The sequence below is a fragment of the Canis lupus genome, chromosome 2, assembly GCF_003254725.2.
Source record: "Canis lupus dingo isolate Sandy chromosome 2, ASM325472v2, whole genome shotgun sequence".
NCBI lineage: Eukaryota > Metazoa > Chordata > Mammalia > Carnivora > Canidae > Canis > Canis lupus.
The window spans coordinates 42,779,913-42,849,768 of record NC_064244.1 but is presented as its reverse complement, the minus strand read 5'-3'; the positions used below and the strand labels follow the sequence as shown (position 1 = coordinate 42,849,768).

General features: G+C 39.1%; 1 non-coding gene and 1 pseudogene across 1 annotated transcript; both read right to left on the bottom strand.

The window, feature by feature from the left end:
- Positions 1–37,459: 37,459 nt before the first annotated feature.
- LOC112660742 (small nucleolar RNA SNORA42/SNORA80 family) lies at positions 37,460–37,596 on the bottom strand. The gene has a single exon (XR_003137179.1). It is a non-coding gene; the product is annotated as a small nucleolar RNA SNORA42/SNORA80 family (small nucleolar RNA).
- Positions 37,597–44,479: 6,883 nt separating this feature from the next.
- LOC112660306 (elongation factor 1-alpha 1-like) lies at positions 44,480–46,039 on the bottom strand (annotated as a pseudogene).
- Between the last annotated feature and the right edge of the window lie 23,817 nt (positions 46,040–69,856).

Below are 69,856 nucleotides of genomic sequence, written 5' to 3'. Positions count from 1 at the left end.
CCTCTGCCTTCTGCTTTACCTACCTGTGCTCTCTTTCTACCAAATAAATAAATAAAATATTTTAAAAAATATTTGTGATCATTGTGAAAGACTGGAAATTATAACAAAAGTTTGTTCCAATAATGAGTTGGGGGTCCTTACAGGGCTTGAAACCAGAAGAAAGTTGTGATATACCATTGCACCAGGTCTTAAGCCTCCTATGGAGTATTTTTAGAAGTAAGAGCTAATGCTTAAAAGCTCTCTAAATGTTACGTGAGTTCTGCTGTGTTATGAAATCTAGATAGGATTGGCCTGAATGTTAACTACTTACTGTGGAAAGTCCAAAGCCCTCTCCAAGATTTTTGTGCATCTCTGGGAGAGAGAGGCAGGTATTGGGTGTTATGTTCTTGTGGCCACCATTACATATCTAAAGCTAAGCATTTAGCGTGGGAAATATCAGAGAGGGAGACAGAACATGAGAGACTCCTAACTCTGGGAAACAAACAAGAGGTGGTGGAATGGGAGGTAGGCGGGGGGTGGGGGTGACTGGGTGATGGGCACTGAGGGGGGCACTTGATGGGATGAGCACTGGGTGTTATGCTATATGTTGGCAAATCAAACATATATATAAAAGACATGGGAGAAAAATAAAGCTAAGCATTTAGAACAAATCCTGGCACACTTTACAAGTGGTACTCTTTTCTCCATCTTCATTCTTCTTTCTTCTTCTCTTTTGCTTCCTCCTCCTTCTCCTTGTTACTATTATGACTTCTGGCTTTGAGTTCCTGCTTCCACTGAACATGGTCAGTTAATGGATACCCAGGTTGTCCCATTTTTTAAAAGATATTATTTATTTGAGATAGAGAGCATGAACAGGGGGTAAAGGGGAAGGGAGAAGCAGACTCCACACTGAGCAGGGAGCCCAATGTGGGGCTTGATCCCAGGACCCCAGGATCATGACCCAAGCCAAAGGCAGATGCTTAACCAACTGAGCCACCCAGGTGCCCCAGGTTGTCCCATTTGGCACCATGTGAATCAATTTGTCATTTTCATTCCCTTTCCATTTCATTGATACATACTCATAACACGACCACTCCCTCCCTTCCCCACAACACACATAGATGAGTGTATCTGTTAACATGAAAAACTTGTTTTTGTCAGAATTTAATAAAAATTTGAGGAGACAACTGGGGTGTGAATATTTATAGCTAAGCAATGTAAACTCATTCCACTTTAAAATTGGGTACTTTTTGTTTTGATAGCTACACTAATGCTTCCACAAGGCTGTTTTATTTTTAATTAATTAATTAACAATTAATTAATCAAAAATTATTTTAAATTATTTAATTAAATAATTAGATTATTTAGTTATTTAAGTTAAAAATAACTATTAATTAATTAATTAACTATTTTTAAATAAGTTCTATGCCCAACAAGGTGAGGCTTAAACTCACAACCATGAGATTAGGAGGCCCATGCTCCACCAACTGAGCCAGTCAGGCATTCTAAAAACTGGGCACTTCTTAAAAGTCCTTTTCCCCGAAATTGTTCTCCTCAGTTCCCACCCATATAGGGGCTCAGCAATACACTAGCTAGATTGTTTCTCTTCTTGTTCTCTCCTGGGTCTCTTACGTCATTAGCACCCTCTCCTTCCTTGACTACAGCCTCCAATGCCAATTCCTGTTCTTCATGCAGAGCATAGCAGTTCTCAGTGGAGTCTACTTCCAAGCTAAGGTCCAGACCTACTTTTGCATATCCAAACCCACCCAAAGGTTCAGCAGAACAAAAAACCCTTTATTTACCATGCTCCAATTTCCTTCTAAGGACACACTGGTTGTAAATTTCATTATCTACCTCTCTTTGCACAAAGCAGATAGAGTGAGGGAGTTTTAGCAGAAAGCTACCTGGAATAAGACAAAAATGGTAAAGAAGTCATCTATCCTAGGGAAGAGATAAACATTTGGAGGGCAAGTATCTGCATAACATGGCAGTTTTAGTCTGGCAACCGAAACCTAGAGGAATTCAGTTTGTAGGAAACTGGGCATGCTAAGAATTGTATCCAAAATAAATCAAGTCAGTGGAAGCTTTGAAACAAGTCTCCTCCACCGCCCCCCCCCCCACCAAAATGGGGGTAGCAAGATAATCAAGTAATTCCAGGCAATTACTAGGGGACTTGATAAAGCTCACCCATATTCCTAAATGATATGGGGCCTCAAGAAGGGGTATGAAAGAAACCCTCAAATTTGAAAAATCCATGTGAAAAGGATTTAAGTAAACATCCTAGCTAAGCTGCAGATATGGACTTGAATACGCTCTGATATTCATGGTGTAATTAATAATTTTTCCATTCTTGGGGGAAACAAATGTGATTAAATAAAAGTTATTGCTGTCTATCATTATGAAGGGAGTCACACTAATCACTATGTGCCCTTTCCAATAAGATAAATTTTACCAATTGCAACAAGGGAAAAGAAAATGTAATGGTATTATAACTTCACTGAAAATCTGTTTAAAAATTAACTGAGTACAGGGGCACCTGGGTGGCTCAGTCGGTAAGTGTCTTCCTTTGGCTCAGGTCATGATTTCAGGGTTTTGGGATTGAGCCCCGCATTGGGCTCCCTACCTGGCAGGGAGCCTGCTAACCTGCTTTCCCTCTCCCTCTGCTGCTTCCCCTACTTGTGCTCTCTTTTTGTCCAAATAAATAAATAAAAAGCTTTAAAATAAAAAAAAATGACCAAGTACAAGACAAATATAAAATCAGTCATGTTTATCCAAAGTCATAGTAGTAAAAATAGTATAGAGCCATATAGGAAGTGAAACAGAAAATGGAACAAAATAGGGAGCTTAAAAATATGTGGAAACTTGATATTTGATAAAGACATCACTGCAAAACAATGTAGAAAGGATTATTTCTTAGATAGCATGAGAAAACTGGCTCACCATATAGGAAAAATCAAGTTGGATACTGCATTGTGCCATATGCAAAGGGGATTCAAAATGGATTTTATAGCCTACTAAGGTAATAGAAAATACAGACTATCTTTATGAACCAGACAGAAAGCTTGGTAAGCAAGACCCAAAAATACAAACATGAGATGAAAAATGCCATTGCGACTGCATGAAATTTAAGGATCCCTGTTCAATAAAGTACAAATTTAGGAGGCAGGTGACTAGGAGAAAATATTAGCAATGGCTCAAATTTACAGGGTATTTAAGCTAGAATATACAAAGGGCTTTTGCAAATCACTAGGAATAAAATTGGAAACTGAATAGAAAACTAAATAAAAGATATGAATAGGAAATTTGAAGTAAGGGAAGACCAGAGGACTAACAAATAATGAAGAGAGGGGATCCCTGGGTGGCTCTGCCTGCTTTCGGCCCAGGGCATGATCCTGGAGTCCCAGGATCGAGTCCCACATCGGGCTTCCTGCATGGAGCCTGCTTCTCCCTCTGCCTGTGTCTCTACCTCTCTCTCTCTCTCTGTGTGTCTCTCATGAATAAATAAATAAAATCTTAAAAAAAATAATGAAGAGATACTCAACCTCACCAGTAAGCAGATAGATTACAAAATTAAAGCAAAAATGGTACACAACTTTACACCCATCAGATTGGGAAAATTTAGAAAGGATGATCCACATCAGTTTGGCAAGAATATGGGGAAGTAGGATAAATGGATAAAGGTATTCTGGAAAGCACTCTGGGAGAATTCAGTGAAAATGAGTTAGTGTGTGCCTCAGGTGCGCTTGGGTCATGCAGATACCAGAGAAATTCTTGCGTGGATCTGAAGGAGAGTTCTACAATGATGTTCCCTGCAGTGTTTAGTAATCGTGAGCCAGAGGCACGCTAGGGATGGGTACATAAAATATGGTGGATCTAGAATGCTATGCAGGTAGAAGCAATTATATATACATATTATATGCACATGCATATACCTGTACATACATATATACATATACATATACACACACACATGCACACACACAGTAATATGAGTAGATTATAAAAAACAATGCTGAGGAGGAAAGTAAGGTATAGAGCACAATACATAACATATCATTTATGTAGATTAAAACACATAGACATGCAATACAAAACTACATATTTTATAAGAACATAAGCATGTTTTGTAACATAGCACACACATTAGAGTAGGGAAAAGGAAAATGGGATTATGGATGGAGGTTAAAAGAAACTAAAATAAACTAGTAATTGGAATTCCATAGCTGGTCTCAATATTAAGCAATGAATTGAGAGGTATGATAAATTAAATTTTCTACAACTGAGGTCTAATATAAAAGGTAATGAGTCAATAAATTATAAAAACATACATTTACTGGAGGCTTAAGTAAGATCTTTATAGTCTTCAAGACCTATATTTTTTTGTTTGTTTTTTAAAGATTTTATTTATTTATTCATGAGAGAGAGAGGGAGAGAGAGAGAGGCAAAGACACAGGCAGAGAGAGAAGCAAGCTCCATGCAGAGAGCCTGATGCAGGACTTGATCCCAGGACTCCAGGATCACACCCTGGGCCAAAGGCAGGCGCTAAACCTCTGAGCCACCCAGGGATCCCAAGGCCTATGTTTTAATCCAAACTGGAATATAATGATGTGATGGTATCCAGAGTGTTTCTTAGGGTCTTTTCTTTTCTTTTTTCTTTTCTACTTTATTTTTTTTCCCATGGAAACAGTGTTTATTTTTATTTTATTTTATTTTTTATTGAAGTTTGATTTGCCAACATATAGTATAACAACCAGTGCTCTTAGGGTCTTTTCCAAAGGAAAAAAATAGGTCTTCTTTGAGGTCCTAGACATAGAATTTAGTTCTGTAGACCGATTTTGGCAACTGAAGAGGTTCGTATGATTTTGTTATCACGATTAAAAGAACCAAATCTATCATCTCTCCAGAAACAATGTTCTTTTAGGGATGCCTGGGCGGCTCAGCAATTGAGCACATGCCTTCGGCTCAGGGCATGATACCATGGTCCTGGGATCAAGTCCCGCATCAGGCTCCTTGAGTGGAGCCTGCTTCTCCCTCTGCCTGTGTCTCTGCCTCTCTCTCTCTGTCTCTCATGAATAAAAAAATAAAAATCTTAAAAAAAAAATGTTCTTTTAATTTTGTTACTTTGTTTACTGTTTTTTTCTTTTTAAAATTTAAATTAATTAACATATGGTGTATTATTAGCTTCAGAGGTAGTATTCAGTGATTCATCAGTCTTATATAATATCCAGTGCTCATTGCATCTGGAGCCCTCCTTAATGTCCATTGTTTACTGGTTTTTTAAATTGTTTTTGCTTCCCTCTCCCCTGTTTTTCTTAAAATCTGTATCTTTTTGGCTAGGTGCTATATGAGTTGTATTTGTGCCTTCCACAAACAGATATCATAGAAACATTTCTTCAAAGGAGAAATGATAGCATCAAGAACTCTGTTTCCCACTGTGCAGTTAAGTTTGCTTCCAAAAGAAGTACCTGCTTATAATTTTAAAATATGGAAAAGTGATAAATTTAACCAAGCAGTTTTCGGGTATTATTGACATTGCAGACTTGAAAATTATTTCTTTTTCTTTTAGGAGACAAAGATTAAAATGAAAGTATTGTGGCTAAAAACTAGAAAAAATACAGTTGACCATGAACAACGCAGAGGTTAAAGGCACCAATACTCCTTTATCCACCCTGTGCAATTAAAAATCCACGTATAGGGATCCCTGGGTGGCGCAGCGGTTTAGCGCCTGCCTTTGGCCCAGGGCGCGATCCTGGAGACCCGGGATCGAGTCCCACGTCGGGCTCCCGGTGCGTGGAGCCTGTTTCTCCCTCTGCCTGTGTCTCTGCCTCTCTCGCTCTCTCTGTGTGACTATCATAAATAAATAAAAATTAAAAAAAAAAAAATAAAATAAAAAAAAAAATAAAAATCCACGTATAATTCTGACTTCCCCAAAACTTAATGATAACCTATTGTTGACCAGAAGCCTTACTGATGACATCGTTGGTTATATGTTATATGTATTATATATTGTATTTTACAATAAAGTACGCTAGAGAAAAGAAAATACTACTAAGAAAATCAGAAAGAAGAGAAAATATATTTACAGTACTGTACTGTATTTATGGAAAAAAATCCCTGTGTAAGTGAACTAGTGCAGTTCAAATCCATGTTGTTCAAAGTTCAACTATAAACAAAACTGGTGGAATAAGATCAGTAAAGCTAAAATCACATATGCATAGGGAGCATAGCAAGATACTTCCCAAATTAAAGTTAATGAGAAATGAAATTAGGTGGATTCAAAATACAACAGATGAGTTCAGCCACTTGTACAAATGATGCAACAAAAGAGTCTTTAAATACTAACTGAAGAATGTGGAAAATATCCAAAATTTAATCAAGGAGTTTTGTTTAAACTTCAGGGAGGCATGTTAAATGTTGCATCTAAGACTATCAGCTAAGGGTCAGAAATTCAAATGCCCAAAGGAACAGGCAGATGATATGTCTATCAAGCTGAACTTTAAAACAAAAAAACAACCCCCCCCCCCCAGTAACCTATGGGTGGGTTAAAACATTTATAAATCATAGATCCTGTAAGAGACTATTATCAGAATATATAAAAAATTTTTCTACAACTCAACAATAACAACAAAAAACGAATAAAAATGATTTAAAAATGAGTAAAGAACTTGAACAGACATTTCTCCAAAGTTCTACAAATGGCCAACAAGCACCTGAAAAGATGCTTAACATCACTAATCAGTAGGAAAATGCAAACCAAAACCACATTGACATATCGTTTTACACCCATTAAGATGGCTACTATCTAAAAAGCAGAAAACATCTGTTGGTGAGGATGTAGAGAAATTGGAATTTTTGTGCACTGTTGGTGGGAATGTAGTGTAGCCACTATGGAAAATAATGTGGTAGTTCATAAAAAAATTTTAAATAGAATTACCATATGACTCTATTTCTGAGTATATACCCAAAAGAATTGAAAGCAGGAACTTGAAAGATATTTGTACATACATGTTCATGGCAGCATTATTCACAATAGCCAAAAGGTTGTTAAAACCAACTGTCCATCATCAGGTGAATGGATAAACAAAATGTGGTATATTACAACAACATGGGGCCCCCTGAGATAATCTAGGATAATCTATTTTTAGGTCAGTTGGTTAGCAACTGAATTCTATCTGTTATTTTTAATTCCCCCTTTCCACAGAGGATAGCATATTTACAGGTTCCAGGGATTAGGATGTGGACATCATTGGAAGGACATTATTCTGCATTCCCATGGACCAAAGTTGGCACCTTGTTTCCCTATCTCAGCAGCAAAGAAGGCACACTAGCTAGCCACAGAGAGGAACCCCATAGTGTAGACAGGTGGACTTGTCTTTCATATACAGGTGAGTCTGTCTTTCTTATATCTGGATATCTTTCTTACATAGACAGGTATGTCTGTCATTTTGATGACAGTAGATATTAAAACCATCTAATTTCCCCTGTTCCGATCCCACATTACCCAGTTACTTTCAGATTTTACCCATGTATATATTTTTTTCAAGATACAGAGTGCTCTGACCAGGCAGTATTAATGGCTTCTTCATTCAGCAGTTGTGTTTTTCATTATAAATTAATACCTTTGAGACATTGGTTTCAGCTTTCTGTTGATTTCCTGAACAATGAGAAGCTGATTCTCTGGGTTAGTATATAAAAAAAAAAAGGTAGAGTTTTTTAACTTGAAGACTCAACTTTAGATTGTGGTAAACACAGCAGAGTTCTGCTATTTTCTCTCACCCTTCACACAGCTCATCTCTGTCTCACTAGGCCTTTCTTTCTTTCTTTCTTTCTTTCTTTCTTTCTTTCTTTCTTTCTTTCTTTCTTCTTTCTTTTCTTCTTTCTTCTTTCTTCCTTCCTTCCTTTCTTTCTTTCTTTCTTTCTTTCTTTCTTTCTTTCCTTCTTTCTTTCTTTTTCTTTCTCTCTTATATTTATTTATTTGAGAGAGAGAGAGAGAAAGAGAGCAAGTGTGGGGAGGGGCAGAAGGAGAGGGGAGAGAGAAACTTTAGCAGATTCCTTGCTGAGTTCAGAGCCCGACACTGGGCTTGATCTCAAGACTCTAAGATCCTGACCTGAGCCAAAACCTAGTATTGAACGCTTAACTGAAGGCACCACCCAGGGGTCCCTCACTGGGCATTTCTTATAACCATAGCAAGGATCATCAGTCATCATACATGGACATTTTTTAAAAGGATTTTATTTACTTATTTGAGAGAGAAGAGCATGAGCAGAGGGGAGGGACAGAGGGAGAAGGAGAAGCAGACTCCCTGCTGAGCCTGAGCAGGGAGCCCGAAGCTGGACTCAATCCCAGGACCCTGGGATCATGACCTGAGCCAAAGGCAGTCACTTAACCAACTGAGCCACCCAGGTGCCCATAAGTGGAAATTAAAATTAGTTATGACATTTATATAGAGATGACATCTTAGGCAAAGGAGACCATGCTCCTCATGATATCAAAGCAAGATTGAAGGCTTTTTGGCAGCCACAGCTCCCAAAAGGCCCAATTGTTACCTGCCTTCCCATGGTATCATGCACTGTGACTCCAAAGGAAACCCAAGGACCAAAGAATAAATTAGACCACAATGCCATCATCAAGTTCTCCTTGTAAAGAAGATAGAAAACAGCACATTAGTTTTTACTATAGTTGCCAAAGCCAACAATCCTCAGTTGAAGCACTCTTTGAAAAAGCTGTATGACATTGATGTGGCTGAGGTCAGCACCCTGATGAGGCCTGAAGCAGCCCAGGAGGCATACACTACACTGGCCTCTGACTATGGGGATTTGATGCTGCCAACAAAATCAGGGTCATCTAAGCAGTTTTAAATATTTTTATCATCCAAAACGAGTTGGGAGAGTGCACATCATAAGCAGAAACTGTTATCTCCAAGAGAAAAATATCCAAATTCTTTAATATATGCAGCCAATGTTATTTTGAGATATTAATTTCAAATTTCTAATCTTTTCTGCTCATTCTTCCCTCATTCAAGCAGGTAGCTGGCTTTTTGCCTCTGCAACAGTGCAAAAAACATAAGCTTGTCAGATTTCCTATCTTTATCTCCCCCAAGAGTTCTATCAATCCCATAGAAGAACTCTGGTATTTTGGAGCAGCAGAGAACCTCATGGTGCTCCTAGATAGTAGTCAAAAAATGGGATCCCCGGGTGGCTCAGCAGTTGAGCGTCTGCCTTTGGCTCAGGGCATGATTCCACGGTCCCGGGATTGAGTCCCACATCGGGATCCCCTGCAGGGAGCCTGCTTCTCCCTCTGCCTGTGTCTCTGCCTGTGTGTGTGTGTGTGTGTGTGTGTGTGTGTCTCATGAATAAATAAATAAAACCTTAAAAAAATTTTTTTTAATGCAGCAAGCCTTCCAAGAGGAATAACTGCATGGAGCATGTAGGGCAGGGATTCCAAATTCAAGTACGTTCAGAGCCAGGTAGGTTTCTTAGTTCTGGCCTAGAGTTGTCAGATGAGAATGTAGACCTAGAGTTACCATATCTCTCAACTTAAAAAACTAATAAATCTGGATGTTGTAGGATAAATCTCCTGATTGGTATGTGTTGTAATTAATTCACATGTCTGAGTGCCTGTATGTGGACCAAAATAAAAACATCTGCAAAGGCCCGTGTCTTGAGTATGACATATTGCACAGAGCCACTGGACTGAAATGAGTTACATGGATGGAAACAAGAGATAACTCCACCATGACCTCTGTGCAGAGATGGCCACGACTAGAAAATCCTATCCGACCCCTGCTTCTTTGTATTAGAGCCTCCTTTTCGGCATATCCTGAGGTGAAACTTGGGGAGTGACTGAGGTTCATTTCTTATCAGCCCAGCAGGCTGGGACTTGAAGAAATAATTAAACTCATTCATAAGAAGTAGTAGTTGGTTGCAGTATATCTTTTAGGTGTGAGTCTCTGGACTGAAATTCATGCCTGTTACACAGTCATAGGGAGCTAGAATTTCTGTAATCAGGCCTATGTTCTGTCTTATAACCTCTCCACTTCAGTCCACCACATTCTAACTGAACTCAAATCCTCCATGTTCTTTGATGACAGAGCCAGAAGTGCCAAACTATAATCCATCCCTTTCTGTGCCCTTGTATTCCCCTTATGCTTTGCTTACTTGGCTCCTTCGCCTGGAATTCTAGTCAGAATTTTAGTCAGAATCCATCTTTCCCCTTCTGTTCTCAGAAGCACATTGCTTTGCCTGTGCTGTGGCGCCTCATAGAGTGCTCTTGTACTACACTTAATTGTGAATATGTTTCCCTCTGCTTCATGGAGCCTCTTAGGATCTTTGCTTCTGCCATGGTCTCAGCCTAGAGCTGAAAAAGAGACAACTGACTGCATTTGAGTGGGGAGATGTGCTGTTACTTAGGAGATATAGTGATGTGACTTTTCTTAGAGTCTGAAAACCAGACAGTGAGTTACAACATTTAACTAGTTTCTGTGCTGGACAATGTCACACACCACCTAGAACCCCTTTCAGGAAGGAAGACCTGATCCCCTCAACTGCCAGGAGGAGTCAACCCTCAGGTGTCAGCTCTCTAGTGATTGCCTGGGTTCCAAGAAAATGCCTTACCTGAGATCATTGTTTTTTCAGGGCTGGCCTGCAGCCAATGACTGACAAATGAGGGTGGGACTATAAAAGCCCCGGTCCTTCTCTTCCACTCAGGACAATTCTGAAGGGTCCTCAGTCTGCAGGACAGCCTCATAGGGCTACCTGAGTCCTTTGTTAGGCCCGCCTCTCAGCTTGACATTAATCCTGCTTTCCACCCTCCTCTCCTCAGGTGTTGTTTTTAAGAGCATTCCTAATGAAGTTACAGGCTAACTTCTGTCAGAATCTATTTCTAAGAAACACAATCTGGAAAAGGGTTTCCTATTAAATAACTACTATCTTCTTATAAATTTCTGGCTGTTCACACAGACAACACAAAGTATCAAATTTATATTAACTGTGTTTATTTTATAAGGTAAATTCAATGAGAGTTACCTGGCTGGCATGCAACTCTTAATCTCAGGGTTGTGAGTTTGAACCCCTCGATGGGTGTAGAGATTATTTTTTTTTAATCTTTTTTTTTTAAGATTTTTTGAATTTATTTATTCATGAGAGAGAGAGAGAGAGAGAGAGAGAGAGGGAGAGAGAGAGGCAAAGACACAGGCAGAGGGAGAAGCAGGCTCCATGCAGGGAGCCTGACATGAGACTTGATCCCTGGTCTCCAGGATCAGGCCCTGGGCTGAAGGTGGTGCTAAACCGCTGAGCCACCCGGGCTGCCCTAGAGATTACTTTAAAAAGAAATCTTAGCTGAGTGAAGTAAGTCAGTCGTAGAAGGACAAACATTATATGGTCTCATTCATTTGGGGAATATAAATAATAGTGAAAGGGAATATAAGGGAAGGGAGAAGAAGTGTGTGGGAAATATCAGAAAGTGAGACAGAACGTAAAGACTGCTAACTCTGGGAAACGAACTAGGGGTGGTAGAAGGGGAGGAGGGTGGGGGGTGGGAGTGAATGGGTGACAGGCACTGGGGGTTATTCTGTATGTTGGTAAATTGAACACCAATAAAAAATAAATAAAAAAAAAAGAAATCTTAAAAAAATGTATATTGGGTACCTGGGTGGCTCAGTGGTTGAGCGTCTGCCTTCAGCTCAGGGCACGATCCCAGGGTCCTGGGATCAAGTCTCAAATCAGGCTCCCCAAGGGAAGCCTGCTTCTCCCTCTGCCTATGTTTCTGCCTCTCTCATGAATAAATAAATAAAATCTTTTAAAAAATGTATAAATTCAGTGCAAGAATTAAAAGGGGAAATGTGTAGGATGGGCAAATACTAATTATTAAATTTTAAAGGAACATACATGTCTTGAATTTAAAATTGAGTTTATTACTATTTTGGTTACATTAAGTTACTGGTACAGCAATTGTTTCAGTAAAATTAACATTGTGCCCAGCAAAGATTTGCAGACTACTCTAGCTTTTGTGCTGCTTGCTTTCTATCTCTCTCTTCAGTCTTCTTTAATCAATAGCTCTTTGCCACGAAGTTTTGGGTTTTGGTTTTTCACTAGGAGCATCCAGGCCACATGAGTTCTGTGGGGAAAAAATAAAAAATAAAACACAGAACTGAACTCCCTTTCAGCAGCTTCATCTCTAAAGGTGCTTGACAAAGATAAGTAAGTGAGACTCGTCTATGTCAAGCAGGAGGGCAACAAAGATTCTGGCAAGGAGCTTTCACTTTGCTTTGCTCGTAACTGTCACTTGGAACAGCAGAGACAATGTGAAGGTGCCCCTTAGGCTAACAGTGAGCAGGAAAATGCTGAAGGCCACAGAACTACAAGAGGTGGAAAGAACAGAAAAGGGCAGGGTGGTCAATTGGAAAATTATAAGCTCTTCATCAGTAACATATAAAGGTATAGGTTCTGGATCAGGCTGCCTGGATTCAAAATTCTGGCCTTCTCTCTAGCTGTGCGACCTTGAACAAGGTCACCAAACTCTTCTGAACTTCAGTTTCCCTGAAATTTAAAATAGCAATAAGGATAATTCCTATCCCATACATCTGTCATGACGAGTAAATGGTTGTTACGTGTAAAGCACCTAGAACAAAGCCTGGCACAATGAAATTGCTAATGAAAGTTAGGCAGAGAGCCCTTCTAGACTATGAGTTGGAGGAGAAGCATCCCAACCCCACAGGGAAATGAAGCACATTGGAAGTAGGGTCCCGAAGAACAGAAGACAGCCTATTGATTAGCATATTAATTAAGTCAACGGATGTTGATTATCACCCAAGAAATGGAGCGTTCCGTGGGGACACGAAGATTGTTCAGGCAGAGAATCTATGACCCAAAAGCCTACTGGCAGATAGAAGTCATAGGTCACCTGGTTCCTGGTGAGGAGAGACCCATTTTTGGGGATTCACAGTGGAGAAAATGTCAGGATGACACTTCATCAGCCGGTGTTCATTCTACACAGAAACCCTTCTTGCGTGAGGCTACTGGTACAGGGCAAAGAACGCGGATTTTAGACCCGAGTCTCTGGTCTGCTTTGGGCAAATTGAAGGATTGCTGAGCCTCATATAACCTCATCTGTAAAATGAGTATATTTACCTATATTAAGGTTGTAATCATTGAGATGACGTAGGTTAAGACACCTAGCACAGATGGTGAGAGGAAATTCACTGAACAAGTATTTATTGAACACCTACTCTTTCGGACTACCAAAGCAAAACATAACAAAAGAAAAAAAAAAAAAACCTGGTTCCCAGAGTACCTGAGAAGAATAAAACATTCAGAGAGAGAGAGAAAGAACTATGTCCAGAAGGCTTTCTCTTAATATTTTTGAGGGCTTACTGTTGCCAAGCAGTAAGCAAACTGAATGCTCTACACAGGTTCACTCATTTGATTCTCATATGATTAGTGGTTATAAATTGGCCACTGTTATCTCCTAATACTCCCATTTTCTAGGAGTGTGACTGCAGCAGATGTAAGACAGGTGGGCAGTGTTCAGATCACGTTGAACCTCATTACATAGGTCATGCACAAAGATTGAAGCCCATGCTGGGCACTTTGTGTTTGCCCCTCTAAATCCACTCTCCACCCTGCTTTGCCCCACTCAAGGCTCAGTATAAAGGGCTGTATGCCTGTCTTACCCTGGGCTTCAGCCCCTGGTCATCTCTGCAGAGGACAGAGGGACAAGTGTGGATCAGGGTATTGGCTCCACTGGCTCCCTCTCTGGGAGCTGTTTTTTAGCTGGTCATGTTCCTCTAAAGCAGGCCAACTCCACATGACTTTCCATCTTGGTTCCCATTTATGTTCCCTCTCTTCAAATCTTTATACTTGAGGGAGCTAGCATCCAGTCTGCCACCACAGTAGATCACTGCATTATCCTTGTAGGTTTCCCCATATCCACAACTTTGTAAATAAACCCACTTTTTAAATCTATCCCCATAGACACTTCTCCAGTCCAGGCTTCCCCTTTATTGGATGATAGGAGTAGCATTTTAACTCGTTTTACTGGATCTGCTCTTCTGAAGAGGTGAAGGGGAAGACAGGAGAGGATGGAGGGAAGGACATAAGAAGGAAATCGTTTTATTCTCCAATCAATTATTTTTGTTGTTGGTGATAATGTTGAACCTTGCTTTTGTCTCCTTTGGGGGTATCTTAGGTAGATTTTATAGCCTAATGGTGACTTTCAGTTATTAAAATTTAGTCAGCTTTAATCCCACGTTTTATAAATCTATTTTTTAAAGAATTTATCATAAAAGAATCTTTTTATTATGACAAACTTTTAAAAAGAATTTATTGGGGGATCCCTGGGTGGCTCAGCGGTTTGGTGCCCGCCTTCGGCCCAGGGCGTGATACTGGAGTCCCGGGATCGAGTCACAAGTTGGGTTCCCTGCGTGGAGCCTGCTTCTCCCTCTGCCTGTGTCTCTGTTTCTCTCTGTTTCTTTCATGAATAAATAATAAAATAAAATCTTAAAAAAATAAATAAAAAGAATTTATTTGACAGAGAAAGAGAGAGAGTGCACAAGCAGGGGGAGTGGGAGAGGGAGAAGCAGAAGCCCCAATGAATAGGGAGCCGGATGTGGGGCTCCATCCCAGGACCCTGGTATCATGATCTGAGTCAAAGGCAGATGCTTAACCAAATGAGCCACCCAGGTGCCCCATATTATGACAATTTTCAAATGTGTAAGAGTAAAAAGAATATAATAAATAATTCTCATTACCCTAGATTAAATGATTGCTAACATTTTGCCAGATATTCTAATTTCCTCTTTTCTTTTCTCTGGATTGTTTTAAAGCAAATTGCAGATATGATATAAATTCATTTGTAAATTCTCTGGTATATATCACTAATATATAAGGTCAATTTTTTTTTACATAAGGTCAATTTAAAAAAAAATCTAATGAGATTACCACATCTAATAAAATAATTACTTTTTTAAAAAAAAGATTTTATTTATTTATTTATTTATTTATTTGAGAGAGAGAGCGTTGAGCACAGAGCCCTCCATAGGCCTCAATCCCATAACCCTGAGATCATGACCTGAACTGAAATCAAGAGTCAGACCCTTAACTGACTAAACCACCCTGGCACCCAGTCACCTAAGCATCTGACTCTTGATTTTGGCTCGGGTCATGATCTCAGGGTTGTGAGATTGAGCCCCCACGTGGGGCTCCATGTTGAACGTGGAGCCTACTTGAGATTCTCTTTCTCTTTCTCCCTCTCCTCCTGCTCCCTCTGTCTCTAAAATAAAATAATATAAAATAAAATAAAAGTAACAATAAAACAAAATTAAAAAATAAAAATTATAATAGAAGTCTGTGTAAAGTCTAATGTGAAAAAACCAACCTCTGCTTGGAGGTATCAGAAAATATCTCACTAAATTTATTTATTTAAGATTTATTTGTTTGTTTGTGTTTATTTATTTATTTCTTTATTTATTTTAGAGAAAGATAGCATGAGAGTAGGGGGAGAAGAAAAGGGAGAGGGAGAGAATCAGACTCCCTACTAAGTGAGCAGCTTGATGTGGAGCTCATCTCACGACCCTGAGATCGTGACCTGAGCTGAAATCAAGAGTTGGTTGTTCAACTGACTGAGCCATCCTGGCACCCCTCACTAAAGATTTTAAAGAACAGACATTTGTTATAAACTTGAAGCAAGGTGAGGTTTCTTGCATGCCTAGTGGTCAAGGGTCATCTGAGTAGATGCAACACATGAGAAATAATATGGAGGGCATTATGGTTAAGGTGTTGGACAGGTGATTTAGATAGAGCTGAAAATTAAGCCTTGTTTGCAGGAATAGTGGGTATAGATGTTGGATGTGGGACAGAAGTAGATGGCCAGGTTGTTCAGGGTCTGAGTATGGCAGCAAAACTTTTAGGTTAAGAATTGGGTTTTGTTGCATCTGTATCTTTGGGGTAAATCCCTAGCAGTGCAATTGCTGCCTTGTTAATTTTCCCCATTCTCACTGGTGTGAGGTGGTATCTCATTGTGGTTTTGATCTGTATTTCCCTGATGGCAAGTGATGCAGAGCATTTTCTCATGTGCTTGTTGGCCATGTCTATGTCTTCCTCTGTGAGATTTCTGTTCATGTCTTTTGCCCATTTCATGATTGAATGGTTTGTTTCTTTGCTGTTGAGTTTAATAAGTTCTTTATAGATCTTGGAAACTAACCCTTTATCTGATAGGTCATTTGCAAATATCTTCTCCCATTCTGTAGGTTGTCTTTGAGTTTTGTTGACTGTATCCTTTGCTGTGCAAAAGCTTCTTATCTTGATGAAGTCCCAATAGTTCATTCTTGCTTTTGTTTCTTTTGCCTTCGTGGATGTATCTTGCAAGAAGTTAATGTGGCCAAGTTCAAAAAGGGTGTTGCCTGTGTTCTCCTCTAGGATTTTGATGGAATCTTGTCTCACGTTTAGATCTTTCATCCATTTTGAGTTTATCTTTGTGTATGGTGAAAGAGAGTGGTCTAGTTTCATTCTTCTGCATGTGGATGTCCAATTTTCCCAGCACCATTTATTGAAGAGACTGTCTTTCTTCCAGTGGATAGTCTTTCCTCCTTTGTTGAATATTAGTTGACCATAAAGTTGAGGGTCCACTTCTGGATTCTCTATTTTGTTCCATTGATCTATGTGTCTGTTTTTGTGCCAGGACCACACTGTCTTGATGACCACAGCTTTGTAGTACAACCTGAAATCTGGCATTGTGATGCCCCCAGCTATGGTTTTCTTTTTTAAAATTCCCCTGGCTATTCAGGGTCTTTTCTGATTCTGCACAAATCTTAAAATAATTTGTTCTAACTCTCTGAAGAAAGTCCATGGTATTTTGATAGGGATTGCATTACAGATGCAATGAAACGCCGGGACACCTGCACCCCGATGTTTCTAGTAGCAGCAATGTCCACAATAGCCAAACTGTGGAAGGAGCCTTGGTGTCCATCGAAAGATGAATGGATAAAGAAGATGTGGTCTATGTATACAATGGAATATTACTCGGCCATTAGAAATGACAAATACCCACCATTTGCTTCAACGTGGATGGAACTGGAGGGTATTATGCTGAGTGAACTAAGTCAATCGGAGAAGGACAAACATTATATGGTCTCATTCATTTGGGGACTATAAAAAATAGTGAAAGGGAATAAAGGGGAAAGGATAAAAAATGAGTGGGAAACATCAGAAAGGAAGACAGAACATGAAAGACTCCTAACTCTGGGAAACGAACTAAGGGTGGTGGAAGGGGAGGAGGGCGGGGGGTGGGGGATACTGGGTGACGGGCACTGAGGTGGGCACTTGACGGGATGAGCACTGGGTGTTATTCTATATATTGACAAATTGAACACCAATAAAAAGTAAATTTATAAAAAAATAAATAAATAAAATAAAAGTAAAAAAAAAAGAATTTGGGTTTTGGAGAAATACCATCCTGGTTTTGAAACTCAGACGCAGTGTAAGGGCAACACATTGTCATTCCCAACCCAGACAATGGGAACAGACTCTGTGCAGGTAGCTATTAGAAGAGCACCTCTGGTGCTCTTCTCAGGGGCCAACCTCATTGCCTGTTACTTCATCTCTAGTCACAAGTTCAATGACTCAGAGGTGAAGTTATCAGCAAGGTCAGGTCTAATCTGGTTTCTTTAAGACATATAGCCAGTTGACCCTATACTATAGATTTACCCGTTTTTAATTCAGAGATGTGAAGAATTCAGAAAGTGGGAGGCTGAATTGCAATAGACAACATTTGTTGCTTCTGTCTTTATTAGACTCCTTCCAAACTTTACTTTGGTAAGCACTTACTTGGCAAATCCCATTATTTATTCATAGAACCTTGGCTGATGGGACCCCTTAATCTCTTTATACCAGAAAGGGCCTTCTAGAAAGCCTTTGGCTTTATGACCTATGTTGACCTCACACTAGACCTGATATCTTCATCGCATTTGCTGTAAATGTGACCTCTGAACTCACTGTCTGACATGGGCCAGCCTGTGACTAGTTAATGTTTTGTTTCAATAGTGTTGCCAAGTGCTTACGCATACCTAAGATATCTTGTTTACTTTTTATTTTATCCCCTTCTTATTTTTTAAAAATGGTTTGCTGAAAATATGAGAGTTGCCAAGATCATGGCATGTCATCTCTACAGCATGTAAATCTTAAGAACAAAGACATTCAGTTATATAACTACTGAGTGGTGATCTAACTCAAGAAATTTAATATTGATAAAATACTATTATCTAATATATACTCCATATTCAGTTTTCACCTACTGTCTCAACACCATCCTTTGTAGCAACACCTCCCCCCTCGGCCCAATCTAGGATTCTATCATGTCCCGTTACTCTGAACCATTTCCTCAGTCTTTCATTGACCAGAAGGTATATATCAGTAATTTTTGTTAATAAGGAAATGTGAATACAGAGTCCAAATAATATGTCATGAGACATATTATTCTATGTGTTAGAATTCACCCTCTATATGTTAGAGGGTGAACAGTTAAACATTTCATTTTATAACGGGAGGCCTTTACAATAGTCTATGTAAGAGCTGATGAAGAAGTTAAACCACCAAAGAGACATCACTTTCCAAAGAGGCACACAGAGGACTTAATTAATTTTGTGTGGGAGGTAGGTGAGGAGGAAAGGTCTGTGATGACTCCAAGGTTTCTAACACGGTACCAGCACAGCAGGGTGCTGAGCATTGCTGGAGACAACACCATGAGGAACCGTGTTGAAGGGGAAGATGGTCAGTGACTCCTGGATATGCCGAGTATGTCACCTTAGGAGTGACCAGGGAGGGATCCCTAGGTGGCGCAGCGGTTTGGCGCCTGCCTTTGGCCTAGGGCGCGATCCTGGAGACCCGGGATCGAATCCCACATCGGGCTCCCAGTGCATGGAGCCTGCTTCTCCCTCTGCCTGTGTCTGTGCCTCTCTCTCTCTCTCTCTCTGTGACTATCATAAATAAATAAAAATTAAAAAAAAAAAAAAGGAGTGACCAGGGAGAGTTATTCAGTGGTAACGTGTAATCTGTCCCATTGTAATTAGGTCCTACCTGGTTAGAGCACTGAAAGTCTGCATCCTGGAAATCCTTTCGTTCCTAAGTAAAATGGAACAGTTGATTGCCCCATAATCAGTAGGCCATTAATGATGTGAGCCTGGGGCTCAGAGAGTGGGTGAAGTTCATGACAGAAGGGTACACACCCGTATAAGTTTCAGAGTTTGTTAAGCTCCAGATCTATAAAAAATGGTAGGAACTATGCTTCTTCTCTATTATTTTCCAAAAATAATGAATGTACTTGGACCTCAGTTGATCTGCAGATTTATTGTATCAATGCACTAGACACGGTTTTATCATCTAATTGTTAGTTGATCCTCACTTGGTCAAAAATGTTTTAATTCAGTAAGTCAGGTGTAAGTAATTAGTTTGGTTCGAGGTCTTCATTACATATTTGATAGAGCCTTAGAGGTCATCTGTATTGCCTTCTCATCCAAGGCTGTTCCTGTCTTTGCTTCTATACTTAGCCTTCTTGAAGATAGCACATGTTGAACTTGACACATTTATATAAAATTGTAAAGCTTTATGCTTCCACAGCAGTTTCTCATATTTATCTTCATTTTCAAGATTTTATTTATTTATTTGAGAGGAAGAGAGAGAGCACAAGCAAGAGGAGGGGCTGGGCTGGGGGAGAGGGAGAAGCAGACTCTCCTGGGATTATGAAGTGAGCTGAGGGCAGAAGCTTACCTGACTGAGCCACCCAGCCACCCCTCTCATACTTATTTGATTCCCACAGCTGCCAAGTGAATAGATCAAGTATTACTATCACTCTTATTTAAAAAATGAGGCACCTGAGACACAAAAGTGACTTGCCCAATGACATAAAATGAAATAGTGGAGTTGACAGTGGAAGGAGAATTTCTAACCCCAAGCTGATAGTCTTTGTACTACATCAGGTGGCCAGCCCCCACTCTGCAGTCACATAATGTCCTCAAAGTTATAAAGCACACCTGAACTGTGAACAGATGGCTTTGCCAGCCACATTGCTCTCACTCTTTACCATAACTTTATGGAAATCCAGCTTATATTTAAAAACCTAAAACTCACAGGATAGAACTTGACCTCATGAGATGCAGGAGATAATGAGAAGCACCTGAGAGGATGATTTTCTTTTGTTTCCCTCATCACTCCCCACCTATGTATCTCAGTAGGCTCCGTATACAGTTGTGGCAGATTGTATTTTCCCAAAATGGCCACAACAATATCTCTCCTCCTACCCACTCCTCTTACAATATGCCTTTGACACTTTTCCCTTGGAGAGGTGGTATTTAGGCTTCTACTCCTTGAATCTGGGTGACTGCGTGATACTATGTGATATCTGAGGCTAGGCTTTAAAAGGTGACACACTTCTGCCTGGTTCTCTTGGGGTGTTTATTCTTGGAACTCAGCCGTCACATGGTGAGGATTCCCCAGCAGCCACATGGAGAATTCATGTAAAGGTAATTCAGTTGATAATTCCAGCTAAGTTCCCAGTTACTAGTCAGCATTGCCAATCAGACATAAAATAAGTGAGCCTTTAGATATTCCACTCCTGAGTCAAGAGCGACTATTCTGACATCACCACCCCAGTCCCAGGCAAACCAAGATGGTCACCCTACCCTAGGTGATGAATCATATCCCCTCCCACCTCAAAACAACTTCTGAGGATTTAGGATCCTCCACTATTACATGGCCCAAAGCCCCAGGCAAAATACCTCCTTCAAAGTGAAACAATTCAAGCACAACCCAAATTCAGAGGTATGATTTCAGAGGACTGAAATTTCCTCCTCAGCCTAGTAGTCTGGCATTTAACTTCTATAGCAGGAAATTTACTCCATAGTCCAATTGAAGGGCTTGGGAATGCTAATAGCTAAACTGTTGTCAGTCTTTTTATCCACTGTGATGAGGAACTGGAACATATGACCTCTAATGGTACATCTTACATCTAATCCCTAGAATTTACATGTTAATGTAAATGAGTTGATCATTTTGTCTCCTGGAGATGGTTTCTTTTTTTAAATTTTTAAAAAAAAATTTTTTTTTATTTATTCATGATAGTTACAGAGAGAGAGAGAGGCAGAGACACAGGCAGAGGGAGAAGCAGGCTCCATGCACCGGGAGCCCAATGTGGGATTCGATCCCGGGTCTCCAGGATCGCGCCCTGGGCCAAAGGCAGGCGCCAAACCGCTGCGCCACCCAGGGATCCCCTGGAGATGGTTTCTATATAGGATCTGGGAGGGAGAATGGGAGAATTATTAAGATAATTTCCTAAGTTACTCTCTAGAGACTTTACTGTTTTGCCTTTTACATCTAGAACCAAAATCTATCTGGAATTAATTTCTGTGTACTGTGTGAGGTAGAGGCCAAGTTTTGTTTTTTCCTACAAGGATACCCCAAATTGGAAAAACTGTCTTTCCTCCACTTCTCTGTATCATTACCTTTAATGTAAAGCAAGTGAAGATGCATATGGGTCTTTTTTGGATTCTGCAATTTTCTATTCTTACACTGATACCTTATAGTCTTTGTTATTATAATAATCCTTGATATCAGTAAAACGAGTCTTTCTACTTTATATTCTTCAATTGTTTTTATTATTCTTAGCTGTTTGCATTTTCATGCAAATATTACCATCACCTTTTCAACTTACAAAATTTCTGTTGAGATTTTTAATGAGATTATAATTAATTGGAAGTTAATTTTGAAAGAATTGACATTCTTTCAACATTGAGTCTCCCAATCTAAGAACATGTTGTATCTATATACTTCAGGTTTTCAAGATTTATCCCACTAATATCTTGTTTTCTGTATTTACTACCATGTATTTGATATTTTTGAAAGTATTGAAGATTGTGTCTTTTTAAAAACTTATGTTCCATTTTTTGCTGGGATATAGAAATAGAATTGAGTAGGGTGACTGAGTGGCTCAGTTGGTTGAGCATGGGACTCTTGATTCCAGCTCAGGTCATGATCTCAGGTTCATGAGATTGAGCCCCACCCTGGGCTCTGAGCTCAGCATGGAGTCTGCTAGGAATTCTCTCCCTCCCCTGTATCCTTCCCACCTCCACCCCTCCCCCAGCTCAAACTCTAAATAAATAAATAAATAAATAAATAAATAAATATCTTAAAAGAAATAGAATTGGGTTTCTTTTCTTTTTTTTTTTAAGATTTATTTATTTATTCATAAGAGACACAGACTGAGAAAGAGAGGCAGAGACATAGGCAGAGGGAGAAGAAGGCTCCTTGCAGGGATCCTGGATCCAGAGATCACAACCTGAGCTGAAGACAGGCACCCAACTGCTGAGCCACCCAGGCATCCCTATTTTTTTTTTTAAGATTTTATTTATTTATTCATGAGAGACACACAGAGAGAGGCAGAGACATAGGCAGAGGGAGAAACAGATTCCTCACAGGGAGACCAATGCGGAACTCAATCCCCTGGGATCACACCCTGAGAAGAAGGCAGATGCTCAACCACTGAGCCACTAGGCATCCCAGAATTGAGTTTCATATATTGTCTTTGCACCCATCAATTTCAATGAACTCATTAAATATAGTTTTCTGTAGGCTATTTTGGATATTTATATTTAAAATCATATTAGTTGAAGTTAGTGACACTTTTATTGTTTCATTTCCAATCCTTATACCTTTTATTTATTTTTCTTGCTTTATTGCACTGGCTGGTACAATATTGAATGAAAACCAGACTTCCCTTTCTCATTCTTATCTTAGAGGGAAATATGTCAACATTTTACTATGAAGTATATTGTTGCTGTAGATTTTTTTTGTAGATACTATTTGTCATATTATGTAAGTTCTCTATTAGCTCTAGTTTTCTAAGAGTTTTTTCATGGATATGTAATGTATGGATTTGAAATCAGAGGCTCTAGCCACTATCTGTTATTGTAAATTATTTAAAAAATTGTAGTATTGGGGCACCTGGTGGCTCACTCAGTTAAGAGTCCAACTGACTCTTGGTTTTGGCTCTGGTCGTGATCTCAGCATCCTGGGATTAAGCCCCACATTGGGCTCTGCGCTCAGCATGGAGTCTGCTTGTCCCTCACCCTTTGCATTCTATCTATCTCTCTCATAAATAAGTAGAAACATAAAAAAATAGTATTTATTTTTTTATTGGAACTTTATGACAACTGCAATATGTAGAGGATAAAAGTTGAACTTCTTTGCTTCAAGCTTAGGTGGGAGTTTTGGAGCTCCAATCATACAGTTTTTTGTTTTGTTTTATTTTTTTTTTTCCCACTTAACAGCAGCCTCAACTGTAGTACTGCACCAAATCAACTTGCTTACTTCAAACCATTTCTTTATTTGCCAAAGCTTTTATGTATGCAATTCAATAAAAATGATAGATTGCTAACATCTATTGAACATTTACCCTATGCCAGATATATTTGTTTTATTCTTATTTTTTAAAAGATTTTATTTATTTATTCATGAGAGACATAGAGAGAGAGGCAGAGACATAGGCAGAGGGAGAAGCAGGCTCCCTGTGGGGAGCCTGATGTGGGACTCGATCCCAGGACCCTGGGATCATGACCTGAACCAAAGGCAGACACTCAACCACTGAGCCACCCTAGTGCCCCAGATATGTTTGTTTTAATTGGATCATCTTGTTTAATCATCACAGCCATCCCAGGGAGAAGAGGAGACTTGTAGCTTAGAAAGCTTAAATAACTTAGCTCAAGATCACAGAGCTAGGAGGTGATGAATTTTATTCCATTATCTGTTATTCTTAATTGGTAAACTAATCTGTTTTCCAGTGCAGACACCTTTTATCTTTAACCAGGGTAGCTAGCCATGTTTGGAAATACCTCATGCTTAAAGTTCTAGGAGCATCTGTTACATATTTGCTTTTGCCTACATAGCAGCACAGCTGGCTAAATAGGTGATGAAAGACACATAATGGGAGGTGACAATAAGAAGTGCTGTTTGCTGTTTGAAAATTTGTATCCAGAGTAACACATTCCTTCTCAAAATATATTATCCAGGCTAAACATATTAATTATTCAGATGTCATCTCAGATGTGGTACTTGTCAAAAACAGAGCTATTTTCCCCAAACACCTCACACTTAATGTGCCTAGTATCAGAAGCTGTTCATGTTCATTCGAGAGTACTGTAGTGCTTCATTTTGGGCCTTTTCTATTAAATATGCAGTGTTTTGGTGAGTTATTCATTGTGTTACATTATCTGAGGACTGAGATACTGATTTATTTTGTGTTCCAATATGTTGCAGTGTAAATGACATTGAACCTGGCCTTTCATTTCATTTATTTTTTAAAGTAATCTCTATACCCAACATGGGGCTCAGATTTACAACCCTGAGATTAAGAGTCTCATGCCCTACTGACAGCCAGCCAGGTACCCCATTAATATTTTTTCTTGTGGAATTTATGAAGGATTACTTCCGTTCTCTCTGTGAATGTCTCTCTCTCTCTCTCCCTTTCCCTCTCTAGAGCATCAGTTATTGTGTTTTCTTATCAGAGAATTATTCTTTGATTCAACATACTGTAGTTTGGAGCTATATGAAGCTGTATAGCTAAATGCCACACATCAATGGCATTTTTCTATTTATTTACATTCATGACCAACATTTGTCACAAGATAAGGCAGACAGTTCTTCCTTCTGCGATACAAGCATGTTGATGGAAGCCCCACAAAGGAAATTCCGTATGAATCCATCTAGCGTACAACCTCTCTTAACTTGTCTGTTATCCTGTCCCATTTCCTCCCCTCTTGGGGCAGACCTGGGCATTTCTAGTCCTACTGACCCTCTTTGGGTACTCCCTTTCTTTTACTCTGATAAAGATTCTCTTAGTTAACTCCACTCTTTCCATTCCCAGTGAAGATCAAAGCCAAGAGAAACCAAGTCCAGAAAAAAATGAATCATGTATCCCTTGGTAGGAATAGGCAGGATAGAAGCATATATAGAAACATTGCTTTGGGCACAAATATTTCTAATCCAAGCCTATATCAGCCTTTAAGATTAGATTCCTTACAGACCATTGGCTATTCAGATCTTTATCCTAGCTTTAGAAGTGACTGTATCTTTACTACTTAGGTTCCTAAATTGTTCTGAATCTAATTCTTTTAATGTCTTCTAGGAAAGGAAATTATTGCTTTCATCAACAACTCATGTCAAAGTTTAATGGTTCTTAATGGTTTTCTACTTCAGTCAGAATTACTTTCACGAAATACTTGGATCTGCATTCCAATATATGCATATGTGGGTGAGAGTCAATCTTTTTCATAGGTTGTCTGCCTTGGCTACGCCTGGGGATTTTTAAAAAAATATTGCACAAATGCCTAGATGATACCAAGTAAGAATTCTAGGAAAAACAAGGCAGATGATATTTATGAAAAGACCGAGGGAAGCACTGTTTGAGGAGAAGTCAAACATGAAGCTAGAGGAATGAGAGCTGGGTTATATATGAAGATAATGAACTACTCAACAAGAGGCAAAAAGTTGGAAAACACTAGGGCCAGAGAGAGGGAAAGAAAAATTTCTCCTCTATTCTCTTTGGATCTCTGACTGGGCCTGAGAATTAAACTGACTTAAAGCAGAATAATTGGAGAAAAGCATACAAATCCCATTAGAATTTCACATGTACATGGAAATCTTTTTTTTTTTAAGATTTTATTTATTTATTTATTTATTTATTTATTTATTCATTCATTCATTCATTCATTCATTCATTCATGAAAGACACACAGAGAGAGGCAGAGACATAGGCAGATGGAGAAACAGGCTCCTCACAGGGAGCCTGACATGGGACTTGATCCCCAGACCAGGATCATACCATGAGCCGAAGGCAGACACTCAACCGCTGAGCCACCCAGGTGTCCCTGTACATGGAAATCTTCACTAGAAATTGAAGACCCAGGAAGGTGACCAGATAAAAAAGTTTATATAACTTTTAGTTGAAGAAACAATATATTTGAGAAGAAGTGATAAAACAAAGGATTTAAGCTAGGGGCAGTAAATTATGGAGAAGTGGGGAGATATGGGAGGCCAGGCCTGGTGGAAGATAAGGGTTATTTTAGTAATTTTACTTGTATAGATCCATTTCAGCATCAATTCCCAATTTCTGGAGATAAGGATATTCTTTTCTTCCTGTACAGGGAGGGTGCTTTTCTTATGGGAGATTTTATGGACTGTGTTTAGGTGGGAAAAGGGAGGTCAGGGAGTCCTTCCTGCATCTGCAGTTCCTTCAGCTCAAAAGAGTCAATATGCCAAAGTGGAATATTTGGGAGTGGTGTGTCCTGAATTCAAAGGTGTTTGTGTAGAAGTCAGAGGATTTTCTGAATATCTATTGCCAAGTACCAAATCACCCCAAAACTTAGTGGCTTTATAAATAATAATCATTTGTTACTTTTCACTGTTTCTGTGGGTCAGAAATCTGAAACGAGTTGACTGAAATGTTCTGACTTGGGTCTGTCATGAGGTCATAGTCAAATGATGGCTGGGACTGGCATCTGGAATATTTCACTCACATGCCTGACACTGGGTTGGGAAGACTCTGAGTCTAGAATAGCTGAAGTTCTTTGGACATTTCTCTCTATCTCAGTGTGGGTCTCTGCTCTGTCTCTCTAGGTAGCTCAGGGCACCAGAATTCTTATATGGTGGTTCAGGGCTCTAAAGGATGCATCCTGAGAGAGAGAACCAGGGGTAAGCTGGATCACTTCACTTGCCTCAGAAGTTATATAGCATCACTGCCAACAAACATATTCTGTTATACACATTCTATTTGTTAGGTCATAAGGCCAGACCATATTTAAGTAAACAGGAATTAGATTCCATCTTTGATGAAAGGATTATCAAAGAATTGACAGACATGTTTTAAAACAATCCAAGAGGCCTGGGATGGAAATATAAATTTGGAAGTTATCAGCATATAAATCATTGAGAAAACGTGAATAACTGAAGGTAGAGTGATGAGATGGAAGGAAGAGAAAGAGAGAGAGCAAGAGCAGAATGAGGAGGAAGGGAAACCAGAACTGAGCCTTTAAAAATGTCCAACATGTAAAGATGATTTGTCAGAAGAGAATAAGAAGTCCCGATTAGAGAGACTGGGAAACTGGCAGGAGAGTGCAATATCCTACTAGCAGTGGAAGAGACTGGCTTCAAAGAGGATCTATAATGGTTGCAACTGAGAAGTCAAATAAGATGAAGATTGACATACATCCGATTTAGTAATATGAAACGCAGTGGGAACTAATTACACATTAAAATGCTGATGAGGAGGATCCAGTAGAGAATGAGAAATTGAAGATGAGGAGAGAGGATTCTGTGTGGAAGGTCAAAGATAAACAAATTGTCCACTTAGTACCTCAATTGTTTTGTCTAGATTTCTGAGCTAGTGCCGGAACACCTGAAGTCAGGCAGAGGTGTTGATATGGAGTGCCAGCTTCAAGAAAAGTGGAGAACAGAAGTCCTTCATGATCCTATGTCCTTTAAATTTTCTGTACGTGGGATCTACTGATTAACCAGATTTATACTGGATTTGTTTTCCAAGACAATTTTATGAATGGTGGGGTGTGTTCTTTTATTGGGTAACACAGAAAGTCCGGTTGTTGTTCTTTGTGGTGTTAGCAGCCATTGATGTTTGCTGACTAGATCTGCTAATTTATTAAGGATTGCAAAATGGTGATAAAGAATTAAAAAATCATTCTTTCTTTCTATCTATAATTCTATAAAGAAAACTTTCCATCAAAAAGTTGGTTATTCTGAGTACAGTGTGTATAGTAAACGCAGGAGTAACGATTAGTTCTATCAGTTGCTATCTATCATAATGCTATCAGTTTACGAACTTAATGCATTAGTTCATTAGCATCCTCCAAAAGTGATCACTATAGAACAGTGGTATGTATGCTATGCTTCACAGAATCTTTCAGGGGCTGCAAGACAAGGCAGGGTAGGAGTTGGCCAAATTCTGTGTCCCCAAAACCCAACTCATTCAGTGCGACTTTAATTTCCCTATTGAGTATCAGTGATCTTTTACTCAGAAAAAAAAAAAAAAAGCTTTCATGGCTTAAAAAAAGAATTGAAAATAATTGATCTGGAAGATAAATTATATACCCAGAACATTATAGGCTCAATACATGTTTGTTGAATGATGAACAAATGAATGGATTAAAAAACAATGAATAGATTTTCAGAAACAAGAGTTATAAGAGAATATCTAGTTCTTTCCACCTATTGCCTTTGTTCACAGAAAGATAGGCTGCAGGAAAAGGTTATATGAATAATGGGTGTTTGTTTTGCTTTTATTTCTACTTTCCAATAATCCAGAGAGGGGCAGACAGCAAGTATGTAAGAGAAGAGGGAGAGAGAGGATAGAGAGATGACAGGAGGGAGAATGGGGAGGGAAGAAGTGAAGAAAAAAGGTGATCTTTTTCTCCACTCATCAATCTCTTCCTCATTGCTGAGTTAGTTCCCAGGGTACAATCTGAAGATCAGACACCAGAAACCCCCTTCTCAGTCTCTTCACAACTCAATCCCTCAATCTTTGAGTTATTCTGTTTTTTTTTTTTTTAAGGATTTTATTTATTTATTTGTTCCTGAGAGACGCGAGGCAGAGACACAGGCAGAGGGAAAAGCAGGCTCCCTGTGGGGAGCCCAATACGGACTTGATCCCGGGACTTCAGGATCACACCCTGGGCTGAAGGCAGGTGCTCAACCGCTGAGCCATCCAGGCACTCCGAGTTATTCTGTTCTTGATGCCCCCTGGAAACTTGGGTTTGTGTTAGTGTGGAGAACCTTGCCACACCCCATTCATCTCCCCAGATGACCTCTGGCCAGTCCTTACAACTCCCTTAAACACAAGTTAGGAGTACTTCCCCATGACAGGGCCACACTGTTCTTCAGGAGCCAAGGGCCTTCAGGAACTGTCCCTACCATTCATGTTCTACTTATTGATGTCCTTCAAGCACAATTAGCTTGTAGGCTCTTTTCTTTTGGGCAATCCAGCTAGCCTGCCATATAGTTTTTTTTTTTTTTAAGTATTTGTTTTAATTCTAGTTAGTTGACATACAGTGTTATACTAGTTTCAGGAATTGCACAATATAGTGATTCAATAATTCCGTACATCACCCAGTGCTCATCACAACAAATGCCATCCTAATCCCCATCACCTATTTCACCCACCCATCCCCTCCCCACTGGTAACTATCATTTCATTATAATTAAGAGTCTGTTTCTTTATTTATCTCTCTCTCTTTTTTCTTTTTGCTCAATTGTTTTGTTTCTTAAATTCCACACATGAGTGAAATCATATGGTATTTATTTTTCTGTGACTGATTTATCTCACTTAGCATAATACTCTCTAGCTCCATCCGTGTCATTGCAAATGGCAAGATTTCGTTCTTTTTTTTTATAGCTGACTAATATTCCATTGTGGTCTATCTATCTATCTATCTATCTCACATCATTTTCATCCATTAATCTATCAATGGATACTTGGGCTGCTTCCATATTTTGGCTATTGTAAATAATGCTGCTATAAACATATGAGTACATGTATCCTTTTGAATTTGTGTTTTTGTATTCTTTGGGTAAATACCCAGTAGTGGGGTTGCTGGATCATAGGGTAATTCTATTTTTAACTTCTTGGAGACACTCCATACTGTTTTCTAGAGGGGCTGCATCAGTTTGCATTCCCACCAATGGTGCAGGAGGATTCCTTTTTTGCCACATCCTTGCCAACACCTGTTGTTTCCCATGTTGTTGGTTTAGCCTTTCTGACAAGTGTGAGGTCCTGCTACATACTTATATAATCCTTGATGTTATGTCAACCAAAGAGGAAAACATTGGAGAATCCTGGGAGCCTTTTATTCCAAAAATGATTAACTAAATTGAATGTAATCTTTGCCTAATAATATTTGCCTGGCCTCATTTTATTCAAGGTGATTGAACAAATTAAATTCTATTTATATGAGAGTGGTGAGTTACCTGAAGTATTATCAATACTATCTGCTTTAACTTTCTCTTTAAGGCTATTTTTCTGGTTCTTTCACTGGTAGGTATATACAGTTTCCAACTTCAATAGAAACTTTTCTTCTCTTTAGAAAAAAAACTACATAATTTTCTTTAAAGTTAATATTAATATGGATTTCAAACCCATTCATATGGTAATTCCACCATTCACATTTGTGGCTATAATTGGGAATCTTACATTATTTGATCTAAGAATAATCAAAATGAATTGGGCTATGGTCAGATCACAGTGGGTTTTCATCACATGCAACACCAAAATCAAATGGGGTAATTTAATACTGCCTAATGTAATATTCAATATTCATGGAGTACTTCTCTTGATTTCCTCAGATGAAGGTAATATTCTCTTTAAAGACAAACATGAATAAAGAAACCACCACAGATGCTATTGCATATCAATTTTAACACCTGGAAATTCTTACCATATGTGAACAGCTTTTCAAAGACATTCATTCACTCATTCACTCATTCATTCATTCTATAACCATTTGTAGAGTGCCTATTAGGCACTATGTTGGGTTCTGAGAATATAAAAGCAAATAAAAACAAAACAAGAAATGATCGGTTCCTTAATGATTATTTGACTGGAAAAGAAATGGGGATAGAGATGTGGAGAAGAGGTGGTGAAGCAAATAAAATTATGAAATAGTGGGGAACATGTTCTGATCGAGGTAGAGCTAGTGTGCAGTGGGCATCTGGGGTGAGGCAAGCATATGGAAATAAGGGATGAGATTCAAGAAAACTTCCTAGAGCAATTGAATCTGAAAAATAGTAAGAATCAGGCAAAGGGAGGCTGCAAGGATATTCCAAATGTGGGCAGGAAGTGCAAAGATCCTTTTGAAGAAGTGAGGACAAGCAACCTGTGGTCCCAGAATTGTAGGGGCTTAGTGTAAACTGGAGATTACAACGAGAGGTGGAGAGTGGTAAGAGATGAGGCTGGAGACGTGAGTAGATTTTTTTTTTTTTTTGAACTCATTTTTTTTTTTTTATTGGTGTTCAATTTACTAACATACAGAATAATACCCAGTGCCCGTCACCCATTCACTCCCACCCCCTGCCCTCCTCCCCTTCTACCACCCCTAGTTCGTTTCCCAGAGTTAGCAGTCTTTACGTTCTGTCTCCCTTTCTGATATTTCCCACACATTTCTTCTCCCTTCCCTTATTTTCCCTTTCACTATTATTTATATTCCCCAAATGAATGAGAACATATAATGTTTGTCCTTCTCCGACTGACTTACTTCACTCAGCATAATACCCTCCAGTTCCATCCACGTTGAAGCAAATGGTGGGTATTTATCATTTCTAATGGCTGAGTAATATTCCATTGTATACATAAACCACATCTTCTTTATCCAATCATCTTTCGTTGGACACTGAGGCTCCTTCCACAGTTTGGCTATCGTGGCCATTGCTGCTAGAAACATCGGGGTGCAGGTGTCCCGGCGTTTCATTGCATTTGTATCTTTGGGGTAAATCCCCAACAGTGCAATTGCTGGGTCGTAGGGCAGGTATATTTTTAACTGTTTGAGGAACCTCCACACAGTTTTCCAGAGTGGCTGCACCAGTTCACATTCCCACCAACAGTGTAGGAGGGTTCCCTTTTCTCCGCATCCTCTCCAACATTTGTTGTTTCCTGCCTTGTTAATTTTCCCCATTCTCACTGGTGTGAGGTGGTATCTCATTGTAGTTTTGATTTGTATTTCCCTGATGGCAAGTGATGCAGAGCATTTTCTGTGAGTAGATTTTGTATCATAAAATGCCTGTAGGCAATTGTAATGAATTAAACAATAGCCCCCTGGAATTCATGCCTACTTGGAACCTCAGAATGCAAAGTGTCTGCAGATGTTAAGGGTCTCAAGATGAAGTCATCCTGGTAGAGGGTGGGCTCTAGATCTCATGGCTGTTGTTGTAGTAAGAAGAGGACTCAGAGGGATCCCTGGGTGGCGCAGCGGTTTGGCGCCTGCCTTTGGCCCAGGGCGCAATGCTGGAAACCTGGGATCGAATCCCACGTCGGGCTCCCGGTGCATGGAGCCTGCTTCTCCCTCTGCCTGTGTCTCTGCCTCTCTGTCTCTCTCTGTGTGACTATAATGAATAAATAAATAAAATCTTAAAAAAAAAAAAGAAGAGGACTCAGAGAGACACACAAAAAAGAGTGCCATGTGAAGATGGAAGTGGAGTTTGGAGTGATGCAGTTCAAGTCAAAGAATGCCACAGATAGCTTGAGTCACCAGATTCTAGAAAAAAAGCAAGGAAGAATTTTTCCTAGAGATTTCAGAGGGAACATGGCCCTGCTAAACATCTTGATTTTGGATCTCTAGCCTCCAGAACTGTGAAAACATGAATCTCTGTTGTTTTATGCTACTAAAGTTGGGGTAATTTTTATGGCAGCCTGGGAACCTAATACAATCATATGAAGTAGTTGTTTTTTTTTTTTTTTTTTAAATATTTTATTTATTTATTTAGGATAGTCACAGAGAGAGAGAGAGAGAGAGAGAGAGAGAGAGGCAGAGACACAGGCAGAGGGAGAAGCAGGCTCCATGCACCGGGAGCCTGACGTGGGATTCGATCCCGGGTCTCCAGGATCGCGCCCTGGGCCAAAGGCAGGCGCCAAACCGCTGCGCCACCCAGGGATCCCATATGAAGTAGTTGTAAATGGGAATCTTATGTTGTTTGACCCAAGGATAATGACATAACTGATATCTATGAGTCAGGTATCAGTCTTGACATATCCTTTGAAAAGATTTAAGTAAAGAAGTAATATTATCAAATTGGTACTTTAAAAAGGTCTCTCTGGCTGCAGTGTAGAAGATGGACGAGATGAGAGAAAGACTGAATGTAGGGATGCATTGGGAGGATCTAGAAAATGTAGGCTTTACTGAGAAGTGAGAGAGGAAAATGAAGAGAAGTGGTTAGATTTGTGAATTATTAGATAGGTAGAACTGATAGAACTTGATCACTCTTTTCAATTTTGTTTATTTATTTATTTTAAACTTTACTTAAGTAATTTCTACACCCAGCGGGGGACTTGAATTCACTACACTGAGAGAGATCAAGAGCCACATGCTCTTCCGACTGAGCCAGCCAGACAACCTGATCACTTTTTTTTAGATATGAGGGTTTGTGAAGAGTAAAAAGTCAAGAATTGATACTCAATATACAGTCTAACTTTCCCACAACCTGGAGATCACGACCTGAGCCAAAACCAAGAGTCAGATGCTTCACCAACTGAGCCACCCAGGCACCCCCAAAATAATTTCACTTAGACATAATCAAGACTTTGTCTAACTTTCAGTCTATAAAAAAAAATTTAAAAAGAAAGAAAAGGGGAACAAGTTAAGTAAAACTACAAGGAAACAACCAAATACAAATCTAGAATATACTGTAGGACAAACAACCTGACTTTTCAACAAATAAATGGCATGGGGAAGGCAGGATGGGAGAAGATAAGAGAGGACTTTTATAAATTAAGTGAGAATTAAGAGACAGAACAACAGAAATGCAACGCACTAGATGTCGTTTGGATTCTGATTCAAACAAACCAAAAGTAAAAGAATATTTTTTAAGATTTTATTTATTTGAGTGTGTATGTGCACAAGAGAGGGGGAGAGAGAGAGACAGAGGGAGGGAGAGAAAGAGAGAGAATGAGCAGGGGAAGAGGCAGAGGGAGAGGGAGAAGCAGACTCTCCGCTGAGCAGGGAGCTTGCCATGGGGCTCAATCCCAGGACCTGGGATCATGGCCTGAGGTGAAGGCACACACTTAACCGACTGAGCCAACCAGGTGCCCCTAAAGGATATTTTTTAAACAATCAGGATTTTTTTTTTTAAGATTTTATTTATTTACTCATGAGAAACAGAGAGAGTTAGAGTGTACACAGGCAGAGGGAGAAGCAGGCTCCATGCAGGGAGCTGGATGTGGGACTCGATCCCTGGTCTCCAGGATCACACCCCGGGCTGAGGGTGGCGCCAAACTGCTGAGCCACCGGAGCTGCCCAGGAATTTTTTTTTTTTTTTTTTTTTTTTTTAGGTATGATAACATGGCTGCTTATTTATTTATTTATTTATTTATATATTTTTATTTTTTTGATAACGTGGCTGTTTAAAGAAAAATGAACCTTATCTGTAAGAGATACACAGTGAGCTACTTACAAATGAAATGTTATGAAATCTGAGATTTGCTTTAAAATATTCTAGCAAAATAAAAGTGGAAAGATAGATGAAACAAGAATGAAAAATTAATTGTCAAAGCTAGGTCGTAGGTACATAGGATTCATTCTACTATTTTCTCTATTTTTGTAATATTTGAAAATTTTCATAATAAAATTGTTTTCAAATAATGAAAAAAGCAGTAAGTCTGGACAATTTTTTTTTATTTTATTTATTTATTCATGAGACACACAGAGAGGCAGAGACATAGGCAGAGGGAGAAGCAGGCTCCCTGCCAGGAGCCAGATGCCAGACTCAATCCTAGGACCCTGGGATTATGGCCTGAGCCAATGGCAAATGCTCAACCATTGAGCCACCCAGGTGCCCCAATGCTACAGCTAAATTCCTTCTAACCTTCAAATGACAGATAATTCCTAGGCTTATCAAACTATTCTGGAATACATAAAACATGAAATTCTTCACAAGTTTTACAAATACAGCATAGTCCTACAAAAACAAACAAACAAACAAAAAAAACAGAACAATAAAGGAATTTCATTTTATAGGTTCAAAATTTTAAAATAAAATGCTAGTAATTTAAATTTAGCAAGGCAATTTTTAAAAATACAGACATAATGAAACAAATGAAAAGATTTCCTCAATAAATAATGCATTGTCAAGTGTCAAATTTCCTAAAATTATTTTGTAAATTTAATTCAATACAAATTTTTTTCTTTTAACTGGATCCTAGAATTTGCATGGAAGAATAATATAAGGAAAAAGCCAAGAAAAGCATTAAAAGAGAGAGAAAGAACAACAGTGTGGGAAAACTTGCCTATTCAATATTGGAATACAGCATAAAGCTAATATAAAATTAAATCCAAATTGTACCAGTGAAGGAACAAAATTTAAAAATAGATACAGTATAAATGAAAATTTAATGCATAGCAAAGGTGATAATTCAATTCACTGAGGAAAGGCTGAATTACTTAATAAATACTGTTGGTGCAATTGGGAAAAGACTAGAATGAATTCTGTATTTTATATTTAAAAATAAATTCTGGTTGGATTAAAGGCATAATTGTAAATGATAAAATCTTGTAAGAAAATGTAGGCATTTACATGAGCCATCATCGAAGGGTATGAAGGACTTTAAACAAGCCTAGAAACCCCAAAACAGTAGCAGAAAATGTAAACACATAAAAATAAAAAAATACTTTGTAGCAAGAAAATAGCATAAATAAGTGAAAAAATAATAAATTAGGAAACATTCATAAAACATCATAAATCCAAATAACCAACAAATCAAGTGTTTTGATTCATTGCTAGTCAGTGAAATGCAAATTAAACAACAATAAGATCTCACTTTTCACTCATGTGATGAGTGAAACATTAAACATTAAAAGAATCAATAGTGTCCTTTACTATTGGGAATTAGTGGAAATGTTTCATACACTGTTGGAGAAACATGAATTTCACGCTTTGGACAACAGTCTAGTAACATCTATCTTATCAGGTTGACTCAGAAAAAAATTTTAAGTAGTGGGCCTAGGTGAATAGGAAGCTACTGAACTTTGTGAGATAATATATAACATTAATCTAAACTTAATAAGAACAGTGTATTAGTTTCCTATTGTTGCTGTAATATATTACCACAAACTTAGCAGCTTAGAACAACCAGATCTATTATCTTGTAGTTCTGGAGGTCACAAATCTGAAATGGGTCTCATGGATTAAATCAAGGTGTTGCAGCCTGTGTTCTTTCTAGAGGCTCTAGAGGGGAATCCATGATACAGTGTCATAAACTGAGGAGTATGACAAGTTCAATTCAGTATATGTGGTGTCACACAAATATAAATATCTCATTCTTCAAAATACCAATCCCATTGTCAGTAATTTTTTAATAGAAAAAAATGTATCAGTATAGAGGATATATGAACAAGACTGTTTATTGAAGCATTTTTTTTGTAATAGCAAAAAATTAAGACTTGAATTGTACATCCATTCACAGAATGGTTGAATTACAGTCTATCCATATAATAGAATATTATGCAGCTATTGAGAAAATTAGTTAGAATTATATATATTGACTTGGAAATACTGTCCATGAAACATTAAGTGAAAAATACAAGTTGCAAAATACTGGGCATTTTCCCATTTATTGTAAAAAATATGTAAGTAAGGAGAATGAAAAAATTCTAACATATTAATACTTCTATGTCCATGTCTAGTAGGAAGAGAAATCATATCAGATTTATGAAATGGAGAAAGCTAAACATACAATAACAATGAACTAGGTATCAGTCGGTTAACTAGAATGGGCTAACTAGGTACCTAAAATTGAACTTGAAGATCTCTAAGTGAGAGTGTGTGATGAATCTGGTTCTGCAACTGTTGAAAAAACTGCAAGCCTGATTCAGCCACTGCCTGGGGCCACAGGTACAACTGCAGGGGTGAAAAAGCTTTTGAGGGTGGTGTGAGCAATCCTCAGCCAGTGGGCTAACAAATGGAAAACAACTAGGATCCTAACAGGAAGCCAGAGAGCAACGTTACAATCCCACCATCACAAAACAGGGAGTAGGCTGGAGCTAAGACACAAGGGCTTATTAACTAGCACAGGATATTTGCACGTGATTGTGTGGCCTTGAAGATAAGCTGTGAATGATTCAAATCAACTAGTTCACATGAACAGTGGTCACCTCAGAGTTAAGAAGAGACAGATCTTTCAAAAAAGAAAAAAAATTAGTAACAACTCCCATGTACTGTTTGATGAAATAGAATGTGTGTGTACGATTTATGTAACAATTTTTAAAGTCCCACAAACGGGGGTGGGGTGGTGCAGCTGGATAAACCTCCAAATCTTGATTTGGGTTCAGGTCCTGATCTGAGGTCAGGAGATCAAGCCTCGCCTCTAGCTATGGCTCTGCACCCACCAGAGCCTGCTTAGGACTCTCTCTCCTTCTGCTCCAACCCCATCCCCCCACCTCCCACCATCTCTCTCCGTCTTAAATAAAATAAATAAGTCTTTAAAAAAAAAAAAAAAGAAACACAACAAACCACAGAACCAATGAAGCATAAAAATAAAGAAAAGCTTAAATCTGAAGTAGAAATATCCACCCTGAGGTGTGTGCTAGGAAGAAAATAGCTCTGGCATTACACAGAGCTCTAGTGTCCTTGGACCTTAGAGGTAGCTGCTCAAAGGACCAGTTTGCACTGCTAAATATACAGCTAAATGTAGGTATTGGCTTACTATTTTTTAATTAAAAAAATTTTTTTTTACCCCTGTATAGCCGCCTTCAGTGCTCACAGCCCACCAGTGAGGAGGCTGGGCAGTGGTTCAGGGCTGCACGCTCCTCTGGCATTGATATAGTATGAGGGGCCAACAGAGAAAGGCCTGCCATTAATCCATCACTATTCTCTTGCACTGGCTTTTATTTATTTATTTATTTATTTATTTTTATTTTTGTTTTTTTTTTTTTTGCACTGGCTTTTAAAAGCATTTCTACAAATGTGACAACTTCATGATCTGCTGAATCTGGATGATGGGCACATGAAAGTTCATTTTATTGTTTACTTTACTTTTTTTTAAAAGATTTTATATATTTATTCATGAGAGACACACACACAGAGAGAGAGAGAGAGAGAGAGAGAGAGGCAGAGACACAGGCAGAGAGAGAGAAGTAGATTCCATGCAGGGAGCCCAATGTGGGACTTGATCCTGGGACTCTAGGATCACGCCCAGGCTGAAGGCAGGTGCTAAACCGCTGAGCTACCCAGGGATCCCCTGTTCACTTTACTTTTGTGTAGATCGATGTTTTTTCAGCATAAATACTGAAATAAAATATTCTGGTATAATCACAGCTTATTTTACAACCAGAGCCATGAAAAGAAGAAAATAGGTCTATTTTTCCTAACTCCAAGAGGATCTGACAATTCTTTTATGCTTGTTTGAATTAATTACAATAGATCAGTTACAATGTTGATGAAGAAATTAAAATTGAACTTCCTGTAACAATGAGGAAATAAAATTTCTCAAAACAAACAAGTAAAACAAGCATTATTGTCTCAAAATTAAGGGTAATATAACAATAAACCATTATAGTTAAAAATAAAAATGTAACTGTTGAACTTCTTAAATGCACACTAGCCAGGAATCAATTTCATCATGATAAGAAACATAATCTGTCAAGGAGGGATCTTCACCCCAACTTGGCTAATGTTTACATTTTTTAGTGTCCTCAACACATCTGATTGGTTAATGGAGTCCATCTTTGATCTTTATCTCTGTATCAAGCTGCAATGGCCTGCTCAGAGTTTTGAAACCTTAAAATGTCCCTGTCAACATCTCATCTGTCCATGATTCCTATTATTGAAACATATGGCACCTCTGGTACAATCTGGAATTCGATTTGATCAAGGCTGACTCAAAGAGATTTGAGCTTATGGAAATTTTTCTATTTTTTCTGCTCCAGGTGTGTAACTTTGAGAACCTAAGAGTGAGAAGGCTTGGAAGAGATTACTACTATGTGAGGGCAGTTGCCCTCTCTTAAATATTCCACACAGCTCCTGCAGGATCATCAGGAGATCTGGCAGCAGTGGGATTTAGTGTAAATAATATGTGTGCCAACAAGAAAGAAGTGGGTTCTGATCAAGCTCCAGAACCATCTCTTCCTGAGTGTGGAAGGCAGACCTGGCTGTGAAATTCCCTAGTTTTCAGACTCTGGAATGTGGAGTCTTCAAAAGGGAGCTACTGAAGTTCCTACTAAATGGGAAACGAAGTCAAGGTCTTCTGAGGTTAAAGAGTCGTTTGTAGGGCAAGAGAATCAAGGAAAGTGGTAAAAGTTTGAAATAGTTTCTGTGAGGAATAGGAGAAACATAGTACAAAGCATTTACTGAAGGACTTTGGCATTGTGAGGATGGATAAGCTGAGGTTAGATCATTTTATTGCATGATGTTCTTAGTAACTTGCATTCGAGGGCTGAGAAGAGGGATGGATGAATATGATGATGGGAGGCAAAGGGGCAAAGGTGCTGAAATCATTGATGACACAATGATTGAGCTGATACAACCTGGGGTCTAGGCTGAGTTAAAAAAGGAGAGAAAACAGAAGGCCAGGAAAGTTAGTGGGAAACACAGGAGGCGGTCCCTGGGGACTTGGCTGGTCAAAGGTCAAGTGAAGGAGTAAGATGTGGGAGAGGCAGAAGGTTGTGATCAGTGAGCAATTTACCAGAATTCAGTATATCAGAGGTGGAGCACATAGACGTGCAAAGATCCCCAGGTGTGCCTATGGGAGGAGGTAGTTGTTATGGGATAAAGGTCATTGTACACATCAAGCCACCATGAAGCTACAGTGTGGGATGACTAATCCATATGGCTGTTAACACTGATGACAGATAGCAAAGAAAAAGTCTCGCCTGAATTTAGGAGAGAATACTGAAATATTGATAGATAACTGGCTGCTTTTGTTTGGGAATATCCGTTCCAGCCTCTACTCTCTATCTGTTGCCTTCTGGCACCCTGTTTGCTTGTTCTCTGCATATTTTCCACCACACCTACATCTCCTCACCCCATTTCATCCACAAAAAAAATTCTCCCCTCAGAGGCCACTTGTCATAAATTAAGAGAGAGCAATTGAAAGGTCCTGGACATAAATCTCTCATTAATTCAAAAGAGAAAGAAGTGAAAACAACAATAATATATAAGGAAGATGAATGGTTTATCATAATGAGTCAAGAAATCAGGACATTTATTGCAGGTTTAGTTTATGCTTAGCTTAGGGTTCAAGTGTATAGGTTTTGCAGTTCAGCAGTCCAAAGACCAAGTCTGCCACTTAATAGCTGCCTGAACAGGGCAAATATTACTTTATCTCACAAAATACCTCCTACTGCATAGAGTTGCTATGAAGATTAAATGAGATGTATCTTGTAAAGTATAAAATACTTAGCATAATCTACGCTCAGTCCAGCTGGCTATTATTACCATTCTTCTCCTTCCTGTGCCCTGAAGCATTTTTCTCACAGGTTCCTCTTTCCTCATTCTAGAATGATGAGAAATCCATCCACATCTAGTGTTTGTCAGAGAATGTAATGTGATGGATCCATCTTATTCCAACTCAGGGCTGTGTCTTCTCTTCCTAGCTTGCGGTTTGGTTGACAGCTGAGATCCACCATGGAAATTGGCAAATACTTACAAAATGGAGGAGGGGGTTGGTGACCTTCGTGAGATAGGCAGTCTATTCACCAGCACACTGCTGCCCTTGGGTTTCAGCTTGCCTGTTCCCTTCTCAGATCTGTAGCTGACCTGCTGGGCAGCTCTTAGCCCATTCCCAGCCTCTTGCAAGCTTTCATCCAGTGAGATTCCCCTGGCCTGAGATGGTACCTTCTCCTGCTCCCACAGTCTCTAGCACCCTCTGACTGGTGGGCTCTGTGAAGGATTGCAATCGCCAGAACTTCCATTTTTCACAGCTCTTCCTATTTTGTTGTCTCTACAGTGTTTACACAGGAGACTATGACACCTCCAGTATTACCCAGCTCCTGCCTAGTTTGTATCATGGAATTTGAATGTTTTTATTTTATTTATTTATTTATTTATTTATTTATTTATTTATTTATTTATTGAATTTGAATGTTTTTAAAAAGTGAAAGAAGAGAGGACTAGGAGAGAAGATGCTGGCTTCCTCTAACCATGTGGAGGAAGTTTGGGTGTGTAAGGTTTCTCATTGCTACCATCTTTTATTTCTTCATTCAGGACAAGAGAAAGGGCTTTACTACTACCTGACCTCTGTCTGACCCATGAGTGCTGCTGTTTTCCCCAGTGGCATAGAAGGGAGCAATTGATTAAACTTTTCCAGTTTCAAACTGACTTACACTTAGTGGAGTTCTCTCCTTGCTTCTCCCCATAGGTTAATTATCAGTTTTTTTATTTTGATCTTGGTATTTTTCTTCTTTCTTCTTAGGTATTTTATTTGGAAGTTGAAAAATCTTATGCCAGGATCTGCTAGTTAAATGCCATTTTATATTGGAAATCCTTCTAACAGAAACTCAGTTTTACTCACAAACTTTATTTTTGTTCCTTTTTCGTGCCCACCCAAAACTGTCATTAAATAGATTATTTTGTATTGTATTTCATTATAGGAAGTACAGATGTTAAGGACAGGATCCAATTTAACCCAGAGTTTCTAGGAATTTACTGGAGTGTATAATAGTGCCCTGAATAAAAAGATTCCTCCAATATGTACACGTACAAACTAATTAATAGAATTGTGAAGTCTGCCTGGAAGGAGAGCTGAGACCTAGGGAATACTCAAATCTGTTATAATTATGTTTTCAAAATTTACCTGTTTAATCAGAATAGATAAAATCTATTTCCAAATTGAAATTTAACACCCCCCCCCCCAAAAAAAACAACTAGTGGATTTAGGTAAGGCAAGAAACAAATTCAGGTATTTATTGGATACCATTGACCAAAATAATTCCTGGCAGAGAAAAGTATTATCAAAACTATGCCACAAAGACCTGTATTTTAGGAACACCCTTAGGAATGAATATTATACAATTGATAGTGAACTTTTTTTCCGTTAAGAACTGATGATTAGATAGTGAACGTTCTTTAAAGGTTGGTCTTGTGTTATGAAGTTCTGGGAACTATGTATGGGTGCTGAGAAACAATAGGCGTGAGATGCTACCCTTCTCCTTGAATTTTTCAGCATTGGGCAGTCTAGGAAGCTAAGTTATGTCAGTTTGATTTACTTTACTTTCCTGCTGCCAGGTTGTGATTAGCTGTCAAGAGGAGTAACCTCTCTCCTGGGAGTGAATCACCAAGTTCTCTTGTTCCTGTAGGAGCAACACCTTCCTTTGAACACTGGGAGAGCCAAAGGAGTGTGAATGGTTGGCTTTGTTAAACAAATCAGAATCCTTTTATATGGCAATAGGCGCCAGCTTGGGTTCATCAGGAGCATGGCATGCCAAAGTAAACTCATTCATTTTCTTCTGTGAAGGAGATTGGTAGAAGAGGAGGAAGCTGTTGATAGCTATTTCTTGGTTTAATGAGACATGTGACAAAGACAATCATGATATTCTTCTGAATGAGTCCAGGAAATGTGGTGTGGAAAATAATAATGGATTGTGTGGGTTAGATTCTCAGCTAATTTGGGCAGCCTGGGTGGCTCAGGGGTTTAGCTCTGCCTTTGGCCCAGGGCCTGATCCTGGAGACCAAGGATCTCCAGTCCCCCACTGGGCATTCCTGCATGGAGCCTGCTTCTCCCTCTCTCTCTGTGTCTCTCATGAATAAATAAATTTTAAAAATCTCAAAAAAAAAAAAAAAGATTCTTAGCTAATTTAATAACAGTGGTCAAACACCTCTGATTAATCAACCTGTGTTGGCTTGGACGGGTTTGTGTTTTTTGGTAGTTTTATCAAGATTCATGAACTAGTCATATTTTTATTATCTACCTTCATGAAGACCTAGAAGAGATGCTTACCAAATAGATGACTAAAAGCGGGAGGGATCAATTACAGATTGGATGATAGAATCAAGATCTCCACAACTACATGATAGACTCTCAAAAGATAAAATTTGTTCTAGATTAGTAAGTTTACTTAAGCTTAAAAGATCAGTCTCACAAATAGAAGTCGAAGGAGACCTAGCATAGGAAAGAAACTTCTTTAAAAAAGCAAAGGTTTGTGTTTTTTTAAGAATTTGTTTTTAAGTAATCTTCACACCCAACATGGGGCTCAAACCCACAACCGCGAGATCAAGAGTCACATGCTCCACTGACTGAGCCAGCCAGGTACCCCAAAGCAAAGGGTTTTGTTGATTTTAAGTGTATGTTACTTAATAGTAAGAAAAGGCAAGTACAACCTTAGGTTCTATTAACAAAAGGACAGCAAAAGAAAGATGGAGCCAAGTGTTTTCTCTAATGATCAGACCACACTCATTCCTGACGGAATTACCACGGATATTACCACGGATCAGGACATCATTCTAGAAGTTATTGGGATCCAAAGATGGATCAGTCTGAGTCACTTAAGGATGTTTATTCAGAAGATAAGTCTGTACTTTAATAACTATAGTGGAAGGTAGGAATTGAGGTATCGTAAGAGAAGCACAGATAAAGTTATGTGTAAATTTGGAGGAGCCAGAGATAACTTCTAGGAGTAGGGATCAAGAAATGCTCACTGAACAGAGGGAATAGTTGGAGCAAAGAATACAGTCAAATCTCTTGTGTTGTGGAGGAGTCTTGTAGAGATCTCGGTGTCTGTGGCTGGAGGTATTTGGTATGGTTGCAGAGGACCAACTTGAAGTGTCAGATGCAAAACAAACCTAATTTGAAATCCCAAGGACAGAAATGGTACAAAAAGATAAGTCTGATGAACTTTATCAAGAGTAATAGTATGAAAGAAGATGAGAAAGGTAAATTGGAACCAGATCATTGTGCTTCATTAATATCGATGGGAAAGGACTTCAAGTCTTCAAAGAGGTCCTCTCTCAAACAGGAGTTGCAATTCCCAACCTGGCCTCTCTGTTCTCTGACCATCACAGTCTTAACTATGGATTATTATTCTCCAGCTCATGCTACTGGCTATCTGATGCCTCCTGTTACACAGAACTATGTATGACTCTGATTTCCCTTATCTCTGCTTTTGCATCACATCTATACTCTATCCAAAACCCAATCCCAATACATTTATGTCTTATTAATTCTTGTAGTGACGCCAAGCAAAGATGTTTGCATTTCACAGAACCTACAGAGAAGTGACACAACCACAGAAGTGATTAAAACAATTTATCAGCCACGAAAGGTAGATAGAATGGAAAGAAGATTAAAGCAGAGAAAGAGGTAATGAAAGTCAGATTTAGGATTGTACTTGGAGAAATATGGAGGAGAGAGCACTGTTAACAGATACACATAGTCCCCTCTATTTTTTTTTTTCATTAAACTTTTGTTTTAATGGGTCTCAAAATTCTGTGACAGATTTTTGGTCAAGTTGTTTCCATTAAAAAAGTACTGATTTTAGGGATCCCTGGGTGGCTCAGTGGTTTAGCACCTGCCTTTGGCCCAGGGCGTGATCCTGGAGTCCCAGGATCGACTCCCACATCGGGCTCCCTGCATGGAGCCTGCTTCTCCCTCTGCCTGTGTCTCTGCTTCTCTTTCTCTCTGTGTCTCTCATGAATAAATAAATAAAATTTTTATTAAAAAAGTACTGATTTTAAAAACTAATAATTTAAAACTGCCACACATGCACACACACACACACACACACACACACACAAAACAAATGGTCTACAAAACATTCTCCTTTCCTTCCGAAGGTTTTACGATGCATTGTCATCATTAACCAGTCTTTTACTATTAAATGTAAATGGCCAATTGACACGAACAGTTCTGAGACCGTTCTTCCACCACTGATTCAGACTGGGGTGGCAGGTATTGGAGATAATATTCATTTCGTCTTCTGAGCTTTCTGGGCAGACTTGATGACTTTGCCAGCTCCAGCTGCATTCTTGTCCACCACTTTGATGACCCCCACAGCGACCGTCTGTCTCATGTCACGAATAGCAAAATGACCCAGAGGAGGAGAGTCAGAGAAGCTCTCAACACACATAGGTTTTCCAGGAACCATATCAACAATGGCAGCATCCCTAGATTTCAAGAACTTGGGACCATCTTCCAGCTTTTTTTCCAGAATGACGATCTATCTTCTCCTTCAGCTCAGCAAACTTGCAAGCAATGTGAGCTGTGTGACAATCCAGCATAGGTGAACATCCAGCACTGATTTGGCCTGGATAGTTCAGGATAATCACCTGAGCCGTGAAGCCAGCTGCTTCCATTGGTGGATCATTTTTGCTGTTACCAGCCATGTTTCCATGACGAACATCTTTGACAGATACCTTCTTGACATTGAAGCCCACATTGTCCCCAGGAAGAGCCTCACTCAAAGCTTCATGGTGCATTTCAATGGACTTTACTTCAGTTGTAACATTGACTGGAGCAAAGGTGACCACCATGCCAGGCTTAAGTACCCAAGTCTCCACTCGGCCCACTGGGACAGTACCAATACCACTAATTTTGTAGACGTCCTGGAGAGGCAGACGTGAGGGCTTATCAGTTGAATGAGTTGATGGCCGAATGCAAACCAGAGCTTCAAGCAGTGTGGTTCCACTGGCACTCCCATCTTTACGGGGGATTTTCCATCCCTTGAGCCAAGGCATGTTAGCACTTGGCTCCAGCATGTTGTCACCATTCCAACCAGAAATTGGCACAAATGCTACTGTGTCGGGGTTGTAGTCAGTTTTCTTAGTGTAGGTGCTGACTTCCTTAACCATTTCCTCGTATCTCTTCTGGCTGTAGGGTGGTTCAGTGGAATCCATTTTGTTAACACCAACAATTAGTTGTTTTACACCCAGTGTGTAAGCCAGAAGGGCATGCTCACAGGTCTGCCCATTCTTGGAGATACCTGCTTCCAATTCACCAACACCAGCAGCAACAATCAGGACAGCACAGTCAGCCTGAGATGTGCCTGTAATCATGTTTTTGATAAAGTCTCTGTGTCCTGGGACATCAGTGATGGTCACATAATACCTGCTGGTCTCAAATTTCCACAGGGAGATATCAATGGTTCACGTTCAGCTTTCAGTTTATCCAAGACCCAGCCTACTTGAAGGAGCCTTTCCCATCTCAGAAGCCTCCTTCTCAAATTTTTCAATAGTTCTTTTGTGGATGCCACCACATTTGTAGATCAGATGGCCAGTAGTGGTAGCCTTATCTGAATCTATGTGTCCAATGACGACGGTGTTTGTTTGTTTGTTTGTTTGTTTGTTTTTCAATGACGATGTTTATATGAGTCTTTTCTTTTCCCATTTTGGTTTAGGTTTAGCGGTGGTTTTCATGAGACCTGTGTTCTGGCGGCAAACCCGTTGCCCACCCCCCCCCCCCCCCCCCGCCAAAAAAAAAAAAAGAGAGAAAAGTCACACAGTCCCCTCTAAAGCAGTATATCACTAGGGAAATACTGTACACGCACTTGCTCTCTTTAGGAACCAGACAAGAATGATCACCATCTTCACAACAAATTAACTCTATGAGAATTTAACCTACACAAACACTCAGTGGAGGGGATCCCTGGGTGGCGCAGCAGTTTGGCGCCTGCCTTTGGCCCAGGGCGCGATCCTGGAGACCCGGGATCGAATCCCACATCGGGCTCCCAGTGCATGGAGCCTGCTTCTCCCTCTGCCTGTGTCTCTGCCTCTCTCTCTCTCTGTAACTATCATAAATAAATAAAAAAAATTAAAAAAAAATAAAAAAAAAACAAACACTCAGTGGAAAACAATTAGAAAATTAAAAATGGAAAAAGAAAAAAAAACAAAAAAAAAATAAAAATGGAAAAAGAAGAGGCACAACTGTCTTTCTTTCCAGAAGATATGAAAAAAAAAAACTCTCCAAAATTGAAAGTAAAATGAAACAATTCAATCTAACTGTATATCAAATTGGCAATACAACCATAAAGAGGAAAAAATTATTTCAATTGTCTTTAGAAGATAGGACTCTGTATAGTCTTAAGGCAATATATCATATTTTTTATTTTTCTTAATTTTTAATTTTTTTCATATTTTTTAAAAGGAAAATCCTGTACCTTACTTAGTAGCAACTTTAGTATTGAGATCATAATTTTGAAGCCATTTCATCTACATCACAGCATAAAAAAGAGTTATATTCACATGATTGGAGCCCAGTATTTTTTACATGAAAGAAGGGATGCAAATACAAGAATCAAAGAAATTGAGAGAAGCTTATGTCATTCAGGGAAAACTAGGAAGGGAACTTCATCAATTTGGTAAGGAACACACCCAAAACAACAATAGTAACAACAGTTAATATCACTTTAATGGTGAACTATTGAATGCTTCTCCACTAAGTTGGGAGCAAGATAATGATATCTATTCTTACCACTTCTATTCACGTTGTACTAAAGAACCTAGCTAGTGCAATAAAACAGTAAAAGGAAATAGAAGGCATACAACTGGAAAAGAAGAAATAAAATTCATTTTATTCACAAATGATTTGATTTGATGGTTGGAAAATCCAGCTGAGTCTACAGTTGTTTCTAGAATAATAAGTTGAATTTAGCAATGGTATCTAGATACAAGGTCAATAGGAAATATATTTTTTGCATATTAGCAATAGCCAACTAGAAAATAAAAATGTTAAAACTACATTTATAAGAGCACAGAATTGCATCAGATACTCCAGAATGAATTCAAAGATATGCAAGACTTCTACATTTGTGGTTTTGAAAACTATAAAACATTGCTAAGAGAAGTTGAAGACCTAATTAAATAGAGAGATATATGTTATTTCAGGAATTGGAAAACTCGGTATTGTTAAGACATCTAGTTTCCCCAACATGATCAATAAAGGTAAGACAATTCTGTAAAAATCTTAGCAGATTTTTAAAAATTGAAACTCATAGCTGATTTCAAAAATTATGTGAAAAAAAAAGTAAAAGGTCTGTGATAGTCAATCTTGAAGAAGAATGGCTTTGAAGGACTAGATGTCAAGAATTAATCTCAATCTAAGAGAGTAATTGAGACACTTTACTATTGACATAAGGACAAATAGTTCAATGGGTCCAGAAATAGAACCATGCATGTATGGTTACTTTGTGTATAAGAAAATCACCAAAGCAATTCATTGGGAAAGGATGAATTTTTTCAATGAATGGTATTGGAACAATTTAATATCGATATGGAATAAAGGCCTTCAAAATATGCTTCATCTTATAACATGCACAATTATTAGAGATTAAATAATAGATTTAAATGTGAAATATTAAACTATTATACTTATAGAAAAACACATGATGTATTCATGAAATTAGGGTAGGTAAAAAATTCATAATTAGGACACAAATGAATTAACCATTAAAAAAAGTTCACAAATCAGACTTCATCAAAATTAAAAACTTTTCATGAAGAGCACCATTATGAGAGCAAAATAAAATCATACATCTACAAAGAGAGTTGAACTGCAATATTTATATAACAGTTTTACTCATAATAGCTAAAAATAGGAAGGTCTCAAATGTCCATCAACAGAAGAATGGGTAAATAAACTGTGTGCATATGGATAATCTCTGGACAATCTTTTAAACTTTTCTATATTTTTTAGGTTTTTCATAAAAAGATTTTGGGTGGAAAAGTACAGGAAAGAAATAAACACAGTGGAGGGCTAAATATGCTGTTTAATTGTCTCTAAGTATTTAGATTTGGAATGAATTTATGAACTTTCATTTCTATGTTATGTTTTATGTAGTATATCTGGGTACTATTACATTTAGTATATATATTTTAATAAATCATGAATCTTATTTTGTCAAGACGGTGTAAAAGAAAAAAGAAGCTATGTACATCCCGCTAACTGCAGCTGCACCTATGATAGATCCTATGCATAGAAAACATGATGTTTTCAATGAGATTTTTAGAGGTATACAGAATTGCCTAACTTTATCATAATTATTCTTTGAGTGCATAACACCAAAGAAGATAATTGTTTTAAAAACATGGAAAATACAGAAATAACTATAGTCAGCAGTAATTTGGATATACTTCTTTGCTATTAAGTTGCAAATTTTTTATATTACTAAAACTATTTCTAGTGAGGTGTTTTGTTTTGTTTTGTTTTGTTTTACCCAAAAATGCAGGCAGTATTTTCACACAAGGAAAGGTACAATGATTTGAAATTTTAAAAAGAAAAAAAAAGAAGGTAATGCATAGCTTTTTGATACAAATGCGTGAAAAAATGTAAGATAAAAATATGAATTGATTGGTGCTTGGGTGGCTCAGTTGGTTAAGCATCCAACTCTTGGTTTTGGCTCAGGTCATGATCTCAGGGTTGTGAGATCAAGCCCTGCATCAAGCTCTAGGGCTTCTCTATGATTCTCTCTCTCCTTCTCCCTCTGCCCTTCCCAACCCTAAAAAATAAAAGAATATGAAATGTCTTGAGGTCCTGGAATCGAGTTCCACATTGGTCTCCTCTCGAAGAACCTGCTTCTCCCTCTACCTATGTCTCTGCCTCTCTCTCTGTGTCTCTCATGAATAAATAAGTAAATAAGAATCTTAATTTATAAGATTAATTTATGAGCCTGAGTGTACATATGTATACTGCAGGGACCATTGCCCAAGATGCTAGCTTTCCCAGGTTCCTCTGAGAAGTTTCTTCCCTGAACTTCCACAGAGGGGAACAGCCCCAGGATGGGGGTGCTCTTGCCTCAGCTGACTACAATAAGTTGTCCTATAGGGATTGCAGTGATTTTTCTGAACCTATCAGAATCTCTATCCTAGGAAGTTTCAAAAGGTACCTGAGCAGTCAACAAATTGTAGTAGAAGTCAAACTCACATAGAGAGAAAACAATATGCAGATACCATGAGGGAGTAGAAGCCATGAGTAAGCCAAAGCCATCAATTAACAAAAAGCATGAATAGGAGAAAGGATTGCTAACAGGTAGTTGGGTGACAGGAGAGGGAAGAAGCAGAAATGAGTTTGAGCTCTGTTGATAATGCTTATATAATGCTCACCTCTTGCCAGTTATGTCCTAAGTGTTTTACATGCACTTACTAATTGAATCCTCAGTTTAAGGTAGAGAGTTCCATTATTCTCGTTTGTACAGATGAGGAAACTGAGGCAGAAAAGTATTAAGTGTCTTGGCAGTCTGGTTCCAAGGGCCCTGCTTTTAGGCACTACACTGTGCTGTTGCGCTACATGGCCCAGCAGGAGGGGGCAGCTGAGCTGCACAGGGTCAGGTCCAGCTCTAAAGCTGATCCTGTTTTTCCCCTTGATGTTTTTTTATGCAATTTGTCCTGATTTTTGTTTTGTTTTGTTTTTGTTTTTAAGGTTTTATTTATTTACTTAAGAGAGAGAGAAAGAGAGAGAGAGTACAGAAGAGGGAGAAGCAGACTCTCTGCTGAGCAGAGTCTGATACCAGCTCCATCCCAGAATCTGAGCTCAAGGCAGATACTTAGCCAACCGAGCCATCCAGTTGCCCCAGTTGTTGCTCTTTTTTTTTTTATTTATTTATTTATTTATTTATTTATGATAGTCACAGAGAGAGAGAGAGAGAGGCAGAGACACAGGCAGAGGGAGAAGCAGGCTCCATGCACCGGGAGCCCGACGTGGGATTCGATCCTGGGTCTCCAGGATCGCGCCCTGGGCCAAAGGCAGGCGCCAAACCGCTGCGCCACCCAGGGATCCCAGTTGTTGCTCTTTTTGTTGTTGTTTAACGAAGTCTGGTTCTATGTCAGAGGATCCTATCTTCTATCAAACAAGGACAGAGGAAAAGGAACGGCCACCAGGAAACAAAGAGAAGTAGTGAGTTGAAAGTAAGCAGGGACCTCATCAGAAAGGGCCTTTAAGCCATGTTAAGGTATTAGAACTTTTCCCCAAAAGCAAGGGGTATCACTGAGTTGTTGTAAGCAGGGAAGATGGGGGGTGGGGGGAGAAGATGACGATGAGCTCCACATTTTATTTATTTATTTAATTTTATTTTTAAGTAATCTCTCTGCTCAATGTGGGGCTCGAACTCACAACCCTAAGATCAAGAGTTACAGGCTCTATTTAACTGAGCCAGCTAAGCACCCTAAGATCCACATTTTTAGAATGATTATCCTGGCTGCCCTTGTGGAAGAGTGAGATAAGAGGCAATGTGAGTGGTGGCAGGCCAAAGCAGTCTGGGGTGAGCAGTGATGATAGCCTGAGTTAGGGAAGTAGGCAGTGGGGATAAAGAGGTGTGGATTAGTCTGAGAGATATTTAAGCAGGAGAATTCAAGATGAGGGAAGGAAAAGTCAGTAATGATAAACCAGGGAAACTGGGTCAATGTTGCCATTTACTGAACTAGAAAACAGTAGGAAAGAGTTCATCAGGTAGGATCAGCTTCATAGGTGTGTGACCTCTGTTGTCACATGGGGCCCTGCACTTAGAAGGCCTCCATGATTGGCTTACTGGTCTGTTAGTGCTGCTCCTAATAATTTTTAAAAGATTATTTATTTATTTATTTATTTATTTATTTATTTATTTATTTGAGAGAGATTGAGAGAGAGCGAGCACAAGCAGGGGGGGAAGGAGCAGAAGAAGTAGCAGACTCCCCACTGAACAGGGAGCCTGACTATGGGCTCAATCCCAAGGTCCTGAGATCACGACCTGAGCTGAATGGAGACACATAAGCATAGCCTGAAGGAGAAGCCACTATGAACCTCTAAATAAAAATCTTAAAGAAAACTATAATCATAAGCATAGCATGCTTAGTGAGTTCTGTGAGCTGCTCTAGCGAATTAATTGAAACTGAAGGGATCATGGGAACTCCTAAATCTATAGTCCATCAAAAGCACAGTTAGTCTCTGAGATTTGCAGTTTGTGTCTGAAGGGGAGACAGTCTTGAGGAGGGCTTTATTTATTTATTTATTTATTTATTTATTTATTTATTTATTAAAGGTTTTATTTATTTATTCATGAGAGACGCAGAGAGAGGCAGAGACACAGGGCAGAGGGAGAAGCAGGCTCCATGCAAGGAGCCCGACGTGGGACTCGATCCTGGGTCTCCAGGATCATATCCTGGGCTGAAGGCAGGAGCTAAACCACTGAGCCACCCGGGCTGCCTGAGGAAGGCATTAAATTGTGGGGTCTTCACTAACTCCAGCTCATTAATATCAGATTTGAATGAAATTGTAGGACACTCACTTGGTGCCAGAGAATTGGTGTTGGAATAGTCGAGCTGTAGTAGGCACTCTGTTGTGCCACCCTGCCCAGGTTCTGGCTTCAGAACTGAAGTACTCATTCTCCCAGCTGAGGGATCAGAACAGCTGGCTGCTGATGGCTCATGGCTCTGTCCCTCCCTGAGAGATGTCCTGGCAGAAGACAGTTGAATTGCCCATGATTATTCCCCTTCATCCTTGGCACAGTCTGCATCCAATGACTAGAGAAGCCTCACCCCTCTTGCCCCAGTGCATAACAACTCTGAACGCGTATCCCAGCTCCAAAGCTCCCTGTGGCATCAGCTATGGGCTCTATGCCCAGTGTATTGTAGAGACACTTCTCCTTCTGCCCAGGCTTACTGCTCTTACTCCCTTACAGATGGTGTTTCCTAAGGCACCCCAAGTACACTACCTGCACAAATTTCAATCTGTTTCCTAGGGGAACTGGATTGAGGATAGAGTCACTATGAACCTCTAAAAAGGAATAAAGTATGCAGCCTTTTGCCTAATTTGACAGTGGAGTCCTTTTACTAGAGCATCACGTGGAGTGGGAGTGTTCCTGACTGGCTGGCTTTCAGAAGGGGAAAAAAGATTATTTATTTGAAAAGAAGAAAAAAACTTAAGCGGGGCTGGGACTGATTGATTGGCTTGCAGAAGTGCATTCTGTGAGGCAAGTTGTCCTTGATGGATTAAATGAAATCTGATAATGGTAGCTACTCATTCCTATGGCTACAGAAAAATCAGGTTTTCTCTCATTGCGAGTGTACAAACTAATTTTTATAATATTGAGGAGATATTCTTTTTACCATCATTGAAGAGAATAAGAAAACTGAAAAGAGAAGATTAAGTAACTTGTCTAAGGTCCAAAGTAGCAGGGGCAAATTTCATATCTTCAGATTTAAAACTTGCTACAAAGCTACAGGTAATCAAGACAGTATGGTACTGGCCAAGGATAAACATATGGATCAATGTAACAGAATGGAGAGTCCAAAAATATACCCTTTACATCTATGATCAGTTGATTTTTTTCATTTTATTTATTAATATTTTTAAAAATTTAAATTCAGTTAGCCAGCATATAGTAGTACATCATTAGTTTCAGATGTAGTGTTCAGTAATTTATCAGTTGCATACAGATCAATTGATTTTTGACAGGGTGTCAAAACAATTCATTGGGTTAAATGGCAAAACGACAGCCATATGCAAAAGAATGAACTTGCTGTTGTACTGTACAAAAATTAACTCAAAATGGATCATACACCCAAATGTAAAAGCTAAAACTTTATAATTTTTAGAGGAAAACTTAGAAGGGCACCTGGGCAGCAAAGTCAGTTAGCGTCCAACTCTTGGTTTTAGCTCAGGTCATGATCTCAGGGTCCTGGGATTGAGACCCAAGTTGAGCTCCAGGCTCAGCATAGAATCTGCTTGAGATTTTTTCTCTCTCTTCCTCTGCCCCTTCCATTCATGCGTGTGCTCTCTCTCTCTCTCTCAAATAAATAATCTTTTAAAAAAAGAAGAAAAAAACTTAAGGATAGATCTTCATGGATTTAGATTAGGTAAAGCCTTCTGAGATGTAACACCAAACACATGCAGCAGAAGAAAAAGGAAAATTTCATTGGACTAAATTGGATTTCATCCAAATTAATAGCATTTGTGCTGAAAATGATATCATCAAAAAAGTGAAAAGACAACCCACAAAATGGGGGAAAATATTCACATATCATATGTTTGATAAGGAACTTGTATCCAGAATTTATAAAGAACTCTTACAATCTAGATTTTAGAAGGCAAATGACCCCATTAAAAACATGGACAGAGGACTCAAATAGGCATTTCTCTAAAGAAGTACAAATGGCTGGTGAGGACATGAAAAGATGCTAAGCATCATTAGCTTTCAGGGAAGAATCCAATGAAAACAGAAGCAGTCCACATGAGAGAGATTACAACGGATGAGGCCAAGTTTTGAGAGAAAGAAGGAGTTCAAACCGAGGACACAGTTGGAGGATTTACTTTTGGAAAATAATCAGGATATTTCTATAAGGCAATAAGGAAAGGGCAATCTGGTAGGCAAACATGTTTGCAGATGATAAAAGAAAACCTGATGGATTCCCCTTCCCATGGCTCCTACCTTCACAATAAATCTTGAGGCAGGGTGATCCAAAAGAAGTGAAAAGCTGAATATTTCATTTAGCTCTGAATAATGAAGATTTTTAATGAGTTCAAGGTTTTAGTAGAATATATAGAATCATTCTTTTTTAATTTTCTAATTAAAAAGTTATATAGCCCCTTTATAGAAAAATTTAAGGCAATTAAAGAAGAAAAAGCTGCTTGTAGTCTCATGACCCTAATATAATCACCATTATTGTTTTGATGAATTTTCTTCTGGTCTTTTTTAAGCATTAAAAATAAACTCACTGTGTTCAAAATGTACCAGTAATTAGTATCTTCAAGTTTTGGTTTTAGGTTTTTCTTTTCTTATAAGATTCCCCACCCCTTCTTCCTGCCCTGCTACCTCATGATGGCATCTAGCCTTAATAAGGAGACATTTTTAGGGGCTGCATAAACTTGATAAACAAATTTATTATAATTTAACTGTAAGTCCCCACCAATTGGACTTCATTACAATTTCCCAATATTATAGTAACTTCAGAAAAAACATTTGTATACCTAATATGGATTATTTCTTTAGAATAAATTAACAAATAGAATTGTTTGGTCAGGAACCATAGGTAATTTTATACCTTATGATATAAAGTGTTGACTCAGGGATCCCTGGGTGGCACAGCGGTTTGGTGCCTGCCTTTGGCCCAGGGCGCGATCCTGGAGACCCAGGATCGAAACCCACATCGGGCTCCCAGTTCATGGAGCCTGCTTTTCCCTCTGCCTGTGTCTTTGCCTCTCTCTCATTCTCTCTGTGACTATCATAAATAAATAAAAATTAAAAAAGAAATTTAAAGTGTTGACTCAAATACACACTTGGGAAACTGTTTCACCTCAACAATAATTAAAATGAAAATAAGGTATCATTTTTGACCCACCATCAATTTGGCCTACCACATTAGCCCAAAAAATTAATAAATGAAAAAATTTATATTAGTAAGTTGTTATGAAGTTTTTTATAAAGCAATTTGACAGAAAATATCAATGATCATGAACATTTTTACACTCTGGTTGTAAAATATTTTAAGGACATTGCCAAATTAGAGCGTCTTTTGCAAAGGTATTCAAGATTTCCAATTTCGGAAAAAGGTAGTCTGCTCAAAATTTCAAAGGTCAAAAATAAGGAAAATGAGCAGCCTTCAGTTGGGTATGACCACTACAAATTCAGCAAACAAGACATTACATAACAAATTCTATGTTTTCATTACTCATCAAAAACAATTAAAATGAGCAAGAAAAATATTCTCATCAAATATACAACTTGAACAAATAGATGAAATTTCTGCAACTTCAAATTTTGTAACAAATGGAAAATTTAACTATTGATTAAAAACATGAAAATATGGGTAGATTCCATTTGTACTTTTGCCCCAGTCTCTGCGTGGGCCTGTGAGGGCAGAGAGGGTGTATTGAAAGGAAGATATTAACCAGCAGGTCAATATTTCCGTGGGGAAGGATTTGCTTTTTTTTTTTTTTAAAGATTTTACTTATTTATTCATGAGAGACACACACACACAGAGGCAGAGACACAGGCAAAGGGGGAAGCAGGCTCCATGCAAGGAGCCCAATGTGGGACTCGAACCCCGGAATCTAGAAATCACGCCCTGGGCGTGATTGAGGCAGGTGCTCAACCGCTGAGCCACCCAGGCATCCCAGGGATTTGCTTTTTAATTTTACTAAGCTCTATTTTTGTATTTTTTTGTTTCTAAATCAAATATAACAATATTTGAGGAACACAAACCTTAAATATAGTTACAAAAATATAAATAATATAAATTTTTAAAATAAAACATATTCTTATTTATTTTATGCAAAATTATTATATATATAAAAATGATGGTGAGCTTTATGTGTCAGCTTAAAGCTGACAGCCTTGGTGAAGCTATACTACTCAGTTATTCAATCACACTAATCTAGGTGCTGCTGTGGAGGTATTTTGTAGATGTAGTTAACACCTATCATCAGTTGACTTTGAGTAAAGATTACCCTCCACGATATGAGTGGGTCTCATCTCATTAGTTGAAAGGCTTTCAATGCAAAAACTAAGGTTTCCTCAGCAAGAAAAAATTCTGCCTCAAGAACACAGCATCAGTTCTTACTGGCAAACCCCTAGCCTTGCTGATCTGTCCTATAGATTTCAGATTTAGCAGCCTCAATAATCGCCCAATCCAATTTACTGAAATAAGTCTCTTTAATCCTAACCGATACATTGTTTTAAAAGCAAGATATTTTTTCTTCTAAAATATTCAAGATTATTTATTAAAACTAAGTGTCCAATATACATCATAATTCATTAACATAAAAATTTAAACTCAAAGCATTTAAGTGAAATTGTACTTCAGTTTTTGGAAGTTTATTTAAATTCCAGCCCTCAATGTTCACCTAGTTGCACTGTGAAGAATTGCTATGCTTTATTTAGATATATTATGTCAGTTAGCGCCGGTTAGGAAAAGAGAAATCACACCAGTTGATTGAACAACAAATATTTAAGGAATTGGTCAGACTGGTATCAGAGGACTAAAACACTGAAAAGAGACCAGAAAGGTAACATTGAAGATAGCACGAGTAGAAGTTACCATGCCTCAGGGTGGGAGAACAAAGAAGAAACTAGAAGTTTGGAGGAGAGCAGTGCAGAGCTGGGGTGGAGACTTTTGAACAGAAGAGCCACCTGGCTGGCTAGCGGATGCTGTGATTCTGGCTCTGGGACCACTGCAAAATGCTGGTCACAAACCAGGTATCGCTGCTGAGCTGAAGGGCTGTTGTGGAGGTGATGATGTCAGGAACACCCAGCTAACAGGAAGGAAGAGCAAGCCCCCCCTTCTCTGGCCTTCCGGCTGCCCACCACTCCATCGTGTTCCCTATTGGCAGAAAATAGAAGTGTAGTGTGCAGAGATCCAGTAACCACCTCAGCACAAAATACAGAAGGTGGTGTAGTATCTGAGAGACAATACACATTTAAAAGTACAACAACTTGGGATCCCTGGGTGGCGCAGCGGTTTAGCGCCTGCCTTTGGTCCAGGGCGCGATCCTGGAGACCCAGGATCGAGTCCCGCGTCGGGCTCCCGGTGCATGGAGCCTGCTTCTCCCTCTGCCTGTGTCTCTGCCTCTCTCTCTCTCTGTGTGCCTATCACAAAAAAAAAAAAAAAAAAAAAATAGTACAACAACTTATTTGGTGTTATAAATGTTCCTCTGTGACCATATGCAACTGTTGTGAATACGACATCAATTTGTTGCTTCCTCCAGAGCCCTGAATTAGAACACAAAGAATAACAAGAATGCTTGGCACTATTGGGAAATACTTCACTGTGAAAGAATCTGTTGCCTTCCTGCTTTCTGAGAAGAATTTGACAAGTTAACAAATTTGTCTTTTTCTAACCTAAGCACTTCTGCTTCTCAAATCTGCCCTGGACTCCAAAAGGATGTTGGCCTCCAGTATTGGCAGTGGAACAACCCACAAATTTTCATGGCATTTTGACACAGTTGCCTTTTGTGTTGAGGATGTAGGGCAAGCCATGTGAAGAAGGATTCCCCCGGGGTCTGAGCAGGAGCAGATGCTTAGGTTACAGGTTGGGCTGTGCCAGGGCTGATGGTAGGATCCCAAGTGGCAGGCATGCTCTCTAATATTTGTGTATGTGCGTGGGTATGTGTTCATGTTATGCAAGGTTTGCGGTGTGCAGGGCAAGTCTAGAGCATCAAGTTCAAGGCAAAAGTTTTTTTTTTTTTTTCCTGGATCTAAGAGTAGTATCGCTCAGTGTACCCTGGCAGTGTGGGGAAATTAATGCCTCATAGGGAGAAATTTTAACCGATGAAAGAAGGGAACCTATGGATAAATTTTTCCCTTTTTCCCTCTTCCTTTCCTAAGATGATGCTGAGATGTCATTTATGTGGTTTCTCAGAGGCACAATCTCATGGTTTTGAGTTATCAATTTTTGGTGGCCAACTTGCTAGATCCTTTTCATGTCGGTTTTTTTTTTAATTTTTTATTTATTTATGATAGTCACAGAGAGAGAGAGAGAGAGAGAGAGAGGCAGAGACATAGGCAGAGGGAGAAGCAGGCTCCATGCACCGGGAGCCCGACGTGGGATTCGATCCCGGGTCTCCAGGCCAAAGGCAGGCGCCAAACCGCTGCGTCACCCAGGGATCCCTCATGTCGGTTTTTTTCTCTTTCCCTGTCTCACTGTTTTTGGGCCTCACTCCTTATCCCTTGGCCTGAATTCCCTGGAAAAGCATCCACACATAAACCTAGGGTTTCAGGCTCTTTTTACTGGGAACCTAGGCCAAGACACTGTCAGTACTCCAGTGTGAGAGCCATAATAGGAGAGTGTTTGTATTCTAGTAAAGAAGAGTGAGGTTAGTTCTCTAAAGGAGAGCCAGTTCTAGGGTGAGACTATCCTACTATCCCAGGGTAGTATCGGTGCAGGCTGGCCTCTACAAGAAGTATCTCCTGTGTGTGCTCTAGGGGCTTCTCTTCCTCACACTCACCTGGCCTTGCTGCTGGAGGGTAGAGCATATCAATCTGTCACTCCTGCATTTGGAGTCCTAGTCAGTTGAATGCAGATATAGGAAACCAATATAACAAAGCTGTCATAGCAACTGGGCAGTGTCCAGGAACTCCAAAACATAGAGGTTTTACTGAATTGTGTTGGAGTATGTGGAAACTTGCACTGTTACTGATATTTTTCTAAATGCATTTGTGTAAGTAGACAAACAGGTTCACCATTGTTTTGCAACAAAAATGATTTTCCTATCATTAGATTTCAAATGCGGAGAACCAAGTTAATCATTCTCAGAGTGTGGCACACTGTCACTGTTGGTTCCAGGAAGTCTTTTATTTTATTATTATTATTTTTTAAAGATTTTATTTATTCATTCATGAGACACACACACACAGAGAGAGAGAGAGAGAGAGAGAGAGGCAGAGACACAGGCAGAGGGAGAAGCAGGCTCCATGCAGGGAGCCCGACTTGGGACTCGATCTCAGGTCTCCAGGATCACACCCTGGGCCAAAGGCAGTGCTAAACCACTGAGCCACCTGGGCTGCCCCTGGGAGGTCTTTTAGACATTAATGCTTAGCCTTCTTTTAAAAGTTATTTTATTTTATTATTTTTTTCCTTTTTCAAGTTTTTCTTTAAATTTAGTAACATATAGTGTAATATTGGTTCCAAGAGTAGAATTCAGTGATTCATCACTTACATATAACACCCAGGGCTCAACACAAGTGCTCTCCTTAATCCCCATCACCCACTTAGCCCATCCCCCCAACCCATCTTCCTATAGCAACCCTCAGTTCTTTCTCTATAGTCGAGTCTCTTTAAATGTCATTTTTACTTTTCATTTATTTTTATTTTAATTTTTAAAAAAGATTTAATTTATTTATTCATGAGAGACACTGAGAGAGAGAGGCAGAGACACAGGCAGAGGGAGAAGCAGGCTCCATGCAGGAAGCTCGATGTAGGACTCTATCCCGGGATTCTGGGATCACGCCCTGAGCCAAAGACAGACACTCAACCGCTGAGCTACCCAGGCGTCCCTAAATGTAATTTTCAAAACACTTTTTCATTGACAAGTTTTTATGCTTTCTTTTCTAATTATTGAAGTAATTTATTTTAGGGGCACCTGGGTGGCTCAGTGGGTTAAGCCTCAGACTCATGATTTCGGCTCAGGTCATGATCTCATGGGTTGTGAGATCAAACCACACATGGGGCTCTGTGCTGAGAGGGGAGTCTGCTGGAGATTTTCTCTCTCTCCCTTTACCCCTCCTCCTGCTCACTCTCTGTCTCTTAAGAAGAAAAAGGTAATTTCTTTTAATTACAGAAAATTTTGGAGGTTTAGTAAAATAGAAAAATATCCATCACCATACACCCAAATGGTACCTTTGTTAACGTTTTGATAATTCCTTCTAGTCCTTTATCTATGCATTTTATGTTTTAGGATTTCAGTGTCAAAAGTAATATATGCTCATTGCAAAAGATGTTGCTCGTATAGAAAAATATAAGGAATAAAATAAAAATCACCCATAATTACATGTCCTAAATGTGTATCACTAACATGCTAGTACATCCTTGTGGTGGATTGTATGCGAAAATTGCCACAATTATCCTTCCTTCTTTATCTACTCCCTTTGCAATATGGCTTGGCAGCTCCTTAAATCAAGAGGTGGTATCTGTTTTCCTTGCCCTTGAATATGAGGTGTTCCTGTGATTTACTTTGGCGAGTAAGATGCAGAACTAATATGCCAGTTCTCAGCTCAGGATTCACTCTTGATTTCAGAACCCTGGGAAGCAACGTGATCAACCCCAGGTTAGTTTCCTTGGAATGAGAGACCAGGAAGAGCAGAGATGAGCTGTCACAGCTGAGACTATCTAGCGAGGTGCAGCCAACAGGCTGCTGACCACAGATGCATGATAAAGCTCAAGGCCAGAACCACCCAAATGACCCCAGCCAAAATGCTGCTCCACAAAAAATGAACTAAAGAAATGGTTGTTTTAAGCCACGAAGTTTTAGAATGGCTAGTTATGCAGCAGCAAAAGTTAATAATATGGTTTTTCCAGACTTCTTTTCTATACTTCACACCCATAGACTTTTTTAAACAACTGAAGTAAAATTTTACTCTGTGCATTATCTTGTAATCTGCTTTATTTTTAGCATATAATACATATCATATATAAACTCTATAGGTGCCCACTGCTATGTTCATTTTATTTTTTTATTTTTATTTTTATTTTTTTATGTTCATTTTAATATCATGATATATCAATATCATAATTTATTTCAGTAATTCCCTAGTGGTGAACACTTATTTTTCTACTATAAAAAAGCCCTTGGGGTACCTGGGTGGCTCAGTCAGTTAAGCTTTTGCCTTTGGCTCAGGTCATGATCTTGGGGTCCTGGAATCAAGTCCTGATTTGGGCTCCCTGCTCAGCAGAGAGTCTGCTTTTCCCTTTCACATTCTCTCCCTTTTCTTTCAAATAAATAAAATCTTTTTTTTAAAGCCCTCAATAACATCTTGTAGTTGTATTTTTACAAATTTGTAGTACTATTTCCTTGCGTTAATTTTTTTAGAAATATTATTATTATTATTAAAGGTTTTATTTTTAAGCCATCTCTACACCCAAAGTGGAGCTCGAACTCATGACCCTGAGATCAAGAGTCTCATGCTCTATGGACTGAGTCAGGCAGGCACCCATAGAAATATTATGGGGTCAGAGGCCATGTATATATTTAAGGATATAAACACATGTTGCTAAACTTCCTTCCAGAGAGGTGACACCACATTGCCAATTCTGTTCTTTATCATCTCCATTATGGATTTCAGTTCTTCTGTTTCAGAGTCATTTCACCCCCTCTCCCTTTTCTTTTCATTCTATTGTCTTTCCATTTTCATCCATCCTATGCTTTTCTGAATCTGTTTAGAAGAGGTCAGTTACTTTGCCTACATTTAAGGAAGTAAAATTTTCCAAATTTTTTTCTTCTTCTCTGATACCTGTGGATTATCTGAGTCTGCAGAAGATGCCCTTTCTCTCGTTTTGGTATTTTTCTACAGACTATTATTTGTTCATTACTCTCAATATCCTCTAGGGAAACAAGATTCATCCAGAGATCTCACTTGGATGTGTCTTTTGCCCTCATGCTGTTCTCTCTTCACTTGGGGTTAGTAGGGTCCATGAGTCAGACCTACAGAGAATGGCTGGCAGGTACACTCTGGTCTGGCCCAGTTCAAGCAGTCTTCCACCAAATGTCATCTGCTACAAGGCAACAGGATCTTCTATACCTATTTGTTGGCCCTCCCACCCTCTGAACAGATGTAGTTGTTAAAAGATTATCATCTCAAGCACACACTTCTCAAAGACTCCTGCTCTGTCTCTCTGCCCTCACCTCTAGGACTCTTCTTGAGGGGCAGTCACATCACAGCTTAGTTGAACTTTGTATCAAATGGCTCTGTAGTTACTACTTAGATCATCATATAAAGACATTTGCACTGGGTTCCCTGAGTGGTTAGTCAGTTAAGTGTTGGGCTCTTGCTTCCAGCAAGGGTCATGATCTTAGGATCATGGGATCGAGCACCATGTTGGGCTCTTTGTTGGGCATGGAGCCTGCTTGGGATTCACCCTCTCCCCTCTCCTTGTGCCCTTGCCTACTCCACCACCCCAACACCTGTGCACGCACAAACTCTTTCTCTCAAAATAAAGGAAAATAAAATAGAGACATTTGTATTCTTTTTTAAAAATTTTCTTTATTTATTAATGAGAGACAGAAAGAGAGAGAGAGAGAGAGGCAGAGACACAGGCAGAGGGAGAAGCAGGCTCCATGCAGGGAGACTGATGTGGGACTTGATCCTGGGTCTCCAGGATCAGGCCCTAGGCTGAAGGTGGCACTAAACCACTGAGCCACCCAGGCTGCCCCAAGACATTTGTATTCAAAAGTGACAGACACGATGCCCCTCTGTCTATCTAGAGTTCAGTGTCTGCTGGAACTTGGCAACTCATTTGTACTTGCTCTCCAGCATCACTCCATGTTCTAAGCACTTGGTCAGCAATACCTGAAGTCCTCTTAACAACCTCACAAGGCAAGTAGGAGTCAGATATTCTTGTCCTTGAGCTTCATGGGGAAACAGGCATGGAGGGACATGGTGATTCACCTGCCTTGTTGGTGGGCATCTGTGGTTCCTTTGCTTCCCCTCCAGTGCTTTTACAATGGCATTATGCTGCCAGTTTGCTTATGAGGTTTGCTGGGCTGCTGTGGAAGGTCAATTTAGATGAGTCATTCAAACATTTGAATTGCCTTGCTGCTGCTTAGAAAGTGCCCTCAATGTAGGCTTCCCTGCTGGGCATTAGAGGTGTGGTGCTGAATAAAACTGCGTGCCACTCAGCTTGTCCCCAAAGCCCTGTGTCATGTGTTTACCATTCAGGCTCCATAAGTCTTAATCCACTTCATCCTCAGTAACAGCTTAGTCAGTATGAAGTGCTTCTAATAATAGCAGCAGATGAACATGCACAATACCTGTCATCTTGAAGGTGCTTTAGAAAACTATGCACTGCTGTTTCTGTGTCTGTCTGGTCATAACCTTAACATTGCATCTGGCACTTGATTCTCATGGTGACGTAGATGGAAATATTTAGTAACTGGGAAGTCATGGGGTTATACCCAAGCGGTCCACTAGAGAGTTTAACTAGTCCCAGCTAACCACATTAGACACATCACCTGCCATGAACTTGCATTTCTAGGAGAATGGAAACCAGCCTTTACTAAGTATGTTTTAAGAATCTTTCGGTTTCCATGGAATTTAGAACTATAATGGTCCAGCAGGTGCAGAGGGAAGCCAGCTGTGAAAGGGTTAATAGGTCAAGTGACCTAAGGGCTAATATTAGAAACTCAGAAAGTGATCATTTGTCTGACTTACAGAAATGGAAGCTGGTAGGAAGAAGAAAGAAGGAGAGAGCAAGAGGTAGCGAGACAGAAAAAAGAAAATCTCATCGCTCATGTTTCAGGAAAGGGGCCATTTAAACTATTGATTGAAGAGATCCTGAGGCTGGTGGGTTCCCATGGGGTGAGGAGAATAAACGAGACAATTTGCCAGCAAAAGAAAATGTGGCTAAAGCGCTGTGGGATCCAAGAGAACTGGGAGGCATTTTAACCCCTCTCCTCATTCTGCAGATAAGATGTGGTCCTTTGCCCTGAGCCACCCTTCAAGGATGAAAGACAGAAGCAGTGGGGACAAGAGAAGAAGGATGATGACAGGGAGAGAGGAAGAGAGAATCTGAGATAGGCTAGTTTCTTCACGTTCATGAAATGGAAATATACATAACATATCAAATATGTAAACATATACAACATTTAAACATCTGTGACCCTTCCAGGAGAAAAATACCGATTCCATGATTTCACTCCATGAATGAATCCACTTTTGTCTATTTTGATAAATAAAATGTTATTCATGGACTCAAATCTATTTAGAATCCTTTTGCTATTCTACAATCTTATTGATTTGAAGACTTAATGTAAAACCTGTTCTCTGCAGAAGGTTCTCATTTTGATCTCCATACTATGACAGTTCAGTTGCTAGTCAATCATACAAAGAGGAAAAAATCTTTCAAGAAATGGGCCTGAAGATAGAAAACCATTGTAACATTTAATATACCAGTCATACTTCTGGAGGGGAGTATACTCAACATCAAAAGAATTGTAGTGGGTAGGGCAGTTTCGGGTTACACTTCCTTTTCTTCAGCCATACTTTTAGAGGAGTGCCATGCTAAGTCATAAAACCAGAATTACATGCTAAATTGTACTCACAGGCTTGGTATGATTACAGAGGTTTCTGGAGTGACTAAATATTTTCACTAAATAGCTAAATTATGTATTTATTTTTTTCCCTTCAAATTTATATTATGAAAAATTTCAAAGATCGGAAAAGTTGAAGGAATACTTCAGTAAACACCCCTATATCTTCTTCATAGATTTGGTAATAATTAATATATTGCTGTATTTGCTTTTTTTCCTCTGGACATTATCTATCTATCTATCTATCTATCTATCTATCTATAAATATCTCCTTTGAAATGAAGTTGTAGTTATCATGACATTTACTCCTAAATACCTCATCAAGTTTGACCCTTGTCATGCCACTAGAAAGTGAGAATTTTTGAACAGGTAAAGCCAAGTTTTGTTTAGAAAAGATGGTCAAGATGAATTGTTAATGTAACTTCTAGTAATGGAGGTTTCTAGCACTTAGCTAATACTCATATTGATTTTCTATACATGGTGCCATTTTTTGAAGCATGCATAGTACATTCCACCTTGGTAGTTCTGTTTCAATAATTTCAAAAGAGACAAAGCAAATCCACTGAAATTCTGTACTTTTATGTCCATTTTCTTCATTATTTGCTTTAAAAACACATATTTGTTACAATGTTTTCTTACACACACACACACTAGAAGACAGGACTTGCTTTTTTTCTTCCCAGCATAGGAAGTATGAGAGTTATTTTGTAATGTGTGTTTGTGCTATGGAGAAAATTAATAGGGGCACCTGGGTGGCTCAGTCAGTTAAGCACTTGTCTTTGGCTCAGGTCATGATTCCAGGATCCTGGGATCATGTCCCACATAGGGCTCCCTGCTCAGTGGGGAGACTGTTTTTCCCTCTCTACCCCCGTCCCCACTCATGCTCTTTCTTTCTCTCTCTCAAATAAATAAATAAAATATTTTTTAAAAAAGGAGAGATAATAGATCTCTTTAACAGACAGATCTCTTTTATTTATTTTTTACTTGTAACTAGTGTATTCCTTTTTTTATTTAAATGCAATTTGCCCCTTATCAAAATACCATGAACTTTCTTCACAGAGTTGGAACAAATAATCTTAAGATTTGTATGGAATCAGAAAAGACCTCAAATAGCCAGAGGAATATTGAAAAAGAAAACCAAAGCTGGGGCCATCACATGCCAGATTTCAAACTGCATTACAGAGCTGTGATCATCAAGACAGTGTGTTACTGGCACGAAATAGACACATAGATCAATGGAACTGAATAGAGAACCCAGAAATGGACCCTCAACTCTGTGGTCAACTAATATTTGACAAAGCAGGAAAGAATATCCACTGGAAAAAGGACAGTTTCTTCAATAAATGGCATTGGGAAAATTGGATAGCCACAGAAGAATGAAACTGGACCATTCTCTTACACCATACACAAAGATAAACTCAAAATGGATGAAATATCTAAATGTGAGACAAGAATCCATCAAAATCCTAGAGTTGAACACAGGCAACAACCTTTTTGAACTTGTCCACAGCAAGTTCCTGCAAGATACATCTATGAAGGAAAGGGAAACAAAAGCAAAAATGAATTATTGGGACTTCATCAAGATAAAAAGCTTCTGCACAGCAAAAGAAACAGTCAACAAAACTAAAAGACAACCTACAGAATGGGAGAAGATATTTGCAAATGACAAATCAGATAAGGGGCTAGTATCCAAGATCTATAAGGAAATTACCAAACTCAACACCCAAGAAACAAACAATCCAATCATGAAACGGGCAAAAAACATAAACAGACATTTCTCCAAAGAAGACCTACACATGGCCAACAAGCACATGAGAAAATACCCTGCATCACTTGCCATCAGGGAAATACAAATCAAAACCACAATGAGATACCACCTCACACCAGTGAGAATGGGGAAACTTAACAAGACAGGAAACCACAAATGTTGGAGAGGATGTGGAGAAAGGGGAACCCTCTTGCACTGTTGGTGGGAATGTGAACTGGTGCAGCCACTCTGGAAACCTGTGTGGAGGTTCCTCAAGAAGTTAAAATAGAGCTACCCTATGACCCAGCAATTGCACTACGGGTATTCACCCCAAAATTACTGATGTAGTGAAATGCCGGGACGCCTGTACCTCAATGTTCATAGCAGCAATGTCCATAATAATTGTGGAAAGAACCACAATGTCCTTTGACAGATGAATGGATAAAGAAGATGTGATATATATATATACACACACAATGGAATATTACTCAGCCATCAGAAGAGACAAATACCCACCATTTGCTTCAAAATGGATGAAACTGGGTGGGGGGTATTATGCTGAGTGAAATAAGTCAATCGGAGAAGGACAATCATATGGTTTCGCTCATACGGGGAATATAAGAAATAGTAAAAGGGATTATAACGGAAAGGAGGGAAGTTGAGTGGGACAAATTAGAGAGGAAGACAAATCATGAGAGACTCCTAACTCTGGGAAATGAACAAAGGGTGGCGGAAGGAGAGGTCAGCAGGGGGATGGGGTAACTGGGCAATGAGCACTGAGGGGGGCACTTGAGGGGATGAGCACTGGGTATTATACTATATGTTGGCAAATTGAATTTAAATTAAAAAATGTAAAAAATAAAAAATAAATTTAAAAAAATAAATGCAATTTGCCAACATATAGTACATCATTAGTTTCAGATGTAGTGTTCAATAATTTATCAATTGTGTATAGGTTTTTCCTTATTTTGCCTGTGACTTGAATCATCTTCCAAGGTGGAAAATGTTAAACATCATGTTAATACTTGCTGGTGATTAGAAGACATTACTATGTATGCTATATCACAATAACAGTTACCTTCTCCAGAAAAATAATTATATTCCTTTAATGTACTCATAATATCTCTGCAATTTTAACTGCTATTTTGTTCTCAGCCCATCTTGTACACAACTACAGATCTTAGTAACAGTTCATGAGTAGTTAGATTATAGAAGATAGAAATTATTCACTAGCAAGCTACAGATGTCCTGTCTTTGTTTCAGAACACATCAGAGAATTTAATTCAAAGTTCTAAAAAAACAGTTCTAAAATTTTTTTGACAGACAGATGGGATATGAACTTAATGAACCAGCTACAATCAATATTCTCTAATATGTCAAAGTACTCTGTGGTACTTTTCTTTCATTTTATCAACCTCTTCTCCCTCACAACAGGTCAACATGTGGCACCCATAACAAATCCTCAACAGTATTGGCCTAAAATTGGACAAAAGCCATTGTGGTTGGATAATAATGATATATAAAATAGAATGAGAGCCATCTGTTTTAGCTACAAAGTGGTTAAGCTATATATCAAGCCCCCAGGAACCTGGCTTTGCATTGTGTGTTGTACTGCAATTCACGTAGACATTCTAGTCCAGTGGTTCTCAAAGTTCAGGTCCCTGAGGATGACTGTGTGCCTGTAAAAATGCTGATTCCTTGGTCCTGGTCTTAGAGGCTCTGATTTGGCAGATTAGGAGTGGAGCCCAGGAACCTTCATTCTGTTGAGTTCATCACGTGATTATAATGCAGGCAATGATGGAACATGCTTTGAATTATATTGTTACTGGCACCTAAGATGCCAAGAGGGTGGGTCACTGCTAAGCCTGATCCATTACATGTGAGCTGACTTAATACTTGTTTTTGCGGGTTGACCAGTGCTAATGTCTGGCATTACATCCCAAATCAGTCATTGCTCAGAAGGAACAAAGGACTGGTATGCTGTAAATAAACAATCATTGTGTAGGCTGACTCTCAAAAGGATACTTTGTTCCCCTGTCAGCTCTCAATCAAACTTATATGATAGGACACCTGCCCAATGGTATTTATTTTTATTTTTTTTATTTATTTTTTTTTTATTTTATTTTATTTTTTTTAAATTTATTTATGATAGTCACACAGAGAGAGAGAGAGAGAGGCAGAGACACAGGCAGAGGGAGAAGCAGGCTCCATGCACCAGGAGCCAGACATGGGATTCGATTCCGGGTCTCCAGGATCGCGCCCTGTGCCAAAGGCAGGCGCCAAACCGCTGCACCACCCAGGGATCCCTGCCCAATGGTATTTAAACAAAACTGTGTGTGTGTCCAATAGCATAGCTATTGGACCCAAGATTAGTATTTCAAGGATATACCCCACACTTCTGAAAAAGTCTGCTATACCGTGATGTATTCACTCATAAAAATCATGCTATGCACCGCAGTACAAGAAAAGCTAAGAGGCTTATGGGAAAAGGTAGCATCAGGGAGACAACACTCCAAAACTTTATCAGTTACACATTAAAGAAAAAGGTATAGGAACCTAATAAAAATGCCGGCACAGTCTTACACATGTTAAATGGTTAAGAAATTCATAAGTAGCCTCATAACTTAGGAAATTCATTACTAGCCCCAAAAAAGGGTATAGGAGAGGAGAAAAAGGTTTCTGCTATGCTAGAAACCATTAAGACAAAGAAAAGGATTATTGCAGAGCTGAAGATCAAGTACCTGAGAAATTTGCCCAAAAGATGCCTCAAAAGGCAAGGAAGCTTATCTATGAAAAAGTTAAGCACGATAGTAGGGAATATTGGCAGATGTACAGAAGTTAGGTTTGAATTGTGAGGATGGCAAGAAAAATGAGCAACTTCTTTTTTTCTTAAATTTTATTTATTTATTTGAGAAAGCGAGCATGATTGGGGGATGGTGGGGCAGAGGGAGAAGGAGAAGTAGACTCCTCACTGAGAGGAGAGCTTGACATGGGGCTGGATCCCAGGACCTTGAGATCATGATCTGAGCTGAAGGCAGACGCTTAACTGACTGAGCCACCCAGGTGCTCCTAAAAGTGAGCAACTTCTATGCAACCGTGAAACCCAAATGGAAATTTGTTTTCAGGTTCAGAGGTATCAATGGTATGAGCCCAAACATCTGAAAGATGTTGGCGCTCCTTCACCTTTGTCAGCTCTTCAGTGACACCTTTATTAAGCTCAGCAAAGTTTCTGTTAACATGTTGAGGATGGTGGAGCTGTACTGTGTAGGGTACCTGAGCCTGAAATCAGTAATTGATTTATCAGTATGGTCATGACAAAAATCAACAAAAAGTCAGTTGTCCTGGGCTCTTGGATGGCTCAGTTGATTAAGCATCTGCCTTTGGCTCAGGTCATGATCTCAGGATCCTGGGATCCAGCCCCACATTGAGTTTCCCCCTCAGTGGGGAGTCTGTTTTTTCCTTTTCCCTCTGCCCTTCTTCCCCACTCAAGTATGCTCTCTCTCTCTCTCTCTCTTCCTCTCTCTCCAATAAACTTATTTTTAGAAAAGTCAATTATCCTGACAGATAACACTTTGATTTATCCAACTCTTGGTAAATAGGGCATCATCTGTATGGAGGATCTTATTTATAAGATCCGTATGGTTGGAAAATCCTTCAGAGAGGGAAACAACTTTTTTTGGCCCTTCAAATTATCTTCTCCATGAGGTAGAATGAAGAAAAAGATCATGGATTTTGTAGAAGGTGGAGATGCT